We start from the raw sequence: 72089 nt of genomic DNA on the forward strand, positions 1-72089 counted from the left end.
AAAGGAATATTCTGCCAGGTGCTGCTCTTCCTACTATATGAAGCACTATGATGAGAAATAAAATCACAAATGGCAAAAGTCTATCCTCTTTGCAACCTCTAGAATAGTGTTCCTCAACCTTTTGGGGCCAATGTGCTCATCTGGAATTTTCAGAGAGTGCGGAGTTTTCTCACAAAATGGCTGCCACAAGGGGCTTCCCAATTCATAAAATGACTACCATAGGGGGCATGGCTGGTCACAAAACACTCCTTTCCCAGAAGGCAAAATGGTGAGACTAACAGAAAAGTAACTTGCCCAAGAACATAAATACAAAGCAGAGAAGGGAGGTCTGAACTCCAAAACAAAACACCAATCTTTTGAGCCCAAATAAAAATAGTGCTGGAGGGCTTTACCTTGCTTTACAGCATGCCAGCCTCCCAGTTAATTTTTTTTTTTTTTAAATCTTAAGCCTTATAATAAAAATCAGGAAGGCCCAGTGGGCACCACAAGAGGTTCTGCCATGCCACTGGGGCCCACAGGCACCATGTTGGAGACCTGAGCTCTAGAGGTACTCAAGAGTTGATGGTTTTATAGGCCCCTTCCAACCCCACTATTCTGTGATTCTATGAAAAGGCCCTGTTTCTGGAACTGGACCTGGAGATTCTAAGGGGGAAGTTTACCCAGGAGGGCAGGAGGGGGAGCTGAATTTCACAAGCTTTTTTTGAACAAGAGGGGGAGGTGAAACAAACCATAGGCTTAATCATAGGCCCTCTCTGCAAAGCATGAGGAACCAGAATGACAGGCAGTAGCAGTGATATCAAGGCTAGAGATGTCATGGCAGTTGTCCGGTTGGGTCTTGAGGCCCTGCAATTTCTCACCCTGGATGCAAGTCTGCTGATCCCTATGCTTGCCTGACTTGGTGCGCCCTGAGTCAGGCAAGTGTGCAGATCCTCCCTCCCTTGCCAACCTATAAAATGGAGGCTCAGCCGTTTTCACAAAGTGGCCTATTTACACAAAACTGCAGGTGTAAATGGTCTAAATATGCCTGTAATCTATAAATGGGCCACTTTATGGCTGCCATTTGCATAAAATGGCTCTTTACAAAAAAGGCTGAGAACCAATTTTGCATAAAATGGTGGTTTCGTGAGGGACCAGGAAGCCACACACCACTCACCAGGTGCCTAGAGACTGCTGTGTATGTCAGGGTCAGGTGGCCAGCAGGGGTCTGATGAACAGCATGAGAGATGGGCTGGGGTGAGTCTGTCCATCCCTAATCAAGGTTCACACACACCCTTTTCCAATTTAACAGAGCTCACTAATGCCAACGTCCTGTAGTATTTTCTCTTTCAGAGGTGTACATTAAAAGCTTTGCTTGCATACACAGTCAGAGGTTGAATGACACGGAAATTCCTTCACCTACCCATACTTATTTATTGTTTTATTATTACACTTATATCCCATCTTTTTTTTTTACCTCCAAGGAGCCCAAGATGTGGGTAAGGATAAGAATACTCCTGTCCCCCCAGGCTCTTAGACTACCTCTTACAGAGACATAGCCCCACACGTGAGCCTCACATATGAGTCCTCGGGCATCTTGTGGGCATGTATTGCACACCTACTAAGCATAACGAGATAGGAGTCACTTCTCTTTGCTGGCATTGTGGAGTGACACTTTCTTCCTGTTTGTAGGACTGCCAAAGTTGGACATAGACAGGCAAGTCTTCTGATACATCCTGCCTTGGCAAACACTAAGGTTAATTCTATTGAGCTGGCAGAAAGAGAGATCAAGAGATGATCCTCAGCTTATGTATGCTTTCCTTGCTAGCAGTCCTGGAGGAAAGCTCTTCACTTATTTGTGCCCCGTCTGCTGGCTTGGTTATGTTATCATATAAGCTTTATTTATTTAAGGACAAAGAAGGAGGAGGTAAAATTAGATGAACACCTCTTGTTATAGAAATTTCAGTTGTAGTATGTGTGTTATCCCATGATTTTATAAGCTAGGCTATGTCTGTTTTACCCCAGTGTGAGACTGCCATGCTAAACAAAGACACAGCGCCTTATCAGAGACTCAGGAATGCCAAGAATGTGTTTACTAGAGTACAAGGCTACCTCTCTGCGCATGCCTAGATATGTCAAAGGTGCTGCCTGTCTTCTGTTTCCCTCTCAGCTAAAGAGATTAGTACAGCGCAAGCGTAAGACAGCCCCAAAGGTCTTGCCTATATAAACTTTTGAATCACATCACTTGATTGTAACCTTTGTTGGAGCGTTAGCCCCAAGGGTTGCCTTATTCTGCAGAACAAAATCGTGTTGGACCAGATCTCTGCCTCCTCTCGTTCTTGGTAAGTGAATTGGAAAGTCTACCAGGGAAAAGAACACAATTTTTGTAACAAATTTGGCGACCGCGGCAGGACGCCCTGTGTGACCTGGGAGCTAGGCAAACGCTGGATCAACCCAAGCGGAGGGCGCCCTGGACCTTGTTTGGTTCACCGTGAGGTTTGAGGCAGCTGTTGCCTGGCAACCCAGCTAGCAAAGGACTCCTGAAGAGATGAGTCGAGTGGCGGTCTTTGGAGGACAGGACGAAACGCTGTCCGACTCTGGGGTCGTTTGGAGGCTGAGCTACGAGGTAAGTTGGATAGCACTGTCTGGGCCATCTGGGGAGTGCAAATCTCCCATTCTTGTCTAACTGAGCCTTGCTTAAGCAGCAGTTGGGAAAGAAAAAATAAAAAAAATTGGCCGACAGGATAGGATCAAAACTTTCGTAGGAGAAAATAGCCAAGACCCACTGGGATGCATGCTTAAGAATTTTAAGTTGTTTAATGACAAAAGATGAGCTCATAAAGTTTTGTAATGGGGAATGGGTGACATTTAGTGTTGGCTGGCCAACTGGGGGAAGCTGAAAAAAATGTTGGGTCCAAGGTATATAATAAAGTGATTGTTGATAACCATTGGGATCAGCTGCCTTATATTGATGCTTGGCCAATGTGGATATTGAAAAATCCTGACTGAATAAGAAAACATAAAGGTCAATATTGTAAAGTCATGATGGTATGCTCCGAGATGAAGCCCAAAGCCCCTGTTCTCCCTGACTCAAGCCCCACGGAAAGAGCTTGGAGATTAAGAGATCCTGCCCAAGGCTCCCTGGGTTTCTCCTGCCCTAATCGGCCTGTTAGGTTGGGAGGAGAGGTTGCTGGGGGGAGGAGGGAGAGAAGCCCCCCCCCATGGAGAACCCATCTGTTACATCCCCACGTCTCGCTCGGTCTAGCTCCTTCTAAGTTGAAACATCTTCCAGTGTATTCAAATTTGTTAGAGGAAGCAAGAACAGCTACAACAACAAAAAAGTTGTAAACTCTGAAGAAAGAGATTTGTTCGAAGTCTTAAAGACTGTGGCAAAATTAAAGGAACAAAGACAGAGCAATGTCTGGGTCTGTGTAAGCTTATCTCTGCCAGTCTATTGAGAGCAGAGCTAAGGGGGGTTGCCCGGCCCCACCAGAAGATGTCTGTAAGGACCTAATAGAAACAGTAAGATTTGCAAAAGAATTGCCCAAGTTAAAGCATCACAGCTGGAAAGCTGAGCAGACCTTGCTCTTATCTGTCGAAGAATCTAAAAGAGGTGTAAGGTTACACCTTCCACTCTTAAATTAAAGAAAAGACAGACAGCCTTTGCTAACATCCCATTTTTATTGCCCAAAGCTTTTTGTTTGGATCCATTATTGTTTAGATTTTTGAGAGGCACTCTGCCCATGGATTAGAACTTTAGACTGTTAGAGATTTGCCATGAACAGTACTGTGAGGCTTGTCATAGCCATAAACTCCAGTTGTTGTAAATTGTGTGTTTGTTTGTGATCAGCTCAGTGCACAGTTTGATTTGTAACTTCAACACTCAGATAATAAGCTGTATTTCCAAGGCTTTGAGAGATTCACAGACTACAAAGGAAGCAGCCTTCAAAAAGTTCAAAGAGAAACTATGAAAGTTAGTTTCCGTTTAGAAAAAAAGGGGGCCAATAAATTGTATTAAAAAGTGAGAGAGGAAAATTCCCCCTCCCCTTCTCCTGTGGCATCTCTAAGCCCAGCTGTGCTTCTAAAGCCTGAGAAAGTTCCTGCCCCACGTGTTCCAGCTCTTTCTCAAAATCTGAACTGTCTGGACACTCTAAATGCTCAGAGGCAAGCTTGTCACTCTGTCAAAATTCATAAAGTGTGGAGTTGCCGATGCAAAAATGGTGGCTTAAAACTTTTTGCATATATAAAAATGCCCTTCCCTTGATCTTAATGGGCCCTGGCTGTGTAGCCAGAAGAACAGTATGATTGCCAGATCTGCTCCACCATGCCCTGCAATGAAAAAAAAAAATGTTTTTCAGTCACGCTGTTAGATTTCAATGGTGTAAAGCAGAAAAGGCAATGAAAAAAAAAAGAGAAAGTTGCAGAAGACTGATGGGGCAGCAGCAATGTCTCTGCCCCAGTTGATGGAGATTGCTTATAAGGTGTTTGTGAATCGTGAGAAAGTAGAGAAGACGGAAGCAGATAAGAAGGGCAGACAGAACGCAGCTTTGATTGCAATGGCAATCACAGGGCAAGTCCCTGATTGGGCAGATAAAGGTTTAAAGAAAGATTTTGGGAATCAGAGAAAGCTGCATTTGGGAAGAGATGAATGCGCTTACTATAAAGAGAAGGGACATTGGCGAAAAGACTGCCCAAAGCGAAAGGGGAAGAAGAGGGGGGCGATGGTGGCCATAAAAGAGAAAGAGGACCAGCCATGGGTGTCCTTGCTTCAATATTCAAATGACCTTCTTCTGGCCACCAAGACAGAGGACTCATGTGCTAAAGCTACTATCTCCCTCTTGCAAGAATTAAACTTGAAAGGCTATAAAGTGTCAAGAGAAAAGGTTCAGATTTGCCAGACCCATGTCACCTTCTTGGGCTACCTGATTCAAAAGGGAACCAGAGACCTGAGCACTGCTCGGTTGGACGTCATACAGAAGACACAGAGGCCTACAGACCCTCGAGAGTTGCGAGCCTTCCTTGGGCTCACCGGGTTTTTTTTACAATGTGGATACCTGATTATGGAGGGAAAGCGAAACCCCTGTATGAAGCTTTGACAAAAAAAAAATCATCCACTGAAAATGGACAAATAAAATGGAAAAGGCTTTTCTTAAGCTGAAGCAAGCCTTGGTGTCGCCACCCGCTCTGGCCTTACCAGATCCCGACAAACCGTACCGGCTCTATGTACATGAAAATAAAGGAGTGGCATCAGGGGTTTTGACCCAAAGGACAGGTCCTTCCTGGAGACCTGTAGGATACTACTCGAAGACTCTGGATCCAACCGCAAAGAGATGGCCTGCTTGCTTAAGGGCCGTGGCAGCAACTGTGCTTTTATCCGTCACACCAGTCACGCTATGAGATCTCCCTGCTTTCAAGCCCAGGCCTCATCCTGCCACCTTGCTCCCTAAGCCAGATCTAAATTGTCATGACTGTTTAAAAATTTTGAGTCAGGTGACTCTGATCAGGCCTGACCTCACTGATTTCTTGTTACCAAAGCCAAACCTTAAGGTGTTTGTAGATACACAAGATGTGCAGTAGTTACTCTCGAAAAAGCGCATGGAAAGAGTGCCAATCCCGAAAAAATAAGAGGCAATGCTTTGGCAGATAAGGCTGCAAAAGAAGCCGCACAAATGAGAAGTGAGGAGGTGCATTATGAAAGAGCCCTAATCCCATATTTGAGTACAGATTTGGTTCCAATCTACTCTCCAGCTGAGCATAAGAGAGCTCTTGAATACAAGGCAAAGCAAACTAAAGATGGATGGTAGATAGTCCCAAGAGGCAAAGTGTTCATATCCAGGCCTCTTCTGAGCTTTATAGTGAGAGACTTGCACCAGGCTACACATCTAAGAAAAATTGCAATAGAAGATCTACTTGTGAGACACAGTGTAGCCCCTAAATTAAAATGGCCACAGGCCTTGCCAATCGCCTTAACTCGAATACAGTGCACCCCCAGGGGAAGTATTAAATTGACACCGTTTAAAATGTTATATGGGCGCCCACCTCAGATGTTACCTATGGCTGATAGCTTAAATATAAACTTAAAAGTAAGGGCTTTAAAGATCCATGAATATGTTACTGCCTTGCAGTCTGTTTTGTCTTGTCTTCACAGGTTCGCAGCACCATACGAATCCTTGCCTTTAGATGCTCCAGTGCATAATTTCAGTCCTGGTAATTAGGTGCTGATCCAGTCCTGGAAAGATGAACCACTTACTGAAAAATGAAAGGGTCCATTCCAGGTTCTACTCACCACTCACACGGCTATAAAAGTCGCTAGAAGAAAGAAGTGGATCCATCACACCCACATAAAAGCATCACCTGCACCAGAGAGGGTCACACTGGAAGCTGACCCACCTGAAGGCCACCGTTAAAGTAGCAAACCACTAGAAAAATAGGGCAACTTATAAAACAAATGAGTAAAAACTGTGATGACACTGTAATAATTGGAAAACAACTGTCAGATTCAGAACCAAACAAGGTAGGGGGTGAACTAGTTACAGGATTGCTTACCCTGGGTTTATACCCAGAAATTATTGCAGAAAAAGTATCCTAGGCCTCACTTGCCGTTTAGAAGAGACCATCAGTGCCACAGCCATAATGGTAAGGGCCATGCAATCTGAAATTGAAGATCTCAGCCAGCTCGTGGCCCAGTATCAGTTTGTTTTAGATTATCTCTTAGCACGCCAAGGTGGCTTCTGCACCCTAGTGAAGCAAGGGTGTAGAGTAAAGTTCCATGATTTAAACAAAACCATAGAAGATGAAATTGCCAAACTACAAGATATGATTGGACAGAATTATTCAGGAGCAAGTGATCCTTGGTTATAGTTGACTTCCTGGCTCCCTGATTTTGCATGGTTAAAACAACTTGTAATCAATGCAGTCTTGTTTGTTATGATACTATTGATGCTGGTTTGTGCCTTTAAGTGTGTAGTCCACTGCTGGACCAAAGAGAGGTATGAGATTTAAGAAAAGCCTTTTGAGGGGGGAGTGTTATAGAAATTTCAGTTGTAGTATGTCTGTTATCCCATGATTTTATAAGCTAGGCTATGTCTGTTTTACCTCAGTGTGAGACTGCCATGCTAAACAAAGACACAGCGCCTTATCAGAGACTCAGGAATGCCAAGAATGTGTTTACTAGAGTACAAGGCTACCTCTCTGCGCATGCCTAGATATGTCAAAGGTGCTGCCTGTCTTCTGTTTCCCTCTCAGCTAGATAAAGAGATTAGTACAGCGCAAGCGTAAGACAGCCCCAAAGGTCTTGCCTATATAAATGTTTGAATCACATCACTTGATTGTAACCTTTGTTGGAGCGTTAGCCCCAAGGGTTGCCTTATTCTGCAGAATAAAATCATGTTGGACCAGATCTCTGCCTCCTCTCGTTCTTGGTAAATGAATTGGAAAGTCTACCAGGGAAAAGAACACAATTTTTGTAACACTCTGAGTAATTGATATTTTTATGTGCAAACTCGAATCTATCCAGGGGAAGGTAAGCCTGTCAATTTTCCTGTTCTTTTGTATTTGCAACACTGAGGGAAGCAGATTTCAACTGATGCAATCCATTGGACTCACTGAAAGATGCCTGGATGGCCAGAAGTGGGCTCACTAATGCCAACGTCCTGTAGTATTTTCTCTTTCAGAGGTGTACATTAAAAGCCTGGCTTGCATGCACAGTCAGGGGTTGAATGACACAGAAATTGCTTCATCCACCCATACTTATTTATCATTTTATTATTACATTTATATCCCATCTTTTTTTTCCTCCAAGGAGCTCAAGGCGCCTTACATAGTCCTCCTCCTCTCCTTTTTATTCTCACAACAACCCTGTGAGCTAGGTTAGGCTGAGAGTCAATGATTGGTCCCAAGTCACCCAAGGAGCTTCATGACCGAATGCAAAGGGACTAGAACCCAGGTTTCCTGAGTCCTAATCCAACTCTCTAACTACCTTACCATGTTGGCTGTCATGGCATTCTCCTTCCTTCTGTCGTCACTTTGATTTTAAGCTCTTTGGGGCAGAGACATGTTATTTTATGCCACACTGTAAATAGCTATGTACACTGATGGAACTAAATAAATAAAGCCAGGTTTCTAGTATTTCAAGCAATTTGTCAATCCTTCCAGCATGTGGTAAGAGCAGCATACTTCACTTCCTTCTACAGATGGGGGAGAGAGATTTGTTCAGTTTGCATTTTGATATGAACTTACCTGTGCCAAACCAAACACACAAAATGAAAAGAAGCTATCCTTCAGTATTTGCACTTCTCTGAATTCCATGTTGGACTTCTGCAACATGTACATGTGTGTGCAATAATGCATATGTTAGGCAAAATTGCATACAAAAATGTGTATACTAGGAGAAATATGCACGAAAATGTGACGGATTTTCATACGGACTTTTTAAAAAACATGCAAACTGATGTGGAAACAGGATGAAATGAATTGAGAGAAACTGAAATTGGCAGTTATGTCCATACAGCCAAAACTTGCATCGTTCTTTTTAGGGATGTAGGAGAAGATGCCTTGTTTGCAACCCTGAACATGAACAAGAGCAGGAGAGCATGTTTTGCAAAAATGCTTGCAAATTCCTGAATGCAAATTCATGCTTGAAAAAATGCACATTTTTATACTTGGGGGGGGGGAGTGCACATTTTGGGTGCACTCTTTTGAAAATGCACATTTTCCCCATTCAAAATGCACATTTAACCATTCAACTGAAATAAGATGAGATGAAGCTTCAAATTAGTGTTTTGAGTATCTAGGTGATCACAAAAATTGCTTGTTCACCCATTCCTAACTATTGTATTGAAGTTAATATCTTTGGGATGATGAAATAACATTTGCTATCTGTTTCTAAACAGTGGGAAGGAGTGCAATAGCTTTTTAAAAAATTATGTTCTTTAAAAGTCATAATTGTACCACTACTTCTAATGCCACCAATTGCACAGAATTGCAATGTAAAGGTTGGTTGGAGTGCTTGCAGTTAAATTTTAAGAGATAGGCATTTATGTAATGCCTAGGGACCAAATCACACATGTATGTGCTTCAGTTGATGCTGCATGTTTGAACATCTTCACACAGTGAGAGAGGAGTGTGCATGTATGAACCAAGCTCTAGACAAATCTGTTTGCAAGCTGTGACTATTCTTTACACAGATATCAGCCATCACTACAATTTCCAAAGGATCACTATATGATTTAGTTACATTTCCCTGATTTTTTAAAAAGGAAATACATGTTTAAACTGTTGTTTAAATTGTTGTTGCTACGTTTAGCATTAAGCATCAGTGGGTGACCTTCTTCTTTTGCCTTGGAATCTATTATAAAGGCCAGTAGGTGGTGCTGTCGGAGTGACCTCAAGTCAGTGAATTCATCCTGGCTTGACTCGCACACAGTTTATTTTATTCTGTTCAGCAAATCTGTACTTTTAGTGTTCAGTGATATGAAAGAAGCATGAAGTATGATAATTTTGTAAAGAGGTGCAACATCCACACTGGGGAAAAATGTAGCTAAAGTGGATTTGCATTGGATTCAGTCAAGGCTCAAGCTGAATCGGGCCTCAGGCTTCCCACCAAAGCAAACAAAACTGATGCTGGGCTGGACCCTGCATGAGGGTCTGTTGACAATTCAGGTTTGGAAAGGCAGACAGCGTGTCTCTAAAAATCATGTTTTTGCTTTCATTTCTCCCAATGGTAATTAATGTCAGAGGGGTGACTGGGGTTGAGTGACTGAAAGGTCCATCTTCTAATCAAAGGGGTATGTTTTACCAGTGGCTCCCCCATCACTGTGCTTTGGGGGGGGGTAAGGATGAGACTGTGAAACAGCCAATCTTCTACTGCTACCAGACTTAACTGTTCAGAAAGCCTTAAACTTAAAACTGTTTTGGGATTATTTTGTAATGAAAAAACAACAACAGGTAATACATTTCATAAATAAATAGTAACTCCCTAGCCCCTGCACCTATCCATCTGAAACTTTGCAATTTTCTTGCTTTTTTCATACATATTGCCCCCTCACACACACACACCACACACACACAAACATGGGGGAAGGGATTCCCATACACATAAACCACTTATCCTTCTGACACTTTCAAGTTTTCTTCCTTAGTGTCCCATCTCTGCTTTCTGTCATTTTTAGAAAAATAGTCCAGATGGAACATAAAAGGATAAGCACACCCTTTTCTGGATACCCTCAGAATGTGACGGCTACTTTTGCACAAGAATCCCTGCACCTATTTATCTGAAATGTGGGCAGGCTTGATCCCCTCTAGGGATGTGCAACACTGGGAATTATGTTCCATTTAAGCCCAATGGGATTCTGCAGCGTTTCCATTCCAGTAAGTGGTGTGGACTGTAGTGGATCCCGCCCCTTTCTGGAAATGTTTTGCACATTTTTTTTAGGTTCTGCCATTTGCACAAATTGTAATTTGAGCAATTGGGGGTGGATCTTGAAATTTGCACAAATGGTGTCATTTTTTTATGTCAGTTTCATCCTCTACATAGCAGACAGCCGGGCTTGTGATCATGCACACTTGCACAAGATTGCCAATAAAAATATTGTAAAAAAAAATAAATGCAACACCATTTGGGCAAATTTCAAGATCCCCCCCCCCCAACGCACAAATTGCTGCCATGAGAAACAACAACAACAACCTGGAATCCATGCATTGGCTTGTCTTGCTAAAGATCGAGTCAACGTCAGTGGGGAGGAAATGGAATGAAATCCACAGGGCTGAACTGGGGCAGCTATTCCCCAAAAGTTCATCCCATTATGCCAAGAAATAAAAAAAAAGGTATCAGTGGTGCCCTTTAAAAACCAACAACAAAATAGTAAGGTGCATAGCATGGAAACCCTACTATGCCTGCAATTTTCATCAACTTCTGAGATATAGAAAAATGTTATAGCCATTATAGGCCAAGTGATCTTCATTACTGAGTGAAGAGTTGAACTGCTCCCCTCCCTTCATTTGAAAATGACACTCTGTCCCCAGTCTGACAGTACAAGCAAATCCGGGACTCTGTTCATGTAAATGAAGCTGGAATCCCACCAATATGTTGCTGGGTGGGGAAATGGAAGCAGCAGGAGAATGAATGGAGCTTTCCCTCCTAAACAGCTGATTGATGGGTAGGGATGGGTAGAGAATTTTTATGTTCACAAAACACGTGGACATGTCCTGTTTGCAACCCTGAATGTGAAGGAGAGCATTTTCTCTGGAAATGCTAGCACATTACCAAACTTGTGTTCGCACTGCAAAAAAAAGAGAAAAGGTGCACTTAAAAATGTGCATGTTCACTCTTTGCTCTATGGGGGAAAATAGGTCATTTTTGGTGCACTCTTTTTTTTAAAAAATGTGCACTTTTCTCATTTGATCGAAATGAAAAGAGTGCAATGAATGTGGGAAACAAGGTGAGATGAGCTTCACAGTGCTCTTCGGAGAATCTGGGCAAACACAAAAATTGCTTGTTCTCCCATCCCTGTTGGTGGCATTCCAGTAGTGGCCTATGGCTACACAGCTCTTTTCTGCACAAGATTCTCCTTCCTGTCAAGGCTATGTGTATAGATGTCTTCATCTGTATGCATACAGACTTGGGGTGGGCAACTTGTAGTCCTCCAGATATTTTACCCTACAACTCCCATCAGCCCTGGCCAGGATAGTCAGGAATGAGGCATGATGGGAGTTAGGCCAAAGCATCTGGAGAGCCACAAATTCCCTGCTGCTTATATAGACCCTAGCTGGATCTGGATGCCTATCAATTTCATTACCTTGAAGGTTCTTCTTACCAACAAAAATAAATGCTTTCGCTGAAATAAAGGTAAAAAGGAGAGAGCAAAAATGCCACATGCTGCAGCATTCATTTAAACATTTTTAATTACAGTACCTGATTAGTATGCAGGATGAATATTCAGTGAGCTTTATTTTAATCCTTTTCATGCTATTGTTGGCTTTGACCTGCAGAGTTCTAATGATAAATCACTTAATCTCCTTATTTGGAGAGATTATTTAATTAATTGACAACTTGCCACTGGAAACAAATACCAAATGCTTTATGGCCACAGATTCAGTTGGGTTTTTCTTTTTTAATTCATATCCACATTTTGAACTTCATCATGAAGAAAATGAAAATGTGTTTGTTCTGGCTCTATCCATTCTTAATAAAATATAGAAAATTTTGTTAAAACACAGAAAGAAAAAAAGCCTTAACATTGTACTTAGAATAATTGTGCCAATTAAGCAAACTTGCAAATGTTTTCAAAATTTACTTGTGCTATTAAAGGACGTTCATGTTGGGAGCATCTGCATATTGCACATTACACCACCACTCCGAATGAGAAACAGTGGACAAATTGTACCCCCATTGTAATTTTCTCATCAAGTTCAATGAAGGTTTTCCATATGCCTGCAATCCCTATACACGGTTAGCTAGGAGTAGGGATGCTGGAGAAATTCAAGATGGACTAAAATGACCTTGGATGTCTAAGAATCCAACCTGCAGACTAGCCTCCTCAGGGCACACAGAGTTTATGGACTTCGGGATCTTTTTCTTTTTTCTTTTTTTTAACTTCCCCAAAATTTATGCATATCCATTCATAGGGAAATAGGCAAGTTTCTGATGAGACTGGTAAATATACGTGGGGAAAAGCGGAATGAAACGGGAGAGAATATGCTAAATGTTACATACTCAGTTACGCAAATTGTTAGGTAAATTATGAAAATTGTTATGAACTATCTTATGGAATTATCTGCATATTTTTCCGCACAATGGGAAAAAAAAATCACATCTGTCTGTGAAAGGGCGATGGAACAAAAGGTGCCTGACAATCCATAAAACACAGATGGAGCAGATTTTACACAGTTCGTACATCCTTAGCTGGGAATAAAGTCCAGTGACCTCACTAGGGATTACTTCTGAGTAGACTTGCATAGGACCTCTCCATGAAGGAGTGCATTTGGGGACACCACTGTGAAGGGTAAGGTCTGCTCATGGTGATCCCAGCATCAGAAAACTGGGGGAGGGGGTGGCATTTCTCAACTGAGTCTCATATTTCAGTCCATAAGAGGTAAGCAACCTGGTTCCGTCCAGATGTTTTAGAGTACAATGCCCATCATCCCCAGTCAGCATGGCTGATGGTCAGAGATTAGGGATTATGTTTTGGAGTTATAGTCCAAAACATCTAGAAGGCACCAGGTTGCCTACCCTAAGGATGGATGAATTTGTAAATCTCATTCTCACTGAAATGAGAAATTGTCAGATTTTTGAGGTCAAGTTCCTTCTGTCCTGTATCCTCATAGCTTTGTGACTTTCTTAAAAAATAAATTCGTACAAAAAAGTGTAGTTTTGTTGTGTGAATTTTCATAATGTACACATTTTTTCAAGTACTTTCCATTGCTGCAACAGAGTTTTATGTGTACTTTTCTCAAATATATGCATTTTGTGTACACAATCCCCTAAGTGGATTTTTGTGTCCCCCGGTTTTTGTTTGTTTGTTCATTTATTTTTCAGATGAGCTGCATTGCAAAGCTTGTAAAAATGCAGATTTTTGAAGGCAACTCTGTCTTAGCTTGCTTACAGACTTGGGAGGTGTGAATTGGGAAAATACATTAAAAATAAATTTCTCACCCATCCCTACCTACCCCGACCATATATTTTGTCCCATAGAACTCAGTGAGGGTCACTGAGAATTTATCCAGACTTTCTCTTCCTAATTCTACCTTTCAACTGCATAGGCCTGCATAATTGTCATTCAAGAGATGGATACTAGAGTATGATAAAACACAGGAATTGGCTTGCATATATGTAGATAGATGTCTCCTCCATTAAGTTTAAATACATATATCAATGGTTTAAATCTCTTATAACTATACTGCCTTATTGGCAAAAATACCCTTGATACCTGTTGTTCAAGCTATCCTCTCCATTTATATATATATATATATATATATATATATATACATACACACACACACACACACACTACTTTCCCCCCATATTATGCATCTGGTTTGTTTATCTTGCTAACCCCCACTTTCTCCCTCTTTATGGATGGAAGACATATGGGGAAAGTTGGGGTTTATCACACCCAGCAAGTATAAGTTGTACTTGGAATTTGGCATCTATGCTTCTCTTCATAAAACATCAGCACCTTGCAGTTACTTGTTGGAACAGCGGTCTATATTGCCTGTCATATTTCTATGTTCTTGGAGCAATGAAAAGTACCTCCCATCATTTACACTACACAACAATTTCAGAGCTTTATTTAGCATAAAGGAGTGCCATTTCACATAGCTGCCTCTCTGTCATAAGGTGATGGCCAAAATGAAGGGTAGGATATCTGTACAGAACTTGTATTCTGTGTTTTTATTTCAGATCACAAATCTGCTGAAGCACTAAACAGCATTTTTGAGAGTAAAGGCTTATTACTTTTTTAGTCTGCTTTCTGGCAATATATAATGAAAGATTGTGAACAAATCAATGTGCAGTGCCCCTCTAACTAGAAAATGGGAAGTCGAGGGTGGAACCAGATGTTACAAAGAGCATGGGGCTGCCACCCAAAATGGTGCCCCTCTTCTCCTCCTTCTTCTCTCTAATGAATGGTAAAAAACATACCATCTATCCTGATCATGTCACATTTTGTATTTGCCCACTTCTGCCAGTGGTAGCCAGTGATGTAGAGCAGGGGACAGGGAAATGTACTGTAGGATGATGTTAGGAGGACATGATCAAGTTTTACACAGTGGTACTTGTCAATGTCAAGGTCCGCATAGTTAAAGCAATGGTATTCCCCGTAGTAACCTATGGCTGCGAGAGCTGGACCATAAGGAAGGCTGAGCGAAGGAAGATAGATGCTTTTGAACTGTGGTGCTGGAGGAAAATTCTGAGAGTGCCTTGGACTGCAAGAAGATCAAACCAGTCCATACTCCAGGAAGTAAAGCCAGACTGCTCACTTGAGGGAATGAGCTTAAAGGCAAAACTGAAGTACTTTGGCCATATCATGAGAAGACAGGACACCCTGGAGAAGATGCTGATGCTAGGGAAAGTGGAAGGCAAAAGGAAGAGGGGCCGACCAAGAGCAAGGTGGATGGATGATATTCTGGAGGTGACAGACTCGACCTTGGGGGAGCTGGGGGTGGCAACGGCTGACAGGAAGCTCTGGCGTGGGCTGGTCCATGAAGTCACGAAGAGTCGGAAGCGACTGACCGAACAAACAACAACAAAACTTGTCAATGTGATTTGTTTTTGGTGGCAGCCCCTTGTTTTTCATAATATGCTGCTCTGCCTTAACACAAAATTAAGCCCCTGGCTACCATCAGCTCTACAGAATCCACCAATCTGATTTATTTAGGAAGCAGGAGGCAACACAGAGGCTATCCTTGTTTTATTATGGTGATCACCTCGGATTAATTCATACAGGGCAATTGCCTTGGAAGGCATGCTCACCATCACATTCGTATGATGACATTATTGGTGTGGACTAGCAGCCACCATACCGGTGGTGTATGTGTGCACAATTTGGCACATTTATGAAGCACTGTAAGTTACCTGCATGGGCCCTATGTGGGATTCCTGCCTGCGTTAATAGCTGCAATTAATCAAATGAGCATTTTCATAGACCATAGGTTCAACAGTAAAGCCACAGCAGCTGGACACACTTCTTGGTTACCGGGGGGCTGGTACAATCCCTGCCTTGATTCTTGGGCAGGCCTATATAACTTGTGACCCACCAAGCTCAGTGCAGCCCATCAGCCATGAATAGCAGTGCATGAGCAGCTCCTTGCTTGGGCTGCGACTCTGGAGGGAGCAATCCTAAGTCCCCTAGACAGCGTCTGGGGAACATAGGATTTTTCAGTTTCCTGGTTCCGAGCTTGGAGACAGGGCTCTGAGCTCCAAGCCAAGAAACCACACTCCCCTCTTCCCTTCATAGCCAGCACAGAGTAAATTGTGCCAGCTGCCTCTCCATGCTTGGTAAACAGAATGTAGAGACAGGAAAAGGGATACTCCTGGGGGAAGGGAGGGGAGGAGGCCGGGGCAGCTGGTTTACACCTTTCCTACCATCACCCCAGCCTCCTTCCTTCCCCCTCCCCAAAGCCTCTGCTAGATGGGTAAAATGGCCCATCTAGCTAAAATGCAGCAAGAGAGGCATGAGGTGCCTCCCATCCCAATCTGCATAGGGTACTTGTGACCCTCCAAGTTCTGGGTCTTACAAGTACCCAGAGCTTACAAGCACAATCCATAGGCTTTCACCCTAAGTATACTTACTTTGACGTAAGTCCCATTGAAATGAACAGGGTTTAATCCTGACAAAATATTGTGCTGCCCTGAGAACATCTTGTTATAGGGTGCATATGAATTAAATAAATCAGTGACGGGGTTAGGGTTGGGCTGTTTGCTGCCTGGGTAGTGATGGGCTGCACTTAGCTTAGTGCGTCACATGTAGGCCTCAGCTAAGGCCAAGTTAGCTTCCTTATTTGCAAAGAAATGAAATGTTGTTACTGCTAGATGTGTGACTGCAATAATTTAGGTCCTCTGGCCTAAATGGGAGGTGTAATCTAAAACATCTGGAAGATACCAGGCTGGGGAAGGCTGATTTAGGATTTGTCCCTATTTCCTTACTCCTGCCTTTAATACTGTCGCATGCTACTCTGTATAGTTTTGAACTGGGGATTTTGTTAATATTATGCATCTCATTTCATCTACTAATGGATAATTTTGAAAAACTGCCATGTATTTCATTTTCACAATTAAACACTCTGCACTTTTAATATATAAAATACACCGGCATAATAAGATATTCATTATTTCCAAGCTAATTATGCTTGCAGTCAGACACATCGTTAGACAAAGCTGTTAAATCTCAATGAGTATGTTTTAATAATCATTTGATATTTAATTAATAAATAGTACCCACCACATTAAATCCAAATTAAATGCCGTTGTGAGACATTCAGATGAAAGTTGTTGTAATGGAATAATAAAGGCATATTTAACAGGAAATTGTATAGTAGCTCAGTTAACCTAAATGAACTTTCTTGCAGGCGTGCGCACCCTCCCCCCCCACACACACACACACTGAGTTTTTATTGCTATCTTTCTATGTTAGGTGTTAGATACACAGTAGTGGAATTTTCTCCCCATGCCAGTCCATCTTGCTCCTCCTTTACTGAGGATGCTTGAGGATCTGTTTGGTCTGCATTTTTAAGTGAACTGAAATGTTGCACATTTCCTGGACTAATAAGTGTGGTTCAGAATGCAGTTATTCTTCAGTTTTCACATTTCTTGAAATTTTATGATACAGTACTTGGCTTAAAAAATGAAATAAAATTGCACCAAACTGCATAAGAATGCATATTTTAGGATAAAATTCATACAAAAATGTTCATTTTGTGAAAAAAAATATGTTCAACAATAATGTGAATTTTCATCCATTTTTTTTTTTTTTAAATCACGGAGCAATCACCTCAAAAGCTCCACTTTTATATAGCGAGGAGACAAAAGCTTGCACCAACACAAGGAGGAATAGAAAGTTAGGGAGGAGTGCTACTAAGACAAAGACTACTAAAGACAAAGCATTTAACTGGTTGGTCCAAAACAGCTTTGCATGTATGTATGTATGTTTGTTTGTTTGTTTTTATGTCAGTTCTTTTGTTTTCTTGCCTCTCCAGAAATAACAGACACCTAAATTTCCATAGAGCATATACTGATGGTTAGAGACTGCACCTTATGTGGGGGTGGATGGACTCACCTAAGTCCATGCTGAGTGCTCACTTAAAGGGCCATTGCCCACCCGTGTGAGCTGGGCCACACGAGGCCCTGGAGGGCTCAGTGAGCTGTCTGGGAGTGCCCCACAGACACCCGCTGCTCTATGCAAGATGCCATTTTTATAGAAGATGTAGGCTGTACATTTTCATTTATCTAATGTTGCACACAATTGTTTATTTATTTATTTATTGCATTTATACCCCGCCTTTTTTCCTCTTGCAAGGAACCCAAGGCGGCTTACATTATCACCCTCCTCTCCATTTTATCCTCACAACAACAACCCTGTGTGGTGGGTTGGGCAGAGAGTCTGTGACTGGCCCAAAGTCACCCAGTGAGCTTCCATGGCCAAGTGGGGACTAGAACCCGGATCTCCCAGCTCCTAGTCCAACACTCTTGCCACTACACCACGCTGGTTCTCCTTTAAATTGTGGCTTTAAAGGACCATTTTAGCAACATTAGACAAAAGAAAATGGCGGAAATGGCCCTTTAGGGCTGCCTTTGTGTGCAACATTAGATATACAAAAATCTGGAGCCCCTATCTTCTGTAAAAATGGCGGCTCACATGGAGGTCAGGCGGCTGCCAGGCATGAATGTATGGGTACAGTAAGTCCTGGGTGCTCTCATGGCTCAGCGGGTGGGGGCGGCAGCTCACCAAGCCAGGTTTTTGGGGGGGCTGAGTGGGAGGGGGAGTCCAACAGACCCCCAGACCCATTTGCGTGCCCACAATATCCCTGGCCTTAGGTACCCCAGTAGAAAAGTGGTTGATATATATTTAAAGAAAACAAATACTACCTAAATATAAGGTGTAGGGATTTTTTTTCCAGTTCCATGCAATCAGTATTTTAGTTTGTCTTAATTTTTTGCTGGGAAATAGTTGATAGTCCTTCACTCAAAGGGATAGGGTAGAAAACAAACAGTGGAAATAAATGAGAGGCGATGGACTACTGCATGATCTCCTTAGTTCTTGCTGACTTCGTATGAATAGATTGTAGCTAGTACTATCAATCCTAATATTGTGGTACATGAAGAATTTGTGTGATCTAAGAATAAAAGGGCATGAAACAGGTACATTAAGCACCTTATTTCAAATCTCTCCCATTGAAAGCAATAGAATGTTGATTTCAAGTGTTTTTGGATTATGCCCAAATTTCTTAACATGCTTGGTTTTGGCTCTGTGTGAAATGTGAAACAAACTGGACTTGAAATTGAGCTAAATATACCCAAATTAGCAAAATTAAAATTGTATTTCTAGTTCATTCATTCAGTCATTCATTCAGTTGCTACACTGCCCACAGCTGAAGCTTCCCACTTCAAAATGCAAATGACCTGGATTAGTAGGAAAGTACTTCCACTCCAAGGGTTGTATCCAATGTTAGTCTCATTCATTTCAATGGGTCTGCTCTAAGACTAACATTGGATACAACCCCAAATCTGGAACCTTTGTTACAGATTAATATTAACCATCTTAGGTTCTTGGCAACACTTTGGGGGGTACATTTTCCCTGATTAAAACCAATGTCAAAAGTAAGCCTATTGCTGGTTTCTAAATAATGTTGGGATTGAATGGTGGAGTAAGCGGGCAAGTGGGGATATGATGTGAAATGATAGCAATGTATTATGAGATATAATGAAGAATGGTCCTGTTGTCTGCTAAATAGCAGTAAGCAATTAAATGTTCCGGATGTGCCATTTTTCTATTAGAAAATTAATATGCTTTGAGAAATAGTCTAATATAAAGTGTTAGTCTATCTTTCATAGATAAATCCAGATCTAGATATAGATATAGAATTGGGAAACTACTTTCCTAATATATTTCCACTTTTATAAAAGTCAACAAATAGATGGTCACAGAAGGAACTTGCTATGAGACATTGTCAATGCTGGACTAAGGCACAGGTTCATAGCAATCAAAAACAAATTCCCAAGGGGAGGAATGTAAGACCTTATAACTTTCACTCTACTTAAAAGAAATACAATCTGTGGACACTGAACATCTGTGCCTTTTATGTCCTTGGACTGCGTCAACTCAGACTCTCGAGGGCAAGATTGCTTTTGGCTGTGATTTGAAAAGTTATTAGATATATTTGAAAATAAGTGAGGAAAAGGATTAAGAGAGGGGTTGTCCAGCCCATAGGTAATTGCAGGCTATTCTCTTGAGGTTAGAAAAAGCCCAAATGTAAGTCCATTGCTTTTCTTTCATCACATCTTCTCCTCACATAACCTTCCCACCAAACACACAGAATGCTGTTGATTACTGTGAACATATATTGTGCCACCAAAATTTGGCCTAAGGCAGCTGCAGCATTTCTCGAACTGTGCACCGGGGATCATGAGTTGGTCTCTGCCCACTTCCACGTGGGTCTCAATGCTGCGCCTGCACCCCACCCTGTACCTCCAGCAGGTGGGATGAAAACAAAAACAAAAACTGGCAATGTGGGGGGATAGGTTACAGATGAAGTGTGAAAGGAGAAGGGGATAAGTGAGAATGGGAGAACCAGGGATGTTCAAGCTCACCAAAATTCTCTGAACTTCACTTCAAAGCTTGGTTTGGCTTGGTCCAATTTCCATTTGTGACCTTTTTTGGGGGGGGGGTTGTCTTTTTTCTCCTTTCCTGTTAGGAAAAGTGCGTATTTCAAATGGGGAAGAGCACATTTTTCAAACATGCGCACTTTCCCCCATTGACTCTAGGGTGAAAATGTGCATTTTTAAAAGTGTGCATTTTTAACAGTGTGCATGTGTCAAGTGCGAATGCAAGTTCCGGAATATGCAAACAGTTTCAGATAACATGCGCTCCCATTTGCATTTGGGGTTTGCAAACAGGGCATTTTTGAATGATTTGTGAACTGAAGCAAAATTCTCGTACATCCCTAGGGAGAAGAAATGACAGGAGATGAGGAAGAATACTTTGAGTTGTGTGTGTGTATATATAGAAAAATAATGTAAAAGAAAAAGGCCTCCCCTTAGAGACTCTGAATCAGCAAATTCTGCCTAAAATGGGGAAGCTGAGTCATGACACCTCCAGAGACAATGTGTGTACTTTATTTGAGGAAAGCTTAATTATGGAACTCCCTGCTACAAGGAAATCACTATGGCAAAGAATTTAGCAATTTCCAAAGAGGGATTAGGTATCAATATGACATTATATCAGTAACTGCCAGTGGATAATGCCAAACTCTAACTCCACGTGCTGTCATTTTGTGACTGAGTCCACACCTGTACTACCATTTTGTGACTGATGGGCCTGTCATTTTCAGCTCTCCCAGTGGGGCCCTGAAGGTAGAAAGTTTGAAAACCCGTCTAAGGGAAAGTGAACTTCAGGGTTCAGGCAAAACAGACAAGAAATTTCTTGTCTAAAGGAGTAGTGATAAGACTAACAACATTTAGACTAATTTAGGAGAGGGAGGACATTCCTAAATCTATCTAGGTGGTCATTTGATTTCACCTAAGCCAAATTTCTCAAAGGATACACACACACACAAACACACACAAACACACACACACATGCACATGTTGAATTCCTTTAGATAAAACCTGATGACAGTGCTAGTGTTACCAAAACTTCTTTGGCTTCCCTGAACATTTCTTGCATGTTTTCCCTGAATTTGGAGGAACTTCCAAATTCAACCTCTATACAGTCAGGGCCAGAAATATTGGAACAAGGATAACTGTTTTGGCAGTTGGCCTCTGTACACCACCACATTGAAGTTGAAAGGAAACACACCCAGATGGGAGCAAAGTCAGGACTTTCAGCTATAATTCAAGGGGTTTGACAAAAGTGGGGCACTAACCATTCAGAAAGGACAGCCAGTGGCATACACACACACACCCATCGTTGGTGGCTCATAAGTAATGGAACAAACCAACATCATTTCAAACTTAAGGATCACCTTTAATACCTGGATGAAAATCCTTTGCAGTCAATGACTGCCTGAAGTCTGGAACACATGGACATGACCAAATGCTGAGTTTCCTCCCTCGAGATGCTTTGCCGGGCCTTTACTGTAGCTGCCTTCAGCTGCTGCTTGTTTGTGGGTCTTTCTGACTTCAGTCTTGTCTTCAGTAAGTGAAAAACATGCTCTATTGGGTTGAGATCAGGTGACTGACTTGGCCATTGAAGAACATCCCACCTCTTTGCCTTGACAAACTCTTGGGTAGCTTTTGCTGTTTTTTATTGGGTCATTATCCATCTGCAATATGAAGCGGTGTCCGATCAGTTTGGCAGCATTCGGCTGAATTTGAGCAGAAAGTATAGCCCTATACACTTCAGAATTCATCCTGCTGCTTTTATCAGTGGTCAGGTCATCAGTAAACACCAGTGGCCCGGTTTCATTGGCAGCCATGCATGCCCATGCCATAACACTGCCTCCACCATGTTTGACAGATGATGTGGTATGCTTTGGATCATGAGCTGTTCCTTTCCTTCTCCATATTTTTCCCTTCCCATCTTGGAAACCAAGTTAATCTTGGTTTCATCAGTCCAAAGAATCTTCTTCCAGAACTGGGCAGGCTTTTTTAGGTGTTTGCTGGCAAAGGCTACTCTGGCCTATCTGTTCTTGAGCATTACCAGTGGTTTGACCTTGTTGTGAACCCTTTGTATTTACATTCATAAAGCTGTCTCTTGACTGTAGATGTTGACAGTGACATGCCTACCTCCTCAAGAGCATTCTTGACCTGGCTAGATGTTGTGAAAGGGTTCCTTTTCACCATGAGCAGCATTCTGCAGTCATCCACTTTAGTTGTCTTCCGAGGTCTTCCAGGCCTTTTGCTGTTGCTGAGCTTGCCAGTTAATTCCTTCTTTTTCAGGATGTTCCAAACTGTTGTGCTGGCCACTCCCAATGTTTTTGCTATCTCTTTGATGGGTTTATGTTGTTTCCTCAGCCTAATGATGGCCTCCTTCACTCGCATGGAACCTCTTTGGACCTCAGGTTGGGAGTTCCAGTGAACAGCTTCCAAATGCAAATGTAACACTCAGAGCCACCTCCAGGCTTTTTATCTGCTTGATTGGTCATGGGGTACCCAGGAAACAGGCCACACCTGGCCATGCAGCTGCATGTCAGCCATTCGTTCCATTACTTATGAGCCACCAACGATGGGTTTGTGTGCTTGCCACTGGCTGTCCTTCCTGAATGGTTAGTGCCCCACTTTTTTCAAACCCCTTGAATTACAGCTGCAAGTCCTGACTTCGCTCCCATCTGGGTTTGTTTCCTTTAGGGGTGTATGAAAACCCGCTTACCTGGCTCCACCAGGTTCTGCAGGTGGGGGGAGGCGATCCGTTCCTCCCCCCTGGAATCCTGCCTGGCTGGCTCCGCTCCGCAGCCAGGCCACAGAGCCACCAGCCGGGCCAACCTGCAGCAGGGCCTCCAGCCGTTGCCAGGCTGCTGCAGATGCAAATGGTGCCCTGTGTAGGGGACGCCATTTGCATCCCTATGCCGGCCCGTGATAGGCTACATAAATATTTATGTAGCCTATCACGGCTAAGGCAGGGACACAAATGGTGTCCTCTACACCACTTGCATTCCCTTTTTTAGCTGTGATAGGCTACGTAAATATTTACATAGCCTATTACGGTGAAAAAGGGACGCAAATGGTGGCTGCCATAGCCGCCGCCATTTGCGTTCCCCCTTTTTTTTTTTTTTTTTGCCGTGATAGGCTACATAAATATTTACGTAGCCTATCACAGCCTCCGCAGGGACGCAAATGGCATGAAAGACGCGAATGGCAGCTGCAGACGTGGCCGCCATTCAAGGAGCACCGGAACGGCCGACAAAGGTAGGTTCTGTTCCGGGCCCATTTCACGGGGGGGGGGGGGGCTTCGTTCCACCACGGATTTTGAGGGGCCAAATGCGCTGGCATTCGGCTTCACTGAGATCCATGGCGGAATTCCCTGCCATGCCTAGTTTATTTCAACTTCAATGTGATGGTGTACAGAGGCCAGCTGCCAAAACAGTTATCCTTGTTCCAATATTTCTGGCCCTGACTGTATTTTGCCTTAGGAGAAATTTCAGTGGGTGTCAGTTCTAGGATTTTCAGTACATGTCATTGTGTATATTGTAATAGACACACTCTGGTTGTACACTTAGCAGATCTTGTCGACCAAGAGATGACATATTGCTGTTATATTCCATACACACTGACTATCTTGCAATCAGTTAATTATAGTAAAAAAAAAACAACACCAAAAAACCCCCCACCTTGCTTCTGCTGAAAACCTCAGCATGGCTTTGATTAGGGAAATCACTGCTGATGCCTTCATAATACTCATTTAAAAGGGAAGAGATTAACCAGATGATCAGCAAGTATGTCAGTATAAGGAAGGATTATAAACTAATTAAGGATTTGCTACTGGATCTTCCCTTTGATTTAATCACAACTCTAAATTCAAATGTTTTATATTATAACTGACAAAATGAATGAGTCTGGAGTTCTGTATTCCTCTTTGATTTCACCAGGAAAAACAATGTTACCTACATGAGCCATGAAAATGGAATCTCATGGACAATCATGAATGGTGTTCCTTGATTGCACACTTGTGTTTGTTTGTTTGTTTGTTTGTTTTGCTTGACACAAAAACCTTCACTGCAATCCATCAGAGCTACATATTTTTTGTGCATGCTATTATGTGTCAGCACTAAGGAATAGGGATGGATGAATCTGTCAAGTTTGATTTCACCTTCTTCCAACATTAGATTTGTATTGTCATATGCATTTTTCCTCATATACATACATTTCTAATGTAGTTTCCAAATACACACATTTGTCAAAATTAATTCTCCTTGCATTTTTTTTTAATTTGCAAATTGCATGGCAACATTTGGAAAAGTGTGAATATCAATTTATTAGTGTGTTCCAGACCATGGGGAGGGTCAGGAAGGGCAAATTTTGTAAGTTTACATTAAAATGTGAACCTAAGTGATTTCTCAGCTGGTGAGAAGCAGATTATCTTCACGCATTTTGATCTCACTTCAGTCCCAGGATTGGAACCTGGTTGCTCTGGTGGATGCCCATTGCCAGGAGAGAGACAGAGGGAGTGCATCCCTATTGATTCTCTTTGACATCTTGATGACTTTTGATCCAGTCAGCCATGGTATCCTGATGGATCGATTATGTGGGTTGGAGGTAGGGATGATGCGGGACTCATAGGGGTGTACAAAACCTCACTTACCTGGCACCGCTGGGTTCTGCAGGTGGGGGGAGGCGATCCGTTCCTCCCCCCAGAATCCCCAACAGGGTGGGAGGTGATCCGTTCCTCCCCCCCGGAATCCTGCCCGGCCGGCTCTGCTCCGTGGCCAGGCTGCAGAGCCACCGGCCGGGCCAACCTGCAGCAGGGCCTCCAGCCGCTGCTAGGCTGATGTGGACGCAAATGGCGTCCTGAGTAGGGGATGCCATTTATGTCCCTGCTTTAGCCATGATAGGCTACGTAAATATTTACGTAGCCTATCATGGGCTACCATAGGGACGCAAATGGCATCCCCTACTCAGGATGCCATTTGCGTCCACACCAGCCCGGCAGCAGCCGGAACCGCCGCCGGAGCCGAAGCTGCCACCGGAGCCACAGCCAGGTAGGCTCTATTTCACGGGGCTTTCGTGGGGTGGAGGGGCGGGGGGCTCCATTCTGCCACGGATTCTGGGGGGCCGAATTCACTGGAATTCACCCCCCGGGATCCATAGCGGAACATACTTCTCTAACATCCCTATGCAGGAGTCCAAACAGGGGGTGGAGTTCAGTGGACTCCCCTCCTGCCCAGCCCCCCAGCCCCTGCTTGCTGGACTGTGGGGGGACTGCTTGCCCACTCGGCGATCTAGGGGCAGTGCTGTGAGGCCATCCATCCCCTTACTGAGCTGCAATTGTGCACCCAATCATGGCTCTTGGTTACTTCCGCATATCTACAGTTGTGTCTATGGCTACGTTAAAGGGGCAATGACTCAAGATTACAGGTGTAAAGGGTCCGCTATTACTAATAATGCTGTGCCCAAAGTTTTGCTTCTTCCATTTTCAGCATTTTGTGGTGGGAGGGAATGAAAACTCTAGTGAAAGAGGCTGGGGACATTAGAATTTTGAGTAACTTTCTACTTGGGGAAGAGGACAGGAGTTCTGCTTACCTTTGTAAGTATAGGTGCTGGTTGAGGATCTTCTTTCTAATTTTTGTTTTACTTTAACCCCCCCCCACACACACACACACACACTTGCAGCTGCCCAGGACTCTTTAGAGAGAAGCTTCTCCAGCCCAGCAACTCTTTCTGAACTCCCAGGAGACCACATGACCTTGCCCTCCCCTATAGGCATTCAGGAAGGGCTGTGGGGCTGCAGCAGCTCTGCAAAGCAAGAACAAATGGGTGTTTTAGAGCTTTAGAAAAAATCTTTTTCTTTGCAGCAACACAGAGCAAGAGAGATGAGAGTTCCCCACCCCCAAGCTCCAAAAGTCCCATTTGTTCTTGTTTGCAACAGCCCAGGACTCTTTGCAAATGCTCTGCAGCCCAGGAATTCTTCCTGAATGCCTATATAGGGATGGATGAACTCACCCACACCTGGCTGCTGCTGCTGCTGCCCGCCCCTGCTCACGGCACCACTTTGTTGCAGCCCAGCGAGCATCTGACAAAGGTGCAGGGCTGCCCATGCTCCCTAGCAAGCTGCTATTGAGCACAACAGTGGCAGTTTGGGTGCTTCTGAGTAGGTGGTGATGTATACTTGGCAGCCGTAAAGGCCCCTTTTATGCAACATTACAGGCATTAATGCTCCATTTATACCTGTAATGTTGCATAAATGGTGGCTTTATGGCTGCCAAGTACACAACAATACCTACCTGGAAGCACTCAAGCCATCATGGTTGCACACAATGATGGCTTGCTAGGGAGGATGGGCAGCTGCAAGGCACTCTCTGAGTTATGGGTGCTTCCTGAGCAGGTCCGTGCGTGCCCCACAGTCCATCGGACTCCATCCCCCTGCGGACTCTTGTAACGTCCCTATGCCTACAGGAGAGGGCGAGGTCCCATGGTCCCATGGGTGTTCAAGAAGTGCTGCTGGGCTGGAAAACGCCTGTCTGTAAAGAGTCTCATACTGGGGGCTTTTTTTCCAAGTAAAAATAATAAAATAGAAAAAAAAAATCCTTCAGGCGCTTCCCAAACTCAAAAAGGTAAGTGGAAACCCTGTCCCCTTCCCCAAGGAGAACATCTTTTGGAATTCTCCCCCTTTCTGTGAAAGAGGCAGAAAAAACAATGCCTCTTTCTCAAAGAGAGGGGGGGGAATCCCTAAAACAGGGGGCAGGATTTGGCACAGCACTAATTACTCATGTTTTAGCTTTAATTTACTTCCTACTTGTGTCTCGTGTCTTTATTCCTGACTGCTGGGATAAGAGAACTACACAATACAGAACAGGAGCAGGGGATTTGACACAGAGCTTCTGTTTTTTGTGACAACCCTGCTTTTCTTGGAAGAGTCCTAAAAGTCAATAGGCCTATTCCAAGATAAGTGGTTCCAGAACTGAAACCTAAATCCTTAACAGATGCAGCAGCTTAGTTTGTGAATTAAAAGAAAATGAAAATGAAAAAGAACATGGCATGTTATGAGCAGCACTGGTGCAGAGATAATGTGTTATTAGAAGAGTTTTATGGTTGGGAAGTTCTGAATGTTAAGCTGTGGCTAAACTTTGTAACTGCTGATGTGATAAAGTGAAAACAGTATCCCATCACACTCTTAGTCTTTTAAGCTGGGATGTATTTATCTGATGCCTGTATTTAATATCTGAATCCCTGCCATGCACAGCAATCTTCTGCACTACAAGGTGAAAGATCCTGACAGGTTCTGTCTTGGCAGTAATTCCACAAAATGATCTCAGAATGAACCAACTTGATTTGTCCTCCGTATATTATATTTGTTCCAGCCTAGATAACCTGCAGAGTCTCCAAAAGGATATCTTGAGACAAGATTTACAAAATTATTGCAGTCTAGGTTGTTACATTCATAAGGGATCAAAAGCTAATCCAATCCTTTGCTGTGAAGACAGAAATTCAATGACAAATATCAAAATGTCTTTACTATGTAATGTGACATCTTTCATACTTGCACAAACTTAGGCTTGTATAGTTCGTTACTTAAGCTGCATGACCTTCTTCTAAGCAGTGTAGCATCTCTCAATAAGAATCTATGGGAACATGCTAAAATATAAATAAAACTCATTAACGAGAAAAACAGAACCTCTTTGATCTGACAGGATGAGATGAACCGCACAGAGAAGCAACCCTCCCTTCTGTTCCCTAATGAAATGTACTGCCACTATGAAACTCACAGTTTAAGGGATAGACTTATTAAATTAGTTCCTGTAAAATGCGATAAGCAACACTTTTTAAAAGGGCATTGTAAACATTAAAAATGATATCTGAGTCTTTTCTCTCCAAGTAAACATCTTTTTAAAAAAGGTTCCTTTTCTAGCCTTTCAGCAAATAACTTTATTAACAATGTAAATGTAAACTTATTTTTATGGTGGTTTGTTTAGTCTTTTAGTCACTGATGCTGCATTACAATGAAAGAAAACAACATCTGCTTTTTGAGAATACAGATGATGAAGCTTAAAAATAAATATGTGGCTGCAGTAACATCTGAGCAATGAATATGGCAAACCACCCTAAACTTTGGGTTAAGGCAGGAAGGTTTAAAAAAGAAAGATATGGAACACAATCCTAAGCATGTTTACTCAGAAGTAAGCAAGCAAGATCAATAGGGCTTATTCACAAATAAGCAAGATCCAATCTACAACCCCCTCTTCATGGATCACTGCCTTGTTGTGGCGAAGGGGCTTGCGTAACTCAGGGAAGCCATAAGCTATGCCGTGCAGGGCCACCCAAGACAGACAGGTCATGGCAGAGAGTTCTGACAAAATGTGGTCCACTGGAGAAGGAAATGGCAACCCACTCCAGTATTCTTGCCAAGAAAACCCATGGAACGTATCACAAGGCTAAAAGATATGATGCTGGAAGATGAGCCCCTCAGGTCAGAAGGTGTCAAATATATTCCTGGGGAAGAGCAGAGGGAATTTCCAAGTAGCGTCAGAAAGAGTGAAGCGGCTGGGCCAACACCGAAAGGACACTCAGCGGTGGATGTGTCTGGTGGTGAAAAGAAAATCTGATGCTGTAAAGAACAATATTGTATAGGAACCTGGAATGTCAGATCAATGAATCAAGGTAAGCTGGAGGTGGTCAAACATGAGATGGCAAGACTAAACATTGACATCTTGGGAAAGAACTAAAATGGACAAGCAGGGGCGAATTTAATTCAGGTGACCATCATATCTACTACTGTGGGCAAGAATCCCTCAGAAGAAATAGAGTAGCACTCATAGTCAATAAAAGGGTGGGAAAAACAGGACTGGGACACAATCTCAAAAATGACAGAATGATCTCAGTACAAATCCAAGGCAAACCATTCAACATCACAGTAATTCAAGTCTATGCCCCAACCACTGATGCCGAAGAAGCTGAGGTTGATCGGTTCTATGAAGGCCTACAATACCGTCTAGAACTAACACCAAAAAAAGATGTCCTTTTCATTATAGGGGATTGGAATGCTAAAGTAGGAAGTCAAGAAATCACTGGGATAACAGGCAAGCATGGCCTTGGTGTACACAATGAAGCAGGACAAAGGCTAATAGAGTTTTGTCAAGAAAACACGCTGATCATAGCAAACACTCTTTTCCAACAGCACAAGAGGTCACTCTACACATGGACATCACCAGATGGTCAGTATCGAAATCAGATTGATTATGTACTTTGCAGCCAAAGATGGAGAAGCTGTGTACAGTCAGAAAAAAAAAAGACCTGGAGCTGACTGTGCCTCAGATCATGAGCTTCTTCTTGCAAAATTTCGGCTTAAATTGAAGAACATTGGAAAAACCACTAAACCATTCAGGTATGACCTAAATCATATCCCTTATGAATATACAGTGGAGGTGAGGAATAGATTTCAGGGATTAGACCTGATAGACAGGGTGCCTGAGGAACTATGGAGAGAGGTCCGTAACATTGTTCAGGAGGCAGCAACTCAATCCATCCCAAAGAAAAAGAAAAGCAAGAAAGCAAAGTGGCTGTCTGATGAGGCTTTACAAGTAGCTGAATGCAGAGTTACAGAGAATAGCAAAGAGAGACAAGAAGGCCTTCTTAAATGAACAGTGCAAAGAAATCGAGGAAAACAACAGAATGGGAAAGACTAGAGATCTTTTCAAGAAAGTCGGAGATCTCAAGGGAAAGTTTTGTGCAAAGACGGGCATGATAAAGGACAAAGAAGGCATGGACCTAAGAGAAGCAGATGAGATTAAGAAGAGGTGGAAAGAATACACAGAAGAACTATACAGGAAAGATCTGAATGTCCCTGATAGCCATGATAGTACGGTCACTGAACTTGAGCCGGATGTCCTAGAGAGTGAAGTCAAGTGGGCCTTAGGAAGCATTACTATCAACAAAGCTAGCGGAGATGACAGTATTCCAGCTGAGCTATTTAAAATCCTAAAAGATGATGCTGTTAAAGTGCTGCACTCAATATGCCAACAAATTTGGAACATGCAACAGTGGCCACAAGACTGGAAAAGGTCAATTTACATTCCATTCCAATTCCATTCCATTCCAAAGAAGGGCAATGCCAAAGAGTGTTCAAACTACCGCACAATTGCGCTCATTTCACATGCCAGCAAGGTTATGCTCAACATCCTACAAGCTAGGCTTCAGCAGTACATGAACCAAGAACTACCAGAAGTACAAACTGGGTTCCAAAGAGGCAGAGGAGCTAGAGAATAAATCACCAACATTTGCTGGATCATGGAGAAAGCAAGAGAATTCCAGAAAAACGTCTATTTCTGCTTCATTGACTATGCTAAAGCCTTTGATGGTGTGGATCACAACAAACCATGGCAAATTCTGAAAGAGATGGGGGTACCAGACCACCTTACCTGTCTCCTGAGAAACCTGTATGAGGGTCAAGAAGCAACAGTAAGAATCAGACATGGAACAACCAATTGGTTCAGAATTGGGCAGGAAGTATGACAAGGCTGTATATTGTTGCCCTGCTTATTTAACTTATATGCAGAGTACATCATGAGAAACGCTGGGTTGGATGAATCACAGGTCAGAATTAAGATTGCCAGGAGAATTATCAACAACCTCCAATACGCAGACGATACCACCCTAATGGCAGAAAGCGAAGAGGATCTAAAGAGCCTGTTGTTGAGGGTGAAAGTGGAGAGTTCAAAAGCTGGTTTGAAACTCAACATTAAAAAAACGAAGATTATGGCATCTGGCCCCATCACTTCCTGGCGTATAGAAGGGGAAGAAATGGAAGCAGTGACAGATTTTATTTTCTTGGGCTCCAAGATGACATGAAATTAAAAGATGCTTGCTCCTTGGGAGGAAAGCCATGGCAATCTTAGACAGCACAGTAAGGAGCAGAGACATCACCTTGCCGACAAAGGTTCATATAATCAAAGCTATGGTTTTTCCATTAGTAACATATGGCTGTGAGAACTGGACTATAAGGAAGGCTGAGCACTGAAGAATTGATGCTTTCGAACTGTGGTGCTGGAGAAGACTCTTATGAGTCCCCTGGTCTGCAAGGAGGTCAAATCAGTCCATCCTAAAGGAAATCAACTCTGAGTGCTCGTTGGATGGACAGATCCTGAAGCTGAAGCTCAAATATTCTGGCCACCTAATGCAAAGAGAAAACTCCCTGGAAAAGACCCTGATGCTGGGAAAGATTGAAGGCAAAAGGAGAAGGGGATGGCAGAGGATGAGATGGCTAGATAGCATCACTGATGCAATGAATATGAACTTGAGCACATTCCGGGAGAGAACGGAGGACAGGAAGGCCTGGCTTGCTATTGTCCTTGGGGTCACGAAGAGTCGGACACGACTTAATGACTGAACAACAACAAATCTACAACCCACAAGATAAATACTAGGAGTGCTGGTATCAAGGGTAAGCATGGCTGGGCACCTGCCAAGGGCCCACACCTAGGGATGGAGAGATGCCCTCCAGTTTGTGTCCTCTGGGCACTTGCTGAGCCACTGACACAGCTCACATGTCCCCAGACCCACATCCAAGCTTCCCCTGCTCACCAAGCCACCTGCACTTGCCCTGGACCCATCTATGAGCACCACCAGCACCATTTTGCAAAAGAAAATGGCAATCGTGAAGATGCTTACATCCAATCTTACGTAAAATGGTGCCATGAATGGCCTATATATGCAACATTACAGGTGTAAATGGGCCATTTATGCTTGTAATGATGTGTATATCAGCCATTCACATAAGATTAGATGTGTGCATATTTGTGATTGCCATTTTCTGTTACAAAATGGCACTTGTGGCACTTACAGGTGGGTCCAGGCTGAGCGCGGGGGTGGGGGTGCAGAGGCAGGGGTCCGGTGTGTGCAGCTTGGGGATGCAGGCTGGGGGAGTCTGCCGGAGTTCCAGACCCAATCGGGCATTCATGCCATCCCTACCAACACCCCAGCAGGGACCACTGACAATAGCCCCCTGGACTTCCCCCTCCTCTTCACCAGCACAAGCTGCTTGTTCACCTGCCTCTTGCTCTGACCCAGACAACAGTGGAGGTAAGGAGGAGGAGGATTAAATGCCACTGCCTACTTATTCATTGGATCTTTACCTGTCAAGGAAGGGAGCTGCAGCAATTCTGAGAGAGAGGAGGAATAATAGCAGCTGGTGATAATGGAGATGACAAGGTAGACTCAATGAGGAAGAGGGCCTGTTGAGGGTGTCTTGTCCAATGGTTGTCAAAAACCTGGAGCTGGCACTGAATAATGGAGCCAGGCTGAACATTTTCAAGACTATGGGTTTTGTTTGTTTGTTTGTTTGTTTAATTTTGGAAGGGTGCTGGGGGAATAAAAATGTCACCTGAATACTGCTTTGATCTTGGGGGAGGGAAATTATCGAGACCATCTGCTTGGCAGGATCTTACTTAATTCATATCTCCTCCTTTTTAAACTTGTATAAAAGCTGAACCATCAGCTGGCATTGTTTACTTCCTCAAAAGAATGCCCTACGGGCAGGACAATGCATTGTGTTGTCATTCCCATGGGCATTCTATTGAGAAAGTGAACACCACAGCTTGGCTTTTTTTACTAGTTATACAAGAAAAAAAAAAAGGAAGGAAACAGTTAGCAGTCAGAAAAAGATCTTGATAATTTTACTCACCCCCCCATCCCCCAGAAGATCACTGAACCCTCTCACACTCAAACTTTAATTGGAAATAAATGATCCTGCAGAAATAATGGGAATTTTTGGCACCGCTTTAACCAATATTGCTGTGGCAATAGATATGTTGACCATAATCCAACATGTGGTAAGTGAGGGCTGTGCACCGCTTTGGTCCAAATCCTGAATCTTGAAGCAAATCATCACAGCCCTCCCCCTGCCCCTCCATTTAGCAGACAGACTCAGTAATGGTTGAAAGAGTTGGCAACCGACAACTTTTTGCTGACCGCAACTGTAAGCATATAATTGTGGCCTAGAACATAAACTGTCCACTTCTTTCATAAGCATCTTTCTCAAATATCAAGTGATGCCAAGAAGCTGTTCGTTTGTCATAATTTCACAAGATGAAATCCTACAATGTGTTAGCAATTATACTGCCTCCTCCAGCTGACATGGAAATAGACTGGGTCAGCCACAGCTCATTTGCTTGAATGTGGACTTTCAGCCAGTTTATATTTCCTCCCTTCACCCTTTCCTAATATGCATGGTGTTACACAGACGACATTATTAACATTCACATAAAACTTATGGGCAACAATTTAGTTTTATCTGCCAGAGAACCAATATGATACAATAGTTAGCATATTGGACATTGATTAGGGAGGCCTGTTCATCCATGAAGCTTACTTGGGCAAGTATCTGCCTTAGTTAATAGGTACATTGGTCACACTTAGGGATGGACAGACTGTGTAAAATCTGCTCCATATGTGTTTTACAGATTGTCAGGCGCCTTTTGTTCCATTGTCTGCTCAGAGACGGATGCAATTCTGTCTTGCTGTTTTTCCATCATGTGGAAAAATACATAATCACGTGAGAGGTTGCGTAAGAATTTACATAATTTTCCTCAGTATGTAACATTTAGGGTATTGTCCCCCATTCCATTCAACTTTTCCTCAGCAGAAGTGTGAGTATTTTCCTACGAATAAATCTGCGTAAATTCTGGGAAAGTTAAAAAAAAATAAATCTGAAAGTCCATGACTCCGTGCAGTCTGAGGGGGTCGCTCCACAGCAGATTCTGCAGGTCAGATTCATAGAAATTCAAGCTCATTTTTGTCCATCTCGAATTTCTCCATCATCCCTAGTCATGATGGCTGTATGGAATCTCCAGATTCAGAATCCCAAGTTGTTGTGGAAGAAGAACAAAAGAGAGTTATTATTGTCAAGTCCTGTGTTTGTGTTTCCCAGAGGCATCTAGCTGGCCAGGGCAAATGTGGGAAGCACAATACTGGATCTGATCAGATCGAGTAGGGCTCTTCTCATATCTCCCTAACTGACATCACAAGGCTGTTGTGAGGGGGGTGGAATGGGCTATTTATTTATTTACTTGTGACATTTATATACTGCTAAATATAATAAAATCCCTATGTGGTTTACATTTAAAAAATACACACATTTAAAATACAGAATTGAAACCATTCCAATTACAATAAGAGCAATACAAAGAGCAGTAAGATGGAGCAGCGTGACTAATTTCATTACAAGTACTTAATTATAATCCCATGTACACCATCCTTGAATGAAGAGTGGAATGCAAATGTGATAGCACCACCCATCCTACCCTAAAGAATCTCAGAAATTCCACTATCTTTCCTCAAAATTCAGGCATTGCTTTGCTTGAGCACAGGGCCCTCTATGCTCTCCTTAAGCAAAATAATAAGTAGAACTCTGTACACGCTGAAATTTAGCACGTCTATTGAAATGGCCAATGTGCACTTCTGTATGTGTAGATGCCCATCACACAGCCAACTCTGCTGATAGAACCAGATGACTTGGAATCAGCTCAGGCAGTGGTTATCATACTGGAGTTAAGATATGAATAAGGGTTGATAGAGATGTATGAAACCCTTAAGAAATTTTGCTATCTTTCTAGGCATTCCTTTCTTCAAAATACCTACTCACATTTCACCTGGGTATGGCCCTCTGAATTCTCCTGTATTTCACTTCAGATAAAATTCTGCAGCTCTCTTGCAGTGCAGTCCTATACATGTCTACTCTCTGACATAAGTCTCATTGAGTTCAATGAAGCTTGCTCCAAGGTAAGTGTGCATAAGATTGCAGCCATGAGTCATCACATAGAAGAAAGTCCCTGAATGACTGTGGTACCCACCAGACATGCACTTAGAACTTTATAACCCTCTTCTAGCTATCTGCCTCACTCCATGTTTCAGGCAAGGAGCAAGACTGCTACCACTCACCCTCGTGGTAGTGCGATGTCTAGGGATGTATGGATTGTGTAAAACCCATTCTGTCTGTGTTTCACAGGTTGTCAGATGCCTTTTGTTCTGTAGTCCACCGCATCAATGGAACTGGATTTTTTTGAGTTTCCAAATTTGCGCAAATTCACACATGTAAAATATGTGTAACTTCCCCCCCCATGTGCATTTTCATGGTTTAGCCTATGGGGAAATGCACATTTTCGGCTATGATGAAAGTACATCATTTATAGGATGAAATTGGTGCAAAATTCCCAAATGTTAGAAAAACAGCCCGCAAGTCCATGGAATGAACCTGGTGGGGGGAAAGCTGGTCCGCTGCAGAATCCGTGGGTTGTATTCATGAAAATTCGAACTCATTTGGTTCTGTTGCAGCTTTCACTGACATTCCTAGGTATGTCTCATAATTTTTTGGTAGAAGGAGAGAAATTGAGCCAGGGTAGGATTTCCTTGTTTTCTCTCACAAAAATGAAGAAACCCACAAATAAACAACCAGAAAGCTATTGTCTACATTGAAGTTGAGTGAGCACTGCACATCTGTCTTTGCCCAATGTGTGGAGCTAGAAAGGTACCCTACAGCTCCCTGTAGCTGCTTACAGAGCCACTGGGAGGATTGTTTCAATGTCTACTTCCAATGTTTAAAGGCGAATTATGAATTGTGATTCACAGAAAGGGCTAACCCATAATTAGGGATGTGTAAACTCACCCCTGTCCAGGTTCTCTGGGTGCCTGCCCAGCCCTTAGCCCACTCACCGGTCCCTGGACCATGCTCAAGCCCCTCCTATGCTCAGCGAGCAGCCCACACTCACCACAGCAGCCTTGTCGAGCTCTGTGGTTGGCATTTTTAAAAAATAAAATTGTGATCTCAAAAATGCGCAAATTTGCGTATTTGCAGAAATGTGCATTCCTGCAAAATGCACAGTTTTGCACATATGCACAGTTTTGTGATCACCTTTTTTCTTTTAAATGGCAATCTTGGAGCTTGACAAGGCCACTGGGGTGAGTGTGGGCTGTTCACACAGCATGGGCAGGGGGTAATCAGGGGCAGGGTGAGTGGGCTCAGGGGTGCAGGTGTGTGGGAAGATTCCACCAGATTCCCGAATGGAATCAGGCACCTGCGGTATCCCGACCCATAACCTACAAAAAAACTGGGCTACATGATTAAAACAGCCTCCAACTTAAGTGCAGCAGAATTATATATATATATATATATATATATATATATATATATATATGTATATGTATATGTATATGTATATGTATATGTATATGTATATGTATATATATATATCTCCCCCCCCCCTTCACAGGAATCGCATTTTGGCGTGTGCAGTCTTTTGGTGTGTACATACTGTCGGTGTGTACATTTGGCATTTCCACGTGTATGGACATTATTTAAATTACTACTATTTTCTGGGACAATTAATAGTAGCCCCCACAAATAATGCCTTACCTCAACACAGAGTTAACTGGTAACAGATTGAAGTCCATTTCTCCTCAATTTCCCACAGAATATTAAATGGCCATCATGGAAACAGAACATGAGGTTTGAACAAGGGAGGGGATTTAAGACTTAAAAAAAAATATATTGCTGCCTGAAATAAAAACACTTATTTGTATGCATAAGTGAATTATGGGGGCGGGGGTGACATTATTATTACTAACCCGGCCGCAGAATTGTACAATGGTATTAGTTGCAACTGATGAAACCCAAGTAATACAGTCTCAAACATTGAAAGATTAAATTAATCTACAACTCATAAACACACCAACTTTCTCCTCAGTGTCTGCCTTGAGTAATTAAATTTTACAGCTTTTTCCTCAGCAGCATCTGTTTCATATTTTTGCACTGTAGTTAAGCTATCCATTTTTTGGCACTATAATAACACCGTTGAGTCAATAGCTCCTGTTTGCTGTGGCATTATTGACTCAGCAGTCACTTCCTCGTTTGCTTTCTTATACCGCATATGTTTCATATGCATGCTTCTTCCTGACTGATGCGGCATATTAATAAAGGGCTGCCACATGTGCCTTGAGAGTCAAAGCTTTATCTGCACAGCTGTGGGAAATGGGTATACATTTGCATGGCTCCAAAAATGGCACCGGATTCTTTTCAAATGTTGTTTATCTTTACAATTATTAGCCCGCCCTTTTGGAAGAGAGGCATATAGAAAAGCGGAACCAAACACTCATTCAGTATTTTTGAGAGTTTTAAAGTTGTACGCCATATTAAAAGTGCATGGGTATTTCCTGCCAAGATGCTACCTGATTTGGGTGTGTAGCTGACCCATATAACAGCAATAAAAACCTAAGAAATGCTGTACTGGATTGAACCAAAGGTCTATCTAGACAACCTTTCCCCAAGGTGGGTTCTTCCTGATGTTTTGACTTACAACTCCCATCATTGCTGAGCACTGGCTTGGGCTGATGGGAGTTTAAGTTCAAAACATCTGGAGGGGCCTCAGCTGGGGAAGGCTGATCTATATACTAGCTCTTGTTTCCAAGAGTGGCTAGCCAGTTGCCCAAAGAAGTTCAAGAGGGGTGTGTGTGTGTGTGTGGGGGGGGAGTCCTATTCTTTGTCCCTAGCATCAGTATCCAGTGGTATACTGCATCTGTACATGTTCATAGGGATGGACAGACTCACTTGCACCCAGCTTGTGGGGGCACTGGCCGACTCGCCACTGCTGCCCGCTCCCATAAGCCAGGCTACACGAGCTCTGGAGGGCTTGCCAAGCAGTCCAGGGGAGCCCCACAGCTCCTCTTCCTTGATATAAGCTGCCATTTTTACACAAGATGATGGCTAGCATCAAGGAGTGGGCAACAGGGCTGTCCCTGCCACTGCCACCACTATAGCAAGGGTGGGGGAGAAGAAGAGCTCCCTTCTGCCTCTCTCAGCCCTGCTACAGCAGCAGTGGCAGTGACGTGGTCAGGCTGGCAGTTTTTTAGGTAAGTGTAAGAGAGTTACAGAAAACTACCAGACTGTTCCCATCACCACCACCACTGCTGTAGCAGGGACATAAGAGGCAGAAGGGAGCTCCTCATCTCGTCCTCCCACCATCACTACAGCAGGAGCAGCAGGGACAGGGCAGCCATTTTACAGAAGTCTCTTACACTGTCCCTACCACTGCCGCCGCTGTAGCAGGAGCGGGGAGATGAAAGGAGCTCCTTTCTGCCATCTCATTGCTGCTACAGTGGCTCACTCAGGGAGCAGGAAGCAGAGCGCTTGTCCAACTCAGCACATGCTGAGTTAGGCAAGGGCTGGGGGCTGTGGACTAGCATCTGGGGGCAGGGGGCAAACTGGCGATTTCTAGCCAGGCTTCGAGCCACAACCAGATTCATGTGCCATCTCTACATATTCACTTAGTCATGGTGACTAATAGCCATTGTTGTTGTTCAGTCATTAAGTCATGTCCGACTCTTTGTGACCCCATAGCACGCCAGGCCTTCCTGTCCTCTGCTCTCTCCCAGAGTGTGCTCAAGTTCATATTCATTGCATCGGTGATGCTATCTAGCCATCTCATCCTCTACCATCCCCTTCTCCTTTTGCCTTCAACCTTTCCCAGCATCAGGGTCTTTTCCAGTGACTTTTCTCTTCGCATTTGGTGGCCAAAATATTTGAGCTTCAGCTTCAGTATCTGTCCTTCCAAAGAGCAGTCAGGGTTGATTTCCTTTAGGACTGACTGATTTGTAGGGACGTATGAAAGTCACTTCCCTGTTCACGGATTATGTTTATGGTGGGGGAGGAGGTGTTCTGTCCTTCCCCCTGGAACCCTGGACGGGGGGGGAGGCAGTCCGTTCCTCCCCCCCGGAATCCTCCGCAGCCGGTTTTACTCCGCGGCAGCTCCGCAGAGCAGCCGGCCAGCCCCAGCCAGGCCAGAGCCGTCCGCAGCTGGATTTCCGGCCGCGGAGGGCTCTGGGTAAAAAAAAACCAAAAAAACCCCACGTACACCAATGGCTGCGGCTATGGCCGCCGCTATTTGCGTTCCTTATTTTTGCCCTCTTAATCTACGTAAATATTTACGTAGACTATGACAGCAAAAATCAAGGGGAAGGCAAATAGCATAGCGGGCGCTATTTGCGTCCCTTTTTGATTCCCCATCATAGCCTACATAAATATTTACGTAGACTAAGACGGGCAAAAATAAGGAACGCAAATGGCGGCGGCTGTAGCCGCCGCCATTTGCGTACACATTTTTTTTTAACCCACCCAGCCGTGATAGGCTACGTAAAGATTTACGTAGCCTATCACATCGTGTTTTTTTTAAAACCTAGCCATCATAGGCTGCGTAAATCTTTATGTAGCCTATCATGTCTTTTTTTTTTTTTTTTTTACAAGAACAAGAGTGGAAATGGCAGCAGCGGCAGCTGGTCGGATGACCAGCCTCTGCTGCCACCGCCGAAGCCACCACAGGAGCCACTGCCTGGAAGATCTGCCACAGGTGAGTCTCATCCCGGGGGGGATCCGCGGGGTGGCAGGGGGGTTGCAGGCCGTTCCACCACAGATTTTGGGGGGCCAAATGCACTGGCATTCAGCCTCACCGAGATCCATGATGGAATTCTCTGCCATCCCTACTGATTTGACCTCCTTGCAGTCCAGGGGACTCGTAAGAGTCTTCTCCAGCACCACAGTTCGAAAGCATCCATTCTTCGGCGCTCAGCCTTCCTTATAGTCCAGCTCTCACAGCCATACGTTACTACTGGGAAAACCATAGCTTTAATTAGACAGACCTTTGTCAGCAAGGTGATGTCTCTGCTTCTTACTATGCTGTCTAGGTTTGCCATAGCTTTCCTCCCAAGGAGCAAGCGTCTTTTAATTTCATGGCTACAGTCACCGTCTGCAGTGATCTTGGAGCCCAAGAAAATAAAATCTGTCACTGCTTCCATTTCTTCCCCTTCGTTATGCCAGGAAGTGATGGGGCCAGATGCCATGATCTTCGTTTTTTTAATGTTGAGTTTCAAACCAGCTTTTGCACTCTCCACTTTTACCCTCAACAAGAGGCTCTTTAGATCCTCTTTGCTTTCTGCCATTAGGGTGGTATCGTCTGCGTATCTGAGGTTGTTGATAATTCTCCCAGCAATCTTAATTCCAAGCTTTACTAAACGTATTTAAACAACTGGCCATCCCCACAGTTTCGCGTAGGAAATTCTATGTTTACATTGGAGGGACAGTAACTTAGTGTAGACACCATGCTTTGTATATATAAAATCATAGGTTGTAAAGATAAAGGAATTTTGGGTAGTAAGACAGGCAAAGACATTTGCCTGAGAATCTGGAGAGTCATTGCCAATTTGTAATACAAAGAACTGGGCTAAATGGACCAATGACTTCTGTTTATTTCTTTAACAAATCTTGCAGTGCTGGAAAGAGGAGCTGAGAATTGTACCAGATGAGCCAGTATTATTTCAGTTGTAAGTAATACTGTTAGCAATTAAAAAAAAAAAAACAACTTTGTTGTTGTTTGTTTATCTAGTAATAACCAGGGATGGGCAAATCTGTCAGCTTTCTCCTGCATTCAAATGGTTTAAATCTCAAGTTCTTTCCCACATATGAAGAATTTTTTGAATGTTGGTAAATTCTTATCAAAAATGAATTGAAATGAAATTCTGACCCATCTCCACCAACCAAATGCAACAGGTACAGCTATTCACAGCTATTCTCCATTCTTCAAATGGAGAAGACCATTTGAACCTACCTCCCATGTAGCTGCTGTTAAAGATGAGGAGCCTGTCAGAAAAAAATAGGTAGCAACCCTAATTCAGCACTAACATATTTGAATTCAGAGGGATTCCGTCACAGACTTAAGAGCTATGCACTCAAAGCTCAGGGGCCTAAATGAATGAATATGTCAGTTTCTAGTCCCCCCCCCCTTCTTTAAAAAAACAAAAAACAAAACCGAAGTTCTTTTCCCCCGAAATATGGACATCTTTGCAAATTTTTAGGGATGTACGAAAGTCAATTACCTTATCAAAGGGTTTCATTCCTGGGGGGGGGGAGGCGCTCTGTCCCTCCCCCCGAAATTCTCTCCAGCTGGCTCTGCTCTGCAGAGATTCTGCAGAGCAGCTGGCCAGGGCTGCCCACAGCTGGACATCCAGTCACTGGGCAGCCTGCAGGGACGCAAATGGTGGCTGCCGTAGCCACCGCCACTTGTGTCTAGGGATGTACGAAAGTTCTGCCACGGATGTCGGGGAGGCCGAATGACAGCGCATTCGGCCCCCCGAAATTGGTGGCGGAACGGCCCGCCCCCCCAGCCCCCCAGATGAGACTTACCTTGGGCGGATCTTCCTGGTGGTGGCGGCTCTGGCGGCGGCTCCAGCGGTGGTTCAGCGGCAGCGGCTGCAGCGGCCGGTTTTCCGACCAGCTGCCGCTGCCGCCATTTCCAGGTTAAAAAAAAAAAAATGTGATAGGCTACGTAAATCTTTATGTAGCCTATCACGGCTGACTTAAAACAACAACAACAACAAAACACGTATGCAAATGGCGGTGGCCTTGGCCGCCACTATTTGCGTTCCTTATTTTGGCACGTCTTAGTCTACATAAACATTTACATAGACTAAGACGGCGGAAATAAGGGGAACGCAAATAGCATAGACGTTACGCTATTTGCGTTCCCCTTATTTGTGCCGTCTTAGTCTACGTAAATGTTTATGTAGACTAAGACGTGCCAAAATAAAGAACGCAAATGGTGGCGGCCATGGCCGCCGCCATTTGCCTATGCGTGTTTTTTTTTTAAATCAGCCGTGATAGGCTACGTAAACATTTACGTAGCCTATCACGGCTGACTGCAGGGACGCAAATGGCGGCGGCCATTTGTGTCCCTGCTAGCCAGTGGCCGGATGTCCGGCTGCTGGTGGAGCTGGCCAGCGCCTCTGCAGAATCCCTGCGGAGAGGAGCCGGCGAGCCAGGATTCCGGGGGGAGGGACGGAACGCCTCCCCCCCAACATCAACATAATCCGCGAACACGTAAGTGAGTTTCGTACATCCCTACTTGTATCCCTGTATTTTGCCATGATAGGCTATTTAAATATTTAGGTAGCGTATCACAGCAAACAAAGAAACAAACAGCAGACGCAAATGGCGGCTGCTATGGTGACCCCCATTTGTGTTCCCTTCTTTTCCATTTTAGCCTACGTAAATATACACGTAGGCTATTACGGCAAAAAAACAAAAGGAACGCAAATGGCGTAGTGGCTGCCATTTGCGTTCCCTTCCCCCCCCCCCGTAATAGCCTATGTAAATATTTACATAGGCTAAAACGGCAAAAAAAAGGGAACACAAATGGCGGCCGCCGTAGCCGCTGCCATTTGCGTTCCCTTAGTTAAGCCATGACAGGCTACGTAAATAATTACGTAGCCTATCATGGCTTCCGCAGGGATGCAAATGGTGTCCCTGCATTAGCTGTGATAGGCTATGTAAGTATTTACGTAGCCTATCACAGCTATATGGATGAAGCGAATGGTGGCCACAGATGTGGTGCGGACTGCAGCAGGTAGGTGCTCTGTTCCGGTAGGGGTGCACGAAAGCCACTTACCTGGTCTCGCAGCTTGCTTCGCGGTGGGTGGGAGGCGCTTCGCTGCTCCCCCCAAAGTTCAGGCCGGGGGGGGAGGCTTCCCTCCTCGCCCGGCCGAAATTCAGGCCGGGGAGGAGGCACCTTGCCTCGCCTGGCCGCGAAATAAAAAGTTTAAAAAAAACCAAAAACGCCCCCGTGATACGCTACGTGACGATTAACGTAGCCTATCATGGCTAGATCTGCAAAGTCAGCTGTGATAGGCTACGTTAATCCTCACGTAGCCTATCACAGGTGACTTTAAAAAAAAAAAGCGCGTATGCAAATGGCGGCCCCCATAGGGAGCCACCGTTCGCGTTCCTTATTTGGTTGCTGTAGTCTATGTAAATCTTTACGTAGACTACGGCGACCAAATAGGGAACGCGAATGGCGGCTCCCTATGGGGGCCGCCATTAGCCGTACACGCTTTTTTTTTTTTAAGTCACCCGTGATAGGCTACGTGACGATTTACATAGCCTATCATGGCTGACTTTGCAAATCTAGCCGTGATAGGCTACGTTAATCGTCACGTAGCCTATCACGGGGGCATTTTTGTTTTTTTACTTTTATTGGAATGGTGGTGCCATCTAAAGACCGGCTGCCGCCTCTGCCCCTGTCGAAGACGTGCCGAACCGCCACTGGGACCCGCCGCCGGGAGGGACATTCGGGAAAGGTAAGTCCCATCCCGGGGTGGGGGGTGGGGGGGTGCGGAGAATTTCTCCCCGAAACTACTTCGGGGGGCCGAATACGTTGGCACTCATCCCCCCGATGTTTCTGGGAGAAATTCTCCCCCATCCCTATGTTCCGGGCCCATTTTGTGTGGTGGTGGGGTGGGGGGGCTTCATTTTGCCACAGATTTTGGGGAGCTGAATGCACTGGCATTCGGCCTCACCGAGATCCATGGCAGAATTCTCTGACATCCCCACAAATTTTTGTAAATTCTTATCAACATCGACCTGAAATGAAATTTCTACTCATCCCTAAGAATACTCTAAGTCAGACCTAGTAACTTCTTCTGAATGGGGGATAAACAGGAAAATGCCAGGTTTATATCCCCAGTCTTCAAATACACCTCATGTGAAAACATCTCAGAACTGACTTAAATAAGGGCTCTCATCAGGGGTGATTTGCTGCAAATTGGGAGTAACCATTTCAGGGTTGGTGGTGGCAGATGGTGTTGTGGCCAATCTGCAGCCACCCCAGAGATTTCTGGTGGAAAAACTGGGTTTTCTGAGATTAATTTTAATCCATTCAAGTTCTTTGATTCTGGTTCTCCATGATTCTGGTGCTGTGTGCCCCTACCCTCCACATATACTTCAGCATGAATGTCCTGCCCAGGGATGTGTCATTCACCTGGCCATAACCTCCCTCATAACCTGAGCTTTTCCAGCCTTCAGAATTGCCCTGCACACCCATTTCTCCAGTAATTCGCCTCCTTGATGATGCACTTCTCTGATGTTTGCATTATTTCACTTTTCCATTGTTGTGTTAAATCACATCCCCAATATTCTGTAAAGCCGCCTCTTTGATGTTATATGAAGTCACTTCTCTGATCTGGCAAGGTCTCTGAAGCCTGTCGCTGCAACCAGGGAGAAAGTGCCTAGACAAGGAGAAAGGAGGGACAGGGATGGAAGCAATAACTCTGCAACAGTTTGATAGAATGGTGTGAAATTGGGTGTGGGTGGGCTGATCTCAGGAGGAGCCTCCCCCCCCATGGATTCCCCACCAGAACGGATGGTGGGAAATCCATACATCCCTATCTTAACCATTGATCCTACACTGAAGCCCATTCCATCTGCTTAGTGATGACCAGCAGCCACCATTTGGCTCCTCTTCTCCTGCGTCCTGTTTCCACCAGCAACCATTTCTACCTGGCTATGTCTGAGGAGGAGGACAACACAGCAAAGCTGACTCCATTGGGTCAGCTGGGATGAACTGCCATTTTGGTTCCTCTTCTCCCAGAACTGTCTCCACAGTGGCCATTCCAGTTGGCCACTGGTAGTCATGTCACAGGCATCTGTTTGTGGCTTGAAGCCTGATGAGAAATTGCCGGCTTGGCCCCCCAGATGCCAGTATGAGGATCCCTGTACTTGCCTGACTCAGTGCATGCTGAGTTGGGCAAGCACAGGGATCCCGGATCCCTCGCTGAGCTGCAAAATGGCAGCTTGGCCTTTTTCATAAAGGCTGATTTTACACAAATCATAGCTGTAAAGTGGCCATTTACACATGATTACAGGCATACATGGCCATTTGCTCCTGTAGTCTTGCACAAATGGCTGCTTTATGGCTGCCATTTGTGCAAAAGCGGCCTTTACAAAAAAGCCCAAGCCACCATTTTTATGTACAATGGCAGCTCGGTGAAGAAGACCCAGGGCCATGCAGGGGAGACATGATTACCAGTAAATTCAAGGATAGAGAGAGAAGCATTAAACCTCTCCCCACGAAAAGATGTAGCTGCTTTCTCCATCTGTAAGGAATGTAGTTTGAGAGTAGTCTGAGTGTAGTCTGTCTCTCAATTTGCTTAAGCCTCCTTCCCCCAACTCCTTTTTTTTTCTTTTCTTTTCTTTTCTTTTCTTTTCTTTTGCATTAGGTCTATTAGATTGTGAGTCTGCAGACAGGGACTGCCTTCTTTTCAATCTCATTCTGTGAACAGCACCTTGAATATTTTAGGCGAATAATAACAGCAGCAGCAGCCACCACCACTGCCACCGCCGCCCATGCATGCAGCATTACTATGCCAGGACAACTTCCATCTGGGCCATGGATTTTTGACATCTGTTAGTCCATCTGGGTTGCAGTTGGATGACTGGAAAAGTAAGTAGTTCAGAAATATTTAAACTCGATGCCAGGATGTATGGACCCCTGAATGGGTAATATTTTTTTGCATGCTTAGCAGGCCATTCAGAACAGGTCAGAAGCAGAAGCAGGCTCAGGTTGTGGTGCTGCTTCAAAAGCTACAGTGGAAACACTGGTAGAAGTCTGTAATCCTTAGAGTTGAGATGGCATTTCTCAAAAGACATTTTTCTAAACAAAAACTGGAGATTTTTCTTTTTCTCACCCTACCTGAAAAAGGAGTCCACTTGGCAGAATTCTCTTGAATTTTCTCCATCCATTTCTTTGTGGCAGCTACTATATCTCCCCACAATGCCAAGGGAATGACACTAGGTCTCAAGAACTGTGGAGGATGCAAAATGGTGACCAGGCTGCTAACACATTCGCTCGCACTTGCAACTGCCAGCTAAACCAGTAGCAAACATCAACCCGGGGTGGGGGGAGGATAAACTATGCCTGCTGCTTATGGTGAAGCCAAACCCTGAGAAAACGTTGGAGAATTTCTTTTCCCCCTGGAAAAATTTGGTCAAATGCCCCCCTTGCTCTGCCCACAAATAGGATAATTTTGAGAGGCAATTTCTGCACATATTTTCTCCTTTCCTAATATTCTGGTTTTAAAAGGCTTTGAAACAAAGAGAATACATTCTAGAAGATGACTCTGCAATAGGGATGGCGGAGAAATCCACCATGGACTCCAATGAGAGCCTCCGGAGTCTGTGGCAGAATGGACTACTCCCCTCCCACCACCCCCAAAATTCTCCCTGGATGGACCCGACCTGCTGCCAGCTGGTCCGGGTCCGTCCACTGCCCTGGACTGTGGATGCAAATGGCGTCTGGCATAGGGATGTCAGAGAATTCCGCAACAGATCTTGGTGAGGCCGAATCCCTGCCTGCCACCAACCCACAAAAGGCACGCAAAACGGAGCACTTACCTGCTCCCGTCTGCGCTGCTTTGTGAATGGCGGCTGCCCTGCAGCCACCATTCACTTTGTCTTCTCTTCATAGCCGTGATAGGCTACATAAATACTTACGTAGCCTATCACAGCTAATGCAGGGATGCCATTTGCTTCCCTGCGGAGGCTGTGATAGGCTACATAAGTATTTATGTAGCCTATCATGGCAGGGGGAAAAAACCCAGCATACGCAAATGGCGGCGGTTACTGCCATTTGCGTATGATGGGTTTTTTCCCCCCTGCCGTGATAGGCTAAGTAAATATTTATGTAGCCTATCATGGCTAAATACAGGGATGCAAATGGCGGCAGCTACGACAGCTGCCATTTGCGTCCCTGCAGGGCTGCCCAGTGGCTGGATCCATGGCTTGGCCGCAGAGCAGAGCCGGCCGGGCAGGATTCCAGGGGGGAGGACCAGATCGCCTCCCCCCCCATCAAGGATTCCGGGGGGAGGAATGGAGCCCCTCACCCCCACCGCGGAAACAGAACGGAACGGAAGGTAAGTGTTCCATCCATCCCTAGTTTGGCATAGCCAGCGCCATTTGCGTCCCTGCTCTTTTTGGTGATAGGCTACGTAAATATTTATGTAGCCTATCATGGCAAAGAGCAAGGACGCAAATTGCGTAGCCGACGTAGGGGTGTACGAAATACTCACCCCATTCTGGTTTGGGTGTCTGCTGGGTGGGGGGAGGCGATCCGTCCCTCCCCCCAGAATCCTCCCCAGCCAGGTCCTCTCCACAGCCAGTCCACGGAGCCACCAGCCAGGCCTGTCCGCAGCTGGACCTCCGGCCGCTGCTGGGCTGCAGACGCAAATGGCATCTGGCGTAGGGGATGCCATTTGCATCCCTGCTCCTTTCAGTGATAGGCTACGTAAATATTTACATAGCCTATCACCGAAAAGAGCAGCGACACAAATGGTGCCCTATGCCAGACACCATTTGCGCCCGCAGTCCGGGGCAGCAGATGGACGGCAGCAGCGGATGGACCTGGACCGGCCGGCAGCCATTTTCATCTGCAGCCTGGCAGCGGACTGAAGTCTGGTTGCGGACGGGCCTGGCTGGTGGCTCTGCAGACTTGCCGCGGAGCGGAGCCAGCTGGGGAGGATTCTGGGGGGAGGGACAGATTGCCTCCCCCCACCCCGCAGACACCCGAATCAGAATGGGGTAAGTATTTCGTACACCCCTACTCTGTATCAAATGTGTTCGTTAACCTAGGGGAGAAATCCTCCATAGGCATAAACGTATCTCATTGCTCACTATGTCTATGTCGCCAGTTCATAGTCTGTTCACTTTTGGGATGGGGGGTGGGTGGGGAGGGCATTGTACTCAATGGAAGAGACAGTATAGTAAAAACAAGTCCTTGAGCTGGACAGTTTTCATGTTAACTTTGCCATGTGCCCAAGCTTGCCTAATATTACAACTTCATTTCACACATAACAAACACTGAGACATGAATATTGCAATTCCCCCCCCCCCCACACACACACACAGGAACTCATGTATCCCGAATATGGCAACAGAGCAGCTAATAATGCAGCACTAGTTATGAAAAGGTCAGCATAGTCATTCCTGCACTGTGGTATATAAGATACTGTGGTACGGCATTCTATTAGAAAGGATGTTTTAAAAAAACAAAGGAACAAAAAAAAAAAACAGTGTTGCTGATGAAGCGGGGGCAGGTAAAGTCTGTAAGCCCATTTCCACCACCCCCTCATAGCAAAAGTGAGGATTCTCTGCTGCCAAGGGGAACTTGTGTGGGGACAACCACGCAAAAAATCATTTAGAGTTTTAATCTTCTTTTTGAATGTCTCAAAAACGTCTCAGTGTTTTTAGAGCATTCCAAGGAAATGAAAAGAGAATCAGAGTGATGTTCACAGTGGTGGGGATTAGTCACTCTGCGAAAAATACATATGCATTTCTAGAAGAAAATCTGTCATTTATGCTCATAGCAAATAGCCGACACAAGTTCCATCGTGTGCTGGTAATTAAACACAAATATGTCCTGAAAATATTTCCCTTGACTCATTGACTGATTTTTAAACACACACACACACACACATAGCATGAGACAAGTAAAGCCTAACACAAGTTGACAAATGAACAATTAAGATTCTTATTAAAGATATTGCAATTTCCTCTTCTTTTCACTGTAGCCTGAAGTTTGTTAATAGTGCATTCAGTACAGTTTTTGAGGCTGAATAATTTTGTTTTAATGCAGAGAATGTGAACCCCCTTTTTAATGTTAGCATATATTTAACGAGAAGCATAGATTCTGTCAAAACCTGAAATTGATGGATCACACATCCAAAAATATGCATAATGTGATGAGAAGGAAAATTCCAGAGCCAGCTCTCCTATAATTAAGAGTGCTTTTCTTAGCAAAAGGGAAAGATTTGCATAACATTTGTCATGTCTACTTACCTTGGAATTAATCAGATACGGTGAGCAAAGCAGGTGACTCAGTTGCTCTTGCAAAAAAAGTGGGAATTTGTCATGAACCCAGATTATGTGATTTTTTTTTTTAAGGAACCAGACCATAAACCTAAGCTCATCATCAGAATTCTAGAAAAGTATTTAATATTAATACAACCTACTGAAATAAATGTAAAAAGAAGGTTCAAATATAAAAGGGTTAACACACTGGTGGAGTTTTATGTTGGGAGGGGGTATCCCTGAGAGGAGTTGTTTCATTTCCCTGGCTAAGTTTCAGTTTCATTTCCCCAGTTGAGTTTAACTTCTCCAGTACTTGAAACTGTACTTTCAGTACTTTCAGTTTTGAGGGAGAAGGGCATATAAAGAAGAGCAAGAGAGGCAGAAAGAGCAGAGTCAGGGAGACTGGATTCTAAAGAGGGAGCAGGAAGAAGCAGCCTTGAAAAGTCTAAGTACAGCTACGTAAAGGAACTTGCGTTTTGCAACTTTTATTTTGTGTTAATGCCCGTTTAGCTCTACTGTGTAAATACTTTTGTGACCCAACCATTGAGGCTGAAGAAGCTGAGGTTGATCGGTTCTATGAAGACTTACAACACCTTCTAGAACTAACTCCAAAAAAAAGATGTCCTTTTCATCATAGGGGATTGGAATGCTAAAGTAGGAAGTCAAGAAATAACCAGGATAACAGGCAAACATGGCCTTTGTGTGCAAAATGAAGCAGGACAAAGGCTAATAGAGTTTTGTCAAGAGAACACGCTGATCATAGAAAACTAGGGATTTTACTGGGGGGGGATTTTACCCCCCCCCAGGAATGTCACCCTTTGATAAGGATGGACGAAAGTCCCTTAACTGGTCCCGCAGCTTGCTTCGCGGTGGGGGGGAGGCGCTTTGGTTCTCCCCCCCGAAGTTCTTGGCGGGGGGGGAGGCGCCCCGCCCTGCCCGGCCGAAATTCAGGGTGGGGGGGAGTGCTCCGTCTCCCCGGCCACGAAATAAAAAAAGTAAAGTAAAAAAAACAACAACACACACGTGATAGGCTACATAACAATTTACGTAGCCTATCACGGCTAATAGCGTTGGCCTTATTTTTGCCGTAGTCTACATAAATCTTTACGTAGACTACCCCTGCCCAAATAAGGAATGCAAATGGCGGCGCCCATGGGCGCCTCCATTTGCCTACGGGCTTTTTTTTTTTTCAAAGTCACCTGTGATAGGCTACGTAAAGATTTACGTAGCCTATCACGGCTGACTTTGAAAATCAAGCCGTGATAGGCTACGTAAACCATTACGTAGCCTATCAAGTGTTTGTTTTTTTACTTTAATTTGTAATGGCGGTGGCGGCAGCCTGTCGGAAGACTGGCCGCCGCCCCCACCCCCAACGAAACGCCGCCGAAATGCCGCCGGGAACCGCCGCTTAGAGGGACATTCGAAGGAGGTAAGTCCCATCCCGGGGGGGGGGGTGGCGGGGGCATGGCAGAGAATTTCACCACCAATTTTGGGGGGCCGAATGCGTTGGCATTCGGCCTCCAGAGATTCGTGGAGAAATTCTCCGCCATCCCTATTTCTGCTTCATTGACTACGCTAAAGCCTTTGATTGTGTGGATCACAACAAACCGTGGCAAATTCTTAAAGAGATGGGAGTGCCAGACCATCTTACCTGTCTCCTGAGAAACCTGTACGAGGGTCAAGACGCAACAGTAAGAACCAGACATGGAACAACCGATTGGTTCAAAATTGGGAAACGAGTACGACAGAGCTGCATATTGTCACCCTGCTTATTTAACTTAAATGCAGAGTACATCATGAGAAATGCTGGGTGGGATGAATCACAGGTCAGAATTAAGATTGCCGGAAGAATTATCAACAACCTCAGATCCGCAGATGATACCACCCTAATGGCAGAAAGCGAAGAGATCTAAAGAGCCTCTTGTTGAGGGTGAAAGTGGAGAGTGCAAAAGCTGGTTTGAAACTCAACATTAAAAAAAGAAGATCATGTCATCTGGCCCCATCACTTCCTGGCATATAGAAGGGGAAGAAATGGAAGCAGTGACAGATTTTATTTTCTTGGGCTCCAAACTCACCGCAGACGGTGACTGTAGCCATGAAGTTAAAAGATGCTTGCTCCTTGGGAGGAAAGCTATGGCCAACCTAGACAGCATAGTAAGAAGCAGAGACATCACCTTGCCGACAAAGGTCCATCTAATCAAAGCTATCGTTTTCCCAGTAGTAATGTATGGCTGTGAGAGCTGGACTATAAAGGAAGCTGAGTGCCGAAGAATTGATGCTTTCGAACTCTGGTGCTGGAATAGACTCTTACAAGTCCCCTGGTCTGCAAGGAGGTCCAATCAGTCCATCCTAAAGGAAATGAACTCTGAGTGCTCATTAGAAGGACAGATACTGAAGCTGAAGCTCAAATATTTTGGCCACCAAATGCGAAGAGAAAACTCCCTGGAAAAGACCCTGATGCTGGGAAAGATTGAACGCAAAAGGAGAAGGGGATGGCAGAGGATGAGATGGCTAGATAGCAGCACTGATATAGGGATGGGGGAGAATTTCTCCCCGAAACTTCAGGGGGCTGAGTGCCAACGCATTCGGCCCCCCGAAATTGGCGGTGAAATTCTCCGCCCCCCCACCCCCCCGGGATGGGACTTACCTTTGACGAATGTCCCTCCCGGCGGCAGGTCCCGGCGGCGGTTCGTCGGGTCTTTGTCAGGGGCAGGGGCGGCAGCCGGTCTTTTGACCGGCTGCCGCCACCACCATTACAAGTGCAGTAAAAAACAAACAAACCCGTGATAGGCTACGTAACGATTAACATAGCCTATCACGGCTAGATCTCCAAAGTCAGCCGTGATAGGCTACGTTAATTGTCACATAGCCTATCACGGGTGACTTTGAAAAAAAAAAAAAGCACATATGCAAATGGCGGCCCCCATAGGGAGCCGCCATTTGCATTCCTTATTTGGTCCCTGTAGTCTACGTAAAGATTACGTAGACTACGGCGAAAATAAGGGAACGCTATTTGCGTTGCCCTTATTTTTGCCGTAGTCTACGTAAATCTTATTGTAGACTACAGGGACCAAATAAGGAACGCAAATGGTGGCTCCCTATGGGACGCCATTTGCGTACACGCTTTTTTTTTTTCCAAAGTCACCCATGATAGGCTACGTGACGATTTACATAGCCTATCACAGCTGACTTTGGAAATCTAACCGTGATAGGCTACGTTAATCGTTACGTAGCCTATCACGGGGGTGGTTTTTTTTTTTCGCGGCTGGGTAGACGGGGCGCTTCTACCCGGCCTGAATTTCGCCGGCGAGGGATGGGGTGCCTCCTGCCCGGCCTGAATTTCGGCCGGGCGAGGCGGGGCGCCTCCCCCCCTCGCATGAACTTCGGGGGGAGAAGCGAAGCGCCTCCCCCCCACCGCGAAGCAAGCTTGGAGGACAGGTAAGGGACTTTCGTCCATCCCTACTGATGCACTGAATATGAACTTGAGCACACTCCAGGAGAGAATGGAGGACAGGAAGGCCTGGCGTGCTATGGTCCATGGGGTCACAAAGAATCGGACATGACTGAATGACTGAACAACAACAACCCTGTTGTGGTTAAACCTTGTCTAGACTATCAATCACTCCATGTCTACAGCTGAAACCCTTTACTAGAAAGGGGAAGATAAAAGAAGGAAGGTGGGACTCTTAGGGAGGCAACAGATCCTTAAAGGGTTGTTCAGTGGGTCCAAGTCATAAGGGGGATCTTGACAACCTCATTATTGCAAGGAAAGGACTATCAACAAGGCAGCAAGAGAAGATATATTGGCAATATATGTGGCTATATTGTCTCCTGATCTAGAGCTTAAACATGCTATTGGTTGAATAACCTTTGATATTACTGAGTAAATCTCCAGGAAATTCTGATAGGATCTGTAAATATTTGACTGAGAACCATCTTAATTAGTCTCCTCAATATCTGGGAGTTCATAAGTCACAAATGATCTGAGCTTTTACATGCTAACATCTGACCATGACCAAGGGAATATAATAACCTTCCTATCCCTACACAGGGCCCACCTGTATCCATTCCAGATTTTTTACTCCTCCATTTTTGGGGGCAGCTGCAGAAGCTGGATGTTTGGGTGCCACCAGACAGGGCTTAGGGGTCTGACTGAGGCCCATGGGCCACACCTTTTGCACCCTAGCTGTTTTGCAAACTGAAGCAAGACACAATGCCAGTTGTGTTACACTATTACATGGCATAAATATTGATGTGATTGAAAGATCTGACTTGAAAATTCAATAATATTGAATTCTTAACTGCAGCAGTAGTCGAGGTCAATGTTTACTTTGTTATATTAATAGGATAATTATTCTCCTCTTACAATTCCCTTAGAGTGTTTTCTCTGGATGTCGCTTGTCTGCATCAAACATGCTTTTAATCCTTTCTGTGCTGTCAACATTCTTTCAGCTCGATCTAACCTGCTCTTACCCTGCTTCCTAAGAGAAAGCTCTGGGAGCATATGTAAAGAGGAAATGCAAGTTGTCTTATTGACAACATCCAAGCAGCATTTGTGATCTTGGTTGTTCTTCTGAAAATCTAAAACCTTTACTCTTACTTTAACGTCTATAGTGTCAGCGCCATCATCAGAATGACTATTATACAGAACATTGTATATACTGATCTAAAATCTAATACCTCCCCACCGTATCTCTGCAATTTCTAAAATGATGTCAAATTTGAATCCGTTTCCTTCACTGCAAGCAAAGTATTTTGATACCTATTATTTTACAAATCACATGTTCCCTTTAATATTAAGTCTGCTGCCATAAAACTGATGTCAGTCTTTCAAAGAGAAAACAAGGACTGAACCCTTTTATCACTTTCTTGAATGCACAAACAGGGTGTGTGATCATACCTACCCCACAGCAACAATCAATGTTCCCTTTTTTCTTAATAGAATCACTTAGAAATTAGTCTGTGGCAATATAACTGTTCATGGCTGTGTGCATGTGGAACCTTGTGATGAGTGCAAAACAAAAGGATTTATGTGCATCTTCCCTTATGTGATTTATTTCCCCATAACATGCTTTGCAGTAAAGAAATTATAGATCAGTACCTCAGTAAAGTAAAAAGCATCACCATAAGTCTGCTCCAGCGAGACAGACAGCATTATTATAAGTGCTGAAAAAATTTTTTTGAGGGGGAGATAATTAAATTTAATCATACTGATCTAGAGCCCTGTGCACTCTGCAATGAGGCCCTTTTCACCTGAGAAGCTGTCTCCACTGAGTTAAATGGAGTGCCCTTGTTGATGGAGAACTACCATGTGATGAAAGCTTCAGCAGAATACTATCAAATGACAACTGCCATCAAGATAATAGGGATGTCAGACGATTCTGTTTGTGGGGTGAAGCTCGACAGATTTTTTCTAGTTCGGTCCCACAGATTTTGTTCTGTTTCCCTCTGCTAGCATTGACCTGCTCTGTAGAAAATCAAGCCAATACATGGATTTACAGTTTTTATTTAATGGCTGTAATCTGCACCTTTCTCATACCTCGGGTTCTGCCATTTGTGCAAATTGTAATTTGCACATTTAACTTAATTTATTTTTGGTTCTTAAAATATGTGCAAATGTTGTGATCTTTTTGCAAATTACCCACTGACAGGTCAGGAAAAAGGGGCCAGATCTCCTACTTAGCAACCCTGTTCCTCAGGATTTGAAGTGTGGAATTGATACTTGCGGGTACCCTGCTTCCATTGCAGACTTGCCTGTGTCTTAAGCAAGTGCTTTTAACGCAGATGTAACTTCCACCCCCTTTTCCCAGCTCCCAGTTGCAATAACCTAAGCAGCACTTCTGGAGCAAAGCGGGGGGTGGGGTGGGATTGACAAGTTGTTTGACAAGTATGGAATATGGCTCTGCTGGGCTAAATGAAGTAATTGTCAGGAGCACCTTAGCGGCCTCTTTCAGTACACTCCAATAGCCAACTCAAGACACAGACAAAAGGATTCTTTTCAAGGCTTTAATCCTTTTACAACTTAATGACTCTTTCAGATGCTAATCACCAGCGACTAAGCAAGGAACAGCAGAGTAGCCTATGCTCCAGGTTAGGCAGTTGGTCCCCATTTGAAGGAGAATCATAGGAAGACCCTGAACTTATGGGCTAGGGAGAGATCCTCCCTCTTTCCCTTGGGTCCACAGGACATGGCCGTTGCTTGCGTGCCAAACAGGCGCTACGCCTCCTTTCTGTGCCCTCCGTCGCTCGTCCCTCCCTGCATCTGCATCTGCATCGAGCATCTAGCAAGTCCCTCTCCCGCACTCTCTTACTGACAGGGTCACTATCTATCTCAGGAATGCCGGCAGGAGGAATCTCTGCCAGCTGCTATGCCTGCGAGGGATGAGCACGCTCCTCTCCCACAGATTGCTGATCCTCCTCAAAATCAGAACTGCTCTGGGGTTCTATCGGCTCAGTTTCCACCCTGACAGTAATGTGTGGAGACGATGAAACTGGCAAGGATATTGACAAGAGGGGAATATGCCTCTGCAGGGCTACACAGCAGACAGGTGGACCTACGATTATGCGCAGTTGGAGTGGCCTTTTTTTTTAAGTGACAATACTTGCACACATTTCAAAATAAAAATGTGCAAATTAAAATTTGTGCAAATGGCGGAACCTGGGGTGGGGGGAAGGTGCAAATTTTTCCCAGAATCCGGGAAAAAAATCTGATGCAGTCCACCCCCTCCCCCTTCCTGGATGGAAATGCTATGGAAATCATCAGGCTTAAATGGAATGGACTTCTCATCATCAGACATCCCTACAAGATAATAAAAGATATGAATGTCAGAACACATTGAGGACATTGAGATTAAGGATGGATGGATCCATCTCCATCTGGTGCGCAGGAGAGCTTGACGAGCTCCCCCCCACCCTGCTCATGCAGCCCGTACATGCTCAGGCAAGACTCCCTGCTCACCCCACCCCACCCAGCTATGGAGCCACACAAGCTTCTTTGACAGCCAGTGGAGGCAAGGGCGAGAGCACTGGGGTGCCACCGAGGCCCTTTCTGCCCATGCCGTAGGGATGTCAGAGAATTCCGCCATGGATCTCGGTGAGGCCAAATGCCAGTGCATTCTGCCCCCCAAAATCTGTGGTGGAACAGCCTGCCACCCCCCTGCCCCCCTGTGGATCCCCCCTGAGACTTACCTGGGGCGGATCTTCCGGGCGGCGGCAGCTCTGGTGGCAGCTCTGGCAGCAGTGGTGGCAGCAGCAGCGGCTGGTCTTCCAACTGGCTGCCACCGCCGCCATTTCCAGGCTTGTGGGGAAAAAAAAAAAAGACGTGATAGGCTACATAAAGATTTACATAGCCTATCATGGCTAGGTTAAAAAAAAAAAAAGACGTGATAGTCTATGTAAATCTTTACATATCCTATCATGGTTGGGGGTGGGTTTTAAAAAAAAAATGCGTATGCAAATGGCGGCTACGGCCGCCGCCATTTGCGTTCCTTATTTTACCGTCTTAATCTACGTAAATATTTACGTAGACTATGACGGCGAAAATCAAGGGGAATGCAAATAGCATAGCAGGCGCTATTTGCGTCCCCTTTTGATTCGCTGTTTTAGCCTACGTAAATATTTATGTAGGCCAGAACGGCGAAAAACTAAAGGAACGCAAATAGCGTCCACTACGCTATTTGCGTTCCCCTTTTATTCCGCCGTTTTATCTTATGTAAATATTTACGTAAGATAAGTCAGTGAAAAATAGGGGACACAAATGGTGGCCACCGTAGCCACGTCCATTTGTGTACACTGCGTGTTTATTTGTTTTTTTTACATTAGCCATGACAGGCTATGTAAATTCTTATGTAGCCTATCATGGCTGCCTGGCTGGATGCAAATGGTGGCCGCACCAGGCTGTCTGAGGCCGGAAATCTGGCTGTGGACCGCCCTGGCTGGCTGCTCCGCAGCCTGGCCACGGAGCGGAGCCAGCCATTGAGGATTCCGGGGTGGAGGACCAGATCGCCTCCCCGCCCCCGTTGAGGATTCTATGGGGAGGGACGGAGCAAAGGTAAGTGAGTTTCATACATCCCTACTCCAGACCCAAATTATTCTGACAAATAATGGGAAGACTATGGGTAAAATCACTCAATACCTCTTAATTATTTCCTGAATGACCAGTGTGCTGTCTCTATGCCTATGTGCCCTGCACATAGACACTTTTCAGACAGTTTAACTCTCTTTAAATCCAACAAACAATTATTTATTGAACAGTCTCTTTCAATGGAACAACAAAGAAATAATAACTCACAGTCCACAGGAAATATCTACAGGATTATATCCACAGGAAATATATCCACAGGAAATAAGGAGTTTGTCAAAAGTGAGGGTTAGGTCCAGGGGGAAAGTATTGGTGGATTCTGGTAGAGTATTCTCTACCAGGTCTTCTGAGCCTTGTGCTTCTTTGCTGGCCATGCCGAAAGTAAAGAAAAACTCCCACCCAAAGGAATGTCTCTACTAGTTTATCTCAGATTGCTAGGATCCAGCTACAGCTAGGGATGGATGAAAGTCCCTCACCTGGTCCCGCAGCTTGCTTCGCGGTGGGGGGGAGGTGCTCCTTTTCTCCCCTCGAAATTCTTGGCAGGTGGGGAGGTGCCCCATCCCTCCCCGCCGAAATTCTGGCCGGGGGGGAGGCACCCCATCCCTCCCCGCCAAAATTCTGGCTGGGGGGGAGCGCCCCGCCTCTCCGGCCGCAAAAGTTCTTCTGCCGGGAAGGTAAAAAAAAAAAAAACATCATAGGCTACGTAAAGATTTACGTCGCCTATCACGGCTAGATTTTAAAAAAATACCGTGATAGGCTATGTAAATCTTTACGTAGCCTATCACGGCTGACTTTGAAAAAAAAAATGCATACACAAATGGCGGCGCCCATGGGTGCCGCCATTTGCATTCCTTATTTTGGCATGGGTAGTCTACGTAAAGATTTACGTAGACTAAGGCGAAAATAAGGGATAATAATGTTGCCCTTATTTTCGCTGTAGTCTACGTAAATCTTTACGTAGACTACCCGTGCCAAAATAAGGAATGAAAATGGCGGCACCCATGGGCGCCGCCATTTGCGTACGCGCTTGTTTTTTTCAAAGTCAGCCGTGATAGGCTACGTAAAGATTTACGTAGCCTATCACGGCGTTTTTTGAAAATCTAGCCATGATAGGCTACATAAATCTTTACGTAGCTTACCACGTTTTGTTTTTTTAAAAAATTGGAAATGGTGGTGGCGGCAGCCAGTCAGAAGACCGGCCACCGCCGCCGCACCGCCACCGGGACCTGCCGCCACGAGGGACATTCGCACGAGGTAAGTCCCATCCCGGGGGGGGCGGGGGGTGTCTGCAATTTCTCCACCTGTTTCGGGGGGCTGAATGCGTTGGCATTGGGCCTCCCGGAGATCCATGGAGAAATTCTCCGACATCCCTAGCTACAGCAGGCCTGACTAGCAGATCCTTGATCTCTCCACGCACAGTATAAACATATACATTTCTTACACTTTAATACAGTACTGAGCTGGGGGCAGCACAACAAAGGTGGCTCTGTCTATAATTATTACAATTTGCACCCCTCCCCCTCTGTTTGAAATTAAAGGGAGGGTGGAACAAGACAAATGCATTGGCATTTCATTATCTCTCATGGATCTAAGCATGTGAGAGCTTCTAATTATAAATAAAGCAATATCTGTGAAGTTCAGTACAGAATGGCACTTTACTCCAGAAGGTTAAGTAGGATCTATAACACAAATATTAAATGGTGGAAATGTGGAGAGATCAGATTATATTAATTGTCAGCGGGTGTGTGATGGAACTCAAAGAGTATGGAGAACTCTAACTGAAATAATAAAGAGCATGACAAGGTTAGGATTACATTTGGACCCTTTGGAAATTTTCTTGGCTTGCCTGAAAAGTGGTTCCAAGTTGTTGTCAGATACATGTTTTGTTAGGATAGAACTTGAGCTAAGATGGAAGATCCCTAAGAGCTAAACTACACAAGATAGAGGCAGCCACACCTGTTTATTTATGTGTGTGTCCAATTTACATATAAAGTGGGGAAAATGGGGTCCAATTTTTACAATAAAGGTGAGTATGGGAGAGAGGAACTGTAGCCTAACCTGTAGGGATGTTAGAGAATTCTGCCACGGACCCCAATGAGTCCGGATTCCAAGAATTCGGCCCCATTGGGGTCCATGGTGGAATGGAGCACTCACCTCCGCAGCCCTCCGGAATCCGTCCATCCTGCGGAGCTGGGTGCTGGCTCCACAGCACTGGTGATACGGCCAGCCACCATTGCCATGCCATATCGCTGTGCTAAGTCCGGATGCAAATGGCATCCACTATGCCATTTGCATCCTTGTTTTGACACGATAGGCTATGCAAATATCTACATAAATATAATTTGCATAGCCTATTGCATGAAAACAGGGACACAAATGGTGTAGTTGATGCCGCAGGATCACCATGGAGCGGAGCCAGCCTGGATGGATTCCGGGGGGGGGACGGATCGCCTCCCTCCCCCGTGGACCTCCCCAGCCGGAATGGGGTAAGTGATCCGCCCACCCCTATTAGCCTGTCTTACCTCACCATGGTAAGTAGCTTCATGCATTTTTTTTCCTAGCCCAGAAATTTCTTTTCTCCTTCCACGACAACGGAAGGAGAAGTGAATGGAGGAGTACTGGATTTTACTGTTTTTTAAGGAGTCAGCTTTGCTGCACTTTGGTCCATGCAGGGCTCCACAACCAAGTGCTCTGCACCAGTAAAAATAGCTTCACAGAACATACTTCCTGGTGGAGGTGGGGGTTGGAGTGAATGTCATCTGAGTGGCAGGGGCTGCTCAACTAATAAGAGAAGCTTCCCTCTCTCTCCTCCTCTTTCTCCTTTCCCCTGAAGCTCCAGCTGCACCTGCATTTCAGGAGCAAGCCTCATTCAACACAATGGGAGTTACTTCCGAGAAGACACACGTATGCTTGTTCTGGGAAAGCGGGGTGGGGGGGAGAACACAAAGACGGGAAACCCACCCCCAATTTAATCTGCAGGATCTCTAACGAAAGTGTGAAGTAGTTACTTCCTAAGGCAATAAACCAAGCCACGGAGAATCGCAGGTTCGGTAAAGCACTTTACAGGCTTCAGGGAATCGGTGCTTTAAAATCTGTATTTCAGTTCAGGAGGATCTCTGTAAATTCTGCTGTGTGCAATTCTCATTGACCACAATGGGAGTTACTTCTGAGTAGAAACTAATTGGTTTGTGCTGGGAAACAAAGGAGATCGGAAACACCCCTTGACCGGGGTCATGGTGAAAGGCACACCCCTGGGCAGGGCTAGCATACCCAAGGTAAATGCGGGGGTTGGGGCACATGACAGCTATATCATGGAGAAACTGAATTAAGGAAAATAACTGGACTTCAAGCAGTCTCAGAAAATCCGGGTTTTCCCTGAGAAGCTCTGGGGTGGCTGCTGGATGACCACGATGTCATGCATCCCTAACAACCTCAACACGCAGCCAGCTGGGAGTAAATCACTGGTGGAGACTAGGGATGTGAGAACCCACCCCAGCTCGGGTTCTCTGAGCGCCCACTGAAGTGCCGCCTCTGCTCAGTCCCCCCCTTGACCCGTGCTCGGGCTGCCCACGAGCTCAGCGAGTTGTCCGGACTCACCGTGATCCCATCCGGTGAGCGTCCGCCATTTTCCTGCCTTATACCTCTAATGTTATACCTCTAATATTGTGCGTATTAAGATTTCCTGGCCCCAAACTGCACATATTTAAATATGCACATTTTTTAAAGTTACTTTTTCACACAGAAAATGAAGGCAGGAAAATGGCGGGCACCCACCAGCCAGGATCGCAGTTAGTCCAGGAGGGTGTGAGTGGGCACAAGTGGGCGTGAGCAGGGGGCGAGTGAGGACATCATCTTGGCCAGTGCAGTCCAGGGGTCATGGGCAGAGGGGTCCCAATGCACTCCTAGACCCAGTCGGGTGCCCGCAACATCCCTGGTGGAGACACCCCCCAGCTCAGCTCTGGTATCAAAACCAGATTGGGAGAAAACTGGCTAAAGTGATAAAGCACAGAGAGGTAAAACAGGAGGGTGTGTGTGCAGATCTGAGCTCTACTCAGTCATGAATGCCTTTAGGTCTAAAAAACCTAGAATTTATTTTCTGCTTTATATATGAACACAACAGTCACGTGAACAAGAAAGGTGGCTATTTATTATTTGATTTTTACCCCCTTTTCCATCAAGGAAATGACATTCAAGAAGGCAACTGCCCAGTCACATCTACTTGGGCCCTAATATTCCAAGTGTAATGCAGTGATCATAAAAAACAATGGGATAGAGCCCAAAAGGCTAACAAATCAAGTAAGGATTTGTGGTGGAAGGATTCAGATAGCATTTTTTAAACAAGACATTCATTTCATTTCCATTTCATTCATTTATTATACAGTATACAGTTTATTGCTTTTTAGCCAATCAGGCCGTCCGGACACAAAACAAATAGAATTCTCACATCAACCCAAAAGGGAGACCAAAGTACAAATTATTAATAAAATAACTAACAAGAGCAAGTTAAAAACATTTTAAAATCCTAAAACAATATCTGCCAGAATATTATTACCATGTTTACGGATTTAGTTTTTTTATAACAGTCAATGACTTTCGCCTCTCCAGGGCTTGACTGACAAACTTAGCAGTCCTATATGATGTATAATGATCTGTTCCAGCTAATAATAATCGAGTTATACTTGCACCAGAAGTATCCTCAAGTACAGCTAATAGGGGCTCAAGATATTGCTTCCTCAAATCGATATACAACGGGCATTCTGCTAAAAAGTGTACCATGTCCTCTACCTTGGGGCAACCAGCTGGGCAATCTGCACTCATGCCATGATGGATCCTATAACGTGCCTTCACCTCCATCAATTGGAGTGAGTTCAGTCTACACCTAGTCATGAGCCATCTCAATTCATGTGAGGTGATGGAAATCAAATACGGGGGAGCCTTCCCCGGAGAGGTCATGATGCTTTTGTAGATCTTGTTAGAGCGACTTTCAGCAGCAACAGCCATTGTTGTTTGAATATCAGCATCCTGTAACCTCTTTGAAATCTCATCCCTAGCTCTATCATAGCCCCTCGCAAGCACATATGATTGTGAAAAGCCCAACTCAGAGATAGATGTGGTTACCTTGTCTGCCCATGAGCCCCTTCCCAGAGCTTCATATGCTAATAAGACCAAGGGGGAGGCCAGCTGGAACACTATCTTTAACCAGAAGAAAGTGGCAGCTTTTTGGACAAGCATTCCCACTGAGTGGCAAGCTGTTTCTAGTCGGACAATGGCCTTCGAAGTGGATCTGGGAACCCTGAGTACTCTGGATAGAAATGTATGCTGCACTGACTCCAATGAAGCAATGTCAGCATGGGTCCAGGCAGGTGCCCCATATAATATTTGGGGAAGTAATTTGCCCTTGTATAGCTCTATTAAAGGGGCCACCATCTTACCACCTGGTCCAGCAGCAAAACGAAGAATGGCATTACTAGTTGCATTAGTTGTCAGGGCTATTGCATTCAAGTGCTCCGACCAAGATCCTGAACTTTGAAATGTCACTCCTAGGTATTTATATTTGTTGACCTGATCAAGCAGATGGTTATCCAGCTGCCATCGGTATTTTTTCCTCCTTTTGCCAAAGACTAAGATTTTAGTTTTTTCGTAGTTGACCTGAAGGGCTTCTCTCACACAATATGAGCTTAGGGCTCTTAAACGCCTACGCATCCCCACCTGGGTGTATGACAGGAGAACAGAATCATCTGCATATAATAACACTGAAATATTCCTGTCTTTTAAAAGAGGTGGGAAGAAGTCTGGATTAGATAAGTAGGGAACCATATCATTAAGATATAGATTGAATAAAAGAGGTGCAAGCAAACATCCCTGGCGCACTCCTTTGTTAACAATAATGGGGCCTGAAAGATCACCTGAAGACTCTCTCACATGCAAGATAGAATTCTCATACAGCCCCTGTATTCTCCTGAGCAATTTATAATCCACATTTAAAAGTGTAAGCTTCTGCCAAAGGTGAGGTCTAGATATAGAATCAAAGGCTGCTCAAAGGTCTACAAATGCGGCAAAAAGTGAGTGATAAGGGGGAGATGTATATTTCCCAGCCAAATATTTTAGTAGAAAACAATGGTCTACTGTAGATCTGCCACATCGGAAGCCTGCTTGTTCTTCAACGAGGAGATTCTCCCTGAGCACCCAATTTTCCAGCTTATCTAAAAGATGTCTTGCATACAGCTTACTTATAACATCCAGTAGACTTATAGGGCGATAATTCTTAGGGTCTGACCGATTGCCCTTTTTATAAATAGGCACTACAATAGCTACTGCCCAATCTTGGGGAAATTTCCCAGTTCTATCAATAAGTGTAAATAAGGTTGCTAACATTGGGATCCACCAATGAGGATAATCGATCAAGAAATCTGGTGAAATGCCACTCCTTCCGGGGGCCTTTCCATGCTTCAACTTCCGTATCAGCATAGCTATTTCCTCACAGGTGACTGGGGGCCAACTAGATGATTCTGGGTCTTCCTCCTGCAATGGGGGAAGACAGGCCATCTCATCATAAAAGAGGGAATGGAAGTGTCGTTCCCATTCATGTGTTGTAATAACAGAGTCAATGGATGGAGTCCCAGAGTATCTTAAGTCTGAAGTAAGGTGCCAAAATCTAGGTCTATCATTTCTTTCGAGTGCTGATGCTAGTTCCACCCATTGCAACCTAGCATGCTCTTGCTTTTTTTCTTTAATTGTATTTTTATATAATTTATGCAGTGCCAAATAGGACTGTGGTAAAGGGACTATACCTCTGTCTCTTAGGAGTTTATGTTGTCTTTTAATTTCCTGCTTAAGTTTCCTACAGTCCATGTCAAACCATGGATTACTCACTTTTGGCCTCTGGTTCTTTGACTGGCCTTTCCAAAATAAGAGAGGTTCGACTGCTGCTATAATCTGGGCATAACATTCTAGTACTACTTCCGTCTCTTTGGAAGAGGACAGGGTATTCAGCAAGAGTTGTACATTCTCAGAATGCCATAAGCGTTCCAAAGCGTTTAAATTCACATTTGCCCATTTACGATGGTATGTTGCAACCCTCGTGCTTGGGACTGGGAGCCTATTTTCTTGATTTGCCTGGGCATTTTTAAAACATTCTAACTGGACAATCAGTGGTTGGTGATCACTACATGGATATGAATCTACTCTAAAGAGCGTAATCAGCCCAAACACAGCTGGAGGAACTGCAATATAATCAATTACACTAGCCCCAAGATGGTTGATAAAGGTAAATTCCCCTGTCAAATCCTCGGACAGAGAGCCATTCAGAATGAGAAGTCCAGATTGAAAGATCATTTGAATAAACTGCTTCCCTTGGGTGTTAATCGTGTGATCCTTTGACTGTCTATCCTTTATCAGTGGGAAGTCATCCAGGGAAAAATAGGAGACTGGCTCTATTGCATTCCAGTTTGGGCCAATCCGGGCATTAAAATCACCAACTAATATCAAATGAGCTCCAGATAGTTGGGTCTGCAGGCCAAGTATGTAATCTGTAAGGCTTTCCCAAACATTTTTGCTGTGATGAGTTGATTTCCAAGGAGTAATATATACATTTACCATGATATATGATGTTAAATTAATTTTGAAAAATATAGCCAAAGCCCAGGACTCCAAATTACTGATGAGATAGCTTTCGCCTTTCAATGAAGTTGATATACAACAGGCTAATCCCCCCCATGGGTGTCCCATGCCTCTGGGGATACTTGCAGGGACTTCATAGGTTTTGTAATTACTCAGAAGAATTTCCCCCATGCACCATGTTTCCTGTAGGAATATGATATCAAAAGATCTAAGGTACCTTCTGAATGAACCATCTGCCCTTTTATTAGACCATCCAGAGATGTTCCAGGAGACACACTTAAGTGAACTCCCCAAAGCCTTATTTTGTCAGGAGGAACAATCTAATGTAATTTGATCTATTGAGGGGTCAAGCTGCACGGCACCATTTAAGCGGGAAGTGGAGTTCTGGATCATGTGTTTCCTTTGAGAATTATTTGCTACTGGGACTACTGTAGTGTTGATTTCAGCTACCACTGTTTTCTGTTTTTTTTTTTTTGTGGTATCAACTGAAAGTTGTCAATATAAGAATTAATTGCAGTATTGGTTAAGAGAATTTCAGTGTCTAACAAAACATCATTTTTGAGTGGGGGACTAGAGGGACATAAAGACCTAAAGTTTGTTCTCTGAAGGCCCTGATTAGTGGACTCTATATGAATGGTCCCAACATCTGTCTCCTGAGTTGTAAAATCAATGAGCATTTCAGTGTTAGACTGCTCTAGAACATTATGTAGTCGACTTGCTTCTGGGGCATACTGATCTATGGGTTTCCTTCTAGATATCTGCTTAAATAATGGTGTTAATGAATAAGTTTTAAAGACCCTTCTAGCCCTTACTCCATATTTACCCAGTTGGAACCTCGCAGCAAAGATTTCTTTAACCAACATTGGTGAGTTAAAAGTTATTATACATCTCTGTAAATACAGAGAGCCTGGAAGTGTGTGTACAGATCTAATATTTCTTATATGAATTCTTAAGTTCAACAATGCATTAAGATTATACACAACTCGGTTTTTCCCCCACCAACTAGGCAGAACCCCATTTGATAATGGTGATATTTCAAAGGCCACTTGGTCTGGGACTAAAATTAAGTTCCCCTTAAAGTCCCAATTCTTCAGTTCTACAAGTTCTCCATAGTCTGCAAGGTTCAAGGAATTCGAACGCTGGGATACAGTTGAAGGAACCAAAGCCTGTACAGGTTGTAAAACTGGAAGTGTCATGTCTTTCTGATTTACTTCTGGATTCACGTCTTGTTTTGTTCTGGTATCCTGATCCTTGAGAAGTTGTATAATCTCATCAAGTTGTTTTGTATATCCAGTGATAGGAATTAGTTTATCATTTATAGCTCTGATTGTCCCAAAAATATTAATTAGAGTTTTAAAAATTAACAAGCACTGTTCTGCCATGGTATCAATAATTGCCTTGTTCACATCTTCAGGCTTCATCCTGGTAGTTGCCTGTTTCTCCTCATTTCTCCATTCCTGGGAGTCCTCAATTTTTCCTTCCTGGGACTCATCATTTTCCCCCAAAGGGGAGGCCAGGATTGAATATCGATTAGTAGTAAGGATTGGGAGTCCTCCAGGGGTATCAGAGCTACCGAGCATGAAGCTATCAATTTTAGATTGTTTTGAAACAGGGAAAGTTGGAGACTCTAGTTGGTCTCTCTTTCTCTTTTTCTTGCTACACATTGCAAACAGAGGATAGAAAAATCAGGTAGCACCACTCCGCAAGCTCCTCCACTTGATAAATGCTTACAGAAGTCAGCAAAATTAGCAAAACAATGAGGCAGGCATTCACATATGCTTCTATGGCTTGTGTGTGTATGTAAGGACTTTATCAGAAGAATTCAAAACATAGTCCAAACACTGAGAGCTCTCGCATTGCCTCCTCATAGCTGGTAAAAACTTGAACAGATTAAACCTTTAGGGCAGCCAAAACATTACAGTTGTCTGGCATGCACTACAATAATAGAGGTTTAAACTGGCAAATTAAAACTTAAAACACATTCCATTTATTATATTTCTATACTACCCCATATCTGAAGCTCTCTGGGTGGTTCACAAAAATGTATAGCCATTAAAAAATACATTATATAAAATATTAAACCATTCACGTAATAACAGGGAACAAATAACATACACAAGAACACTATATATCTAAAACAAAAACAATCAGCCAGAATCAAGAGACTCATTATACACTGCCAAATGCTTGAGAGGAGAGGGCAGTTTTAACCTGGTGCTGAGAAGATGTCAATGTTGGTGCCAGGTGGGCCTCGGTGGGGAGATTATTCCATAAATGGGGAGCCACCACCGAGAAGGCCTTCTCCTTTGTTGCTGCCCTCTGAGCCTCCCTTGGAGGAGGCTCCTGGAGGCGGACCTTAGAAGCAGAGCATACTGTGTGGGTCGGTTTATGTTGGGAGAGGCATTCTGTCAGGTACTTTCTGTGGTCCTGAGCTGTGTAGGGCTTTATAGGTCAAAACTAGGACTTTGAATTGGGCTCAGAAGCATAAAGGCAGCAAGTGCAAGCAAGCCAGAATTAGTCTTATATGTTCAGACCTTCTGGTCCCCATTATCAGTCTGGCTGCCAAATTTTGCACAAGCTGCAGCTTCTGAACCATCTTCAAAGGCCCTACGTAGAGTGCATTTCAGTAATCTAACTTAGATGTTACCAGAGCATAGACAACTGCAGCCAGGTTATCCCTGTCGAAATAGGATTGTAGCTGGGTCACCAACCAAAGTTGGTAGAAGGCACTCTGTGCCACTGAAGCTACTTAAGCCTCAAGTGACAAAGATGGTTCCAGGAGGACACCCAAGCTGCTCCTTCAGGGGGAGGGCAACCCCATCCAGAACAGATTGAGCACCCTCCATCCAGTCAGGAGAACCACCCACCAACAGCATCTCAGTCTTGTCTGGACTGGGTTTCAGTTTATTAGCCCTCATCCAGTCCATTGTCACACCCAGGCACCAATTTAGCACATCCACAGCCTCACCTGAAGAAGATGAAAAGGCGAAATGGAGCTGCGTGTCATCAGCATACCGATGACAATGTACTCCAAAACTCTGGATGACCACACTCAACAGTTTCATGTAGATGTTGAATAACATGGAGGACAAAACTGATGCCTGTGGAACCCCATACTGGAGAATCCATGGGGATGAGTAATATCCCCCAAGTACCACCTTCTGGAGCCGACTGTCCAAGTAGGAGCAAAACCACTGCAATGCAGTGCCTCCCACTCCCAACTCAGACAATCCCCCCAGAAGGATAACATGGTTGATGGAACTGAAAGCCTCCTAGAGATCAAGGAGAATCAATAAGGTCACACTCTTCCTCTCTCTCTCCAGACATAGGTCATCATACAGGGCAACCAAGTCTGTTTCCATGCCAACACCTGGCCTGAACCCCAACTGCAATGGATCTAGATAATCAGTCTCATCCATGAATGCCTGGAGCTGGTTGGCAATGACTCACTCAACATCCTTGCCCAGGAAAGAAACATTTGCCACTGGCCTAAAATTATTAAGATTTTCCAGGTCCAGGGAGGGTTTCTTTAGGAGTGGACTCACCACCACCTCTTTGAGGAAGCCTGGGACCACTCCTTAACGCAAGGAGGCATTTATCACCTCCTTGATCAAGCCAACTGCTCCTTCCCTGCCAGTTTTTATAAGCCAAGAGGGGCAAGGATCTAATATGGGAGTGGTTGCACAAACCAGTCCAAGCACCTTGTCAACATCCTCGAACTGTACCAACTGAAACTCATCCAAGAAAACTGGACAAGACAAGGTGCTCTGCAGACCTCATCAGATTCACCTGCTGTAAGACTGGAGTCTATGTCCCAGAGGATGCAAGAGATTTTATCCTGGAAGTGCCTTGCAAATGAATTACAGTGGGCCTCAGGTGGGTATACAGTCTCCTTAGGACCAGCATATAATAGTCCATGGATGACCCTGAAAAGCTCCACTGGGTGACATATGGAAGATTCAATGGAGTCAATGAAATGTTGTTTCTTTGCCACCCTCACTGCCCCTTACCATAGGCACATACCAACTAGAAGTTCATCTCCATATGTACTCAAGCCATCTCCAATTTTGTTTCATCATATTCAGCTCTGGAGTATACCATGGAGCAGTACAAGCTGTACTCAGGAGAGGACACTCAGGAGGAATCAACCACTGAGGTCATTTCTGCATTCCCATTCCACAGATCAACCAGGGTTTTGACATGAAAACCAGCCATATCAGTAGGAGTGTATGAAACCCCTTACCTGGAGTCTGCTGGGGGGTTTTGGGGGGGGGGAGGTGATCCGGTCCTCCCCCCTGGAATCCTCCCTGGCTGGCTCCACTCCGTGGCAACTCCACGGAGCTGCTGGCTGGGGCCGGCTGTGGCCGGACTTCCGGCCGCAGCCGGTCTTTGGATGCAAATGGTGTCCGGCCTAGCGGATGCCATTTGCGTCCCTTCCCCTTACTGTGATAGGCTACGTAAATCTTTATGTAGCCTATCACGGGAAGGGGAAGGGATGCAAATGGTGTCCACTAGGCATGACACCATTCGCGTCCAAAGACTGGCTGCAGATGGACCCAGCCGGACCCGGACCTGGTAGTGCCAGGTAGGATCTGGCCAGGTCGGACTTCGCACGGTGGTGGGGTGAGGTGTTCCTTTGCATCATGGACTCAAAGGGGTTTGGATTCTAAGAATCTGGGCCCCCCAGAGTCGGTGGCGGGATTCTCCGCCATCCCTACATATCAGCCAGAAAGCTCCCTAGACCCCTCTGGTAACCTTCCAGATCCATTAGCCTCCAGGGGAAGGCCATCCTAACATGTCCCCCACCCTTGCAGAGGGGAAAAGCTGCCATAAGTCTCAGCAAGCAATGATCTGACCATGACAGAGGGACTGAAGCAAAGTCCACCATTTTCAGATCACCATCTCCCTGTCCAGTTGAGAAAACCAAGTCTAGAGTATGCCCAGCTACATGTGTTGGCCTGATGACATGTTGGGACAGTCCCATGGCTGTCATGGAGACTATGAAATCCTGAGCCACCCCTGTCAAGGTGCCCTCAGCATGAATGTTGAGATCCCCCAGAACCAACAGTCTGGGGAATATCAACAACGCACCTGAAACCATCTCTGTCAGCTCAGCTAGGGAGTCTGCTGAGCAGCGGGGTGGCTGGCAGGGATGTACGAAAGTCACTTACCTGGTCTCGCAGCTTGCTTCGCGGTGGGGGGGAGGCGCTTCGCTTCTCCCCCTGAAGTTCAGGCCGGGAGGGGAGGCTTCCCGCCTCGCCCGGCCAAAATTCAGGCCGGGGAGAAGCGCCCCATCTCCCCGGCCGCGAACTTAAAAAAAAAAAAGCCCCGTGATAGGCTACGTAATGATTTACGTAGCCTATCACGGCTAGATCTGCAAAGTCAGCCATGATAGGCTACGTTAATCGTTATGTAGCCTATCACAGGGGCGTCAGTTTTTTTTTTACTTTTCTTGTAATGGCGGCAATGGCGGCAGCCGGTCGAAAGCCCGGCTGCTGCCCCCACCCCTGACGAAGACCTGCCAAACCGCCGCTGCGACCCGCCGCCGGGAGCAACATTCATAAAAGGTAAGTCCTAGAGCCTACCCTGATGCTGAACCAAGAACCCCAGTGGACAGAGTTGAGAGAGACCAACTCCTCCTTGCTTAGCCACCCAGGTCTCAGTTATGCATGCCAGATTGGCCACCTCATCTACTATTAAATCATGGATAGGGGAGGTCTTATTCTGAACTGATCTGGCATTTAACAGCAGCATCTGGAGGCCCAAGGGCAGGCTGATAGGGCAACCACCATCCCTGCAGGTGGGGGGAGGGCTGGAACATGGCACAACCATTAACTCTCTGGGCCATGTTCCACACAACTGGCTAGCCCTCCTCCCAACACCATATCTCCCTTGACCTGTAACCACTCTAATTAGGGCCCCTTCAAGTCCCCCAACTTGGCCCCATACCCTTTCTCCCAGGAGAGGGAGAACTATATATTAACTATTGGTAGAGATTTGTGGGAATCTTTTTTGTTATCCTTTAAGACAGGCTTGTAAGTAATAAATTACTGGGTCACTCATGGTGACGAAAACTTTTCTCCAAGTGAGCAGTGAGAAATGTTTTTACAATAGTTGGTTCCTTCTCCTTCCCCAATGCTTTCTTCATAAATGGATAGCATAGGGGGTACAGGAGGCCAACCTTACCCAAACTGGTACCCTCCAGATGTTTTGGACCACAACTCCAAGCATTCCTGGCCATTAGGGGGTTGAATGGAGTTGAAGTCCTAACCCTCTAAAGGCACGTGCCTGGGGAAGGCTGAGGTAGGCTATTAATACCGCAGGCCAGTAATGTTTGTGGATTTTTTTGAACATCTGCCTTAAGACCTGAATGCACATTGTAAGAACTTCATATTCCATACCTATGTGTAATACTGAAATGTTTATTTGATTCATCAAAATTTTACTACTGACAGTAAAAAAAGTTTATATTTTCCATGATAAAAACTCTAATAAAACATGACCACAATGTCATTTTGATGTCAATAACCTGGCCATGTAAAACAGCACAAATAATCATATTTGCAGTTAGTTATTAACGACAAATCAACGCCCGTAGGATATTTCATATTTGTCTGATTGAGACCAGCCATATTCTCCATTTTTGAGCTGTCATGTCCTAACAAATGTCACTTCTGATGCCTGTGTCTGATAAAAATCATTAACTGCTAATCCTATCCAGACTAGCTGACAGATTTCGTTTTGTCTGATGCAAGCATCACCATTCTATTTAATCTGCTGAATGACACCAAGTAAAATTCCAGTTAGAAATGCATTTTAATAAAATGAAATAAGGCAAATGGGAAGAAAGAAAAAACTCACACTTCATCCATACAGCTAGATAAAATGATGACTAGCTTCTTTCATCTGATGAAGGAAATAAGTTTCCCCCTGCAGGGTGACTAAATCTGTTTTAAATACTGCAAAAATGACATGCAGGGTGTTGCCGAATACAAATCAAAAGTAGAAAACATTCACAACTTGAAAAAGTAAGTGATGGGATATATGTTACCAATACACAGGCCTCTGTGTACATCCCTGTTTTGGTAGTAGTAGTGCAATACAGCACTGGTGGTGAATACTGTGGAGTCTGGTGCATCAGTAGCAGAAGATGGACTTGACCCTGAACCTTCTGGGAACTAAACTTGAATCCAGCTCAGCGAATCTTTTGGGCCGAAGTAGCTGTACCAATGCTTCTTCTCACAGCTCCCCTCCCCGTTAAGAATGATTCCTGCCCTAGTATCAGCTTTCTTGTCTGCACACTCAAAAAGCCACTTATTGATGTGTAGTTTAGGGATGGCGGAGAATTCCGCCTCAGATTTCAGTGAGGCCGAATGCACTGGCATTCAGCCCCCCGAAAC

Source organism: Heloderma suspectum, chromosome 4 (genome assembly GCF_057233095.1).
Source record: "Heloderma suspectum isolate Gila_16-S chromosome 4, 16-S_ref, whole genome shotgun sequence".
Taxonomy (NCBI): domain Eukaryota; kingdom Metazoa; phylum Chordata; class Lepidosauria; order Squamata; family Helodermatidae; genus Heloderma; species Heloderma suspectum.